This window comes from Arachis hypogaea, chromosome 8 (assembly GCF_003086295.3).
Source record: "Arachis hypogaea cultivar Tifrunner chromosome 8, arahy.Tifrunner.gnm2.J5K5, whole genome shotgun sequence".
NCBI lineage: Eukaryota > Viridiplantae > Streptophyta > Magnoliopsida > Fabales > Fabaceae > Arachis > Arachis hypogaea.
In genome coordinates this window covers 39,661,452-39,733,540 of record NC_092043.1, presented here as the reverse complement: position 1 = coordinate 39,733,540, position 72,089 = coordinate 39,661,452, and the positions used below count along the sequence as shown (strand labels likewise).

At 31.7% G+C, this 72,089-nt stretch overlaps 5 protein-coding genes across 8 annotated transcripts; 2 read left to right on the top strand and 3 right to left on the bottom strand.

Annotated features, from left to right (window-relative positions):
* Positions 1 to 12,525: 12,525 nt before the first annotated feature.
* On the top strand, positions 12,526 to 13,168 carry LOC112708438 (protein GRIM REAPER-like). The gene has a single exon (XM_025760591.3). It carries the CDS (start codon positions 12,593 to 12,595, stop codon positions 13,145 to 13,147), a length of 555 nt encoding a protein of 184 aa, XP_025616376.1. The 5' UTR covers positions 12,526 to 12,592; the 3' UTR covers positions 13,148 to 13,168.
* A 20,830-nt stretch (positions 13,169 to 33,998) lies between these two features.
* On the bottom strand, positions 33,999 to 39,637 carry LOC112707417 (uncharacterized). 4 transcript variants are annotated; one of them, XR_011864839.1, is made up of 10 exons: positions 39,292 to 39,630; positions 38,625 to 38,728; positions 38,364 to 38,495; positions 38,199 to 38,272; positions 37,991 to 38,096; positions 37,255 to 37,323; positions 36,507 to 36,571; positions 36,316 to 36,414; positions 35,366 to 35,476; positions 33,999 to 35,108 (listed from the first exon to the last, which is right to left on the bottom strand). XR_011864839.1 is itself a non-coding variant. In XM_025759156.3 (10 exons), exons 1-10 carry the CDS (start codon positions 39,458 to 39,460, stop codon positions 35,046 to 35,048), a joined length of 981 nt encoding a protein of 326 aa, XP_025614941.1. In that variant the 5' UTR covers positions 39,461 to 39,637; the 3' UTR covers positions 33,999 to 35,045. The 4 variants fall into 4 exon arrangements, 2 of the variants coding, with proteins under 2 accessions (XP_025614941.1, XP_025614940.1); XR_003156050.3 differs by having other exon boundaries at positions 38,625 to 38,734; positions 39,292 to 39,613; XM_025759156.3 differs by having other exon boundaries at positions 35,366 to 35,465; positions 39,292 to 39,637.
* Positions 39,638 to 49,388: 9,751 nt separating this feature from the next.
* Positions 49,389 to 54,200, bottom strand: LOC112707416 (proton pump-interactor 1). Its single transcript, XM_025759153.3, has 8 exons — positions 53,987 to 54,200; positions 52,900 to 53,307; positions 51,962 to 52,147; positions 51,689 to 51,868; positions 51,136 to 51,330; positions 50,802 to 50,900; positions 50,140 to 50,649; positions 49,389 to 50,047 (listed from the first exon to the last, which is right to left on the bottom strand). The coding sequence occupies exons 2-8, from the start codon at positions 53,266 to 53,268 to the stop codon at positions 49,715 to 49,717; spliced, it is 1,872 nt and encodes a 623-aa protein (XP_025614938.1). The 5' UTR covers positions 53,269 to 53,307; positions 53,987 to 54,200; the 3' UTR covers positions 49,389 to 49,714.
* Positions 54,201 to 57,691: 3,491 nt separating this feature from the next.
* LOC140174734 (uncharacterized) lies at positions 57,692 to 66,434 on the top strand. The gene is made up of 7 exons (XM_072200239.1): positions 57,692 to 57,695; positions 57,773 to 59,143; positions 59,296 to 59,351; positions 59,433 to 59,568; positions 59,662 to 60,250; positions 62,094 to 62,301; positions 66,192 to 66,434. Exons 1-7 carry the CDS (start codon positions 57,692 to 57,694, stop codon positions 66,432 to 66,434), a joined length of 2,607 nt encoding a protein of 868 aa, XP_072056340.1.
* Positions 66,435 to 69,287: 2,853 nt separating this feature from the next.
* LOC140174733 (uncharacterized) lies at positions 69,288 to 70,022 on the bottom strand. The gene is made up of 2 exons (XM_072200238.1): positions 69,905 to 70,022; positions 69,288 to 69,790 (listed from the first exon to the last, which is right to left on the bottom strand). Exons 1-2 carry the CDS (start codon positions 70,020 to 70,022, stop codon positions 69,288 to 69,290), a joined length of 621 nt encoding a protein of 206 aa, XP_072056339.1.
* Positions 70,023 to 72,089: the final 2,067 nt, after the last annotated feature.

Here is a 72,089-nt window from a genome sequence, read left to right as displayed (position 1 = left end):
TTGTGATTTTAATTTGAGTTATTTTATTTTTCGATTGATATTAAATTATTATAAAATTATGATAAAAATAAAAATAAAAAAATAAAAAAATAAAAATATTATTTTAAAATTAATTTTAAAAGACAAATATTTTTTAATATTAAATTTATTTAATTTGAATTAAAAGTTAATTTAATCATAAAAAATAAAATAATTTTATAATTAATTTTAAAAAGATAAAAATTATCTTTTTAAGATTTTAAAAATAAAAAATTTATATTTAATTTATAAAATTACGTCACCAGAAGACTATTTAAACATTTTAAAATATCCATTTAAAAATTAATTAAAAAGATTTCAAATACCTTTTAGTATAAGTGTTTTTTAAATGTATTAAAAGAAAAAGACCAAACTACCATTTAGTTTGCGTAAGCATATTATAAGAAAAAAAAAACTCTCATCAATTAGTTACTTAAAAATATTTATGAATTTAACTTTAAATTTTAAAATTTAAATTTATATGTATACTATTTAACATAAAATAAATATTTCGTATAAGAGAATGATTTTAATTATTTCTTTATTTTAAAAATTAATTATCTTAAGCATTTTGTATTTTAATTATTTATATTTAATTCATCTCATTATATCAAAATTTATTTTTATTATACTATACATACTAAAGCATACTTGTGTTATTTTTTCTATATTCTATATCTTCTTATTTAAATATCGATACATAAAAATAAACATTAATATATATATATATAAAATAAAAAATTTACGATTATACTATGTGTACATTAAAATTAACAATTAAAGTCATCCATTAGTATAAAATATTTATTGAAATACAAATTCATATTAAAAATAAATTAAAGTACACACATATTTATATACAAATACATTGATAGCTGATTTTTAGTAGTTAATTTTATTATACAAATAATATTTTTTAAAATTTAATTTATTTAAATATTATAAATAAAATATTATTTATAAAAATAATAAATATTCTTAAAATTACTATTAAAATTTAAAAGAAAAGGTAAATATGATTTAAATAATTTATATGCATAATTTACTTAAATAGACTTAATTCTCTGATATTAATTTAAGAGGATAACATGCAAAATTGAGACAAATATTTTTAAAAAAAAATCTAAGAATCACTACTAACTTTGTTGTAAAAAAAAAAAAAAAAACTTTAAATTTCACAAAAAAAAATTTTTTTTCTTTGAGTGTGAAATCGAACTGACCTAATTATTTTATTTATTAAAAGATAAAAATATAAAATTTATATAATTTTTGTCTAATCTTAATTTTACTTCAATCATTGTTTATCTATTTTTTTATTTGTATTTTTTTTGTTGCAAATATTTTTTTCTTTTTTTTTATAAAATATAATTTTAATTCAGTATCCGAACATGCAAATTCTGTTTAAATTCAATCATAAAAAAGATACTTATTTGATCCACTTTAAACCGATCAAATTTAATCAGTCAAGTTCTCAATTTTTTTCAAATTTGACTAACTCAACTCGATTATATCTCATTAAAACGGATATTAGTTTGAAAACAAATATTATAATAGATAATTCTATTAGTGTTAAATACTAAAAATATTAAAATATTCTTGTAGTTAATTTTAAAATAACAAAAATACCTCTATTAAGATTACTGAAAGTGTCATGATCAACCAAACAACAAATTATATAATAATTAGTAGTAAAGCTTAGCGTCCAAAAATAATTTTACTGGATTAAACCCTAAATCTAATAACTCCTTTTAAGTTCATGTCTAGCTTGGTCTCGAATTACATGCCGATTAAAAAAAATCAAAATTGTAGCAAAATCAAATACGAGGTATTAGAGCTTTATCAATTTTTTCGCTTTAATAAAAAAGATTGTATTATTTACAAAAATAGAAAATATTTCTAAAATTGTTAGTGTATTTTAAGGGAAAAAAATTAAATATGGTTTAAGTAATTTATATGGATGATTTATTTAAATATTTTTTACTTTAATATTTTTCAAAAATAGTATTATACAAGAATGAGACAAAAACATTTTTAAAAAATAATAATGAAAATAGCCATTAATTTAATTTTTATTGCAAAAAAATAAAAAATTTAAATTTCACAAAAGACTTTTTTTTTTTTTAGAGTTTGAATTCCTAACTTTGAATATGACTAAGAATGATTGAAAACTTAATTTAATCTAAATGAGTCAAAAATTAAAATAATATTTATTTTTTCAAATGAAGCAAAAGAAATATTTGTAAAACAATAACAACAATAACAAAAATAATAATAAATATATTTATAAATTTTTTAAAATTATTTTTAATATTTAATTTATTCAATTTTACACGAGTAATTAAAATAAATTTTAATTTATTTTTAAATTTAATTTTGATATATTAATATGATAACAACTTTTATATAATTATTTAATTAAATTTATACATTTAAATTAATTTTTAAATTAATTGTTTTACTCATATGATAATATGATTAATTATCTATATAATACATGAATTTTTTTTTTAATTTTAACATTCTATCATATGGCCATCATCTCTCTTCTCTCTCCAACATATCATCATCGCACAAGCCACCACATCGCCTCTAGTATCCCCTCACTACACCCATCACCCATGGCCACTTCATTCCCTCTCTTCTGTCTCTTTTTCACTACACTTGATTCCATCTCGTTTAATACTAACGCCATCACCACCAAATTCCTAAAAAAACATGTTAACTACCCCCAATGTCATTTTCCTGAATTCCAAACTTTCTTGATTCACTAAGTAACACTTCAATCACAGTTTCTTTTCCCTCTTCTCTTATACATAGATTCTCTTTTTTAAGGATGGAAATCGGCGGGTAAGAGCAGATTTTTACCTTATTTGATCCCGTTTTACTCTATAATAACTCGCATCAAATTTATCTTGTTTAATAAAAAATTAAATTCTAATTCGTTCTTTTAGATATTCATCCCGTCTTTACCTGTCTTTATAATTATTAAAATTTAATAAATAAAATAAAATTTTAAAATTTATATTATCATCATTACATACGTAACATAAACTAAAGTAAAAATTTTAATATAATACAATATTATTCATTATTTTACTAATTATTTTATATATATTATATATATTATATATTAAAAATATATATATTTATAAATATATATTATATATATCAGGACGGATAGAGACCCGATCTCGTCCCGCCATACCATAAGGTCATGACTATAATGCTCTTGGTAATAATAGTAAATTGTATAAAGGTCATGATTCTTAACAATGCTTCGTATTTCTAAGGTCTTTTGGTAATAATAGTAAATTATATAAAGTTGTTCATGATTATAATGTTCTTGGACAACCAAAAAGTTTCACATAAAAGGATTCAAATGGATTTGGATACCTAAAGTTAGTTGAAGAATATACAGATTTGCCTTACATCCAAGAAAAAATTATACATGTGGTATTTTGATAGTGAATGTTCAAGGTTTATGACCGAAAAAGATACCTTCTTCATCAAACTCAATAAGTATGATGGAGGATTTGTCACTTTCGGAAATAATGGTAAAGATAAAATAATTACCATTGGTCATGGCAAAAATTTTTCTACGTGCATTGATAGTGTCTTTTTAGTAGATGAGCTAAAGCATAATCTTTTGAGTATAAGTCAATTGTGTGACCTTGGATATGCAGTAACCTTTAGGAAATTAGATTGTAGGGTCATTAATGAGAAAACAGTGGCTGTTTATTTGTTGCAAAAAGAAGTGACAATGTTTACGATCTCACACTACATGATCTTGAAGTTTAAAATGTGACTTGTTGTTCAAAATGTGACTTGTTTCTCTTCAATGGAATCTAAAAAATGGATGTGGCATAAGAGATTAAGACATGCTAGCATGTTCCAAATCTCTAAACTTGTTAAAAAAGGCTTAGTAAGAGGTCTTCCTAAGCAAAATGGAAAGAAAGTCACAGGTACAAAATGAATTTTCAGAAATAAATTGGTTGAAGATGGAACCATTGTCCGAAATAAAGCAAGATTAGTGACTCAAGGCTATGATCAAGAGGAAGGGATTGATTTTGATGAATCATTCGCACCTGTAGCACGAATGGAAGCTATCAGATTGTTCTTAGCCTATGCAGCTCATTGCTGCTTCAAGCTATTCCAAATGGATGTAAAGTGTACATTCTTTAATGGTATAATAGATGGAGAGGTCTATGTGGCTCAACCTCCTGGATTTGAAAACAAAACCTTTCCTAACTATGTTTTCAAACTAGCTAAAGCCTTATATGGTTTAAGACAAACTCCTAGAGTTTGGTATGAGAGGCTTAACTCATTTTTATTGAAAAATAATTTTCAAAGAGGAGCCACTAACACCACTTTATTTATTAAAAATTTCAATGATCATTTTATTCTTGTGCAAGTCTATGTTGATAGAAGAAGTACAAGTGGCATGTGTTGCTTCCTTGGCAAATCACTCAATATATGGTCAAGCAAGAAGCAAGTAACAGTGGCTCTATCTACTGTCGAAACTGAGTATATTGCAACCTCTTTTTGTTGTTCTCAATTACTATGGTTGAAAACTCAGTTAGCTGATTATAAACTGAAAGTATCTAATATTCCATTATTTTGTGACAATATGAGTGCTATAAATATTTCAAAGAACCCTGTTTTGCACTCAAGAACAAAGCACGTTGAAGTTAGATTTCATTCTATAAGAGAACATGTGCAAAATAGAAATTTAGATATTCAGTTTGTTAAATCTAAAGATCAATTAGCTGATATTTTTACCAAACCATTGATTGAAGAGAGATTCTGCAAACTGCGCACTGCATTGGGCATTCATGATTCATCTAATATTTCTTAATTTTCTTGATACTGTGATTTAAGCGTTTTGTCTCACAAATCGAGATGAGATTATTCTGGACAGATGATGAGTAGGCTTCATTATCTCCTTGTGAGGTTTCCTGGACTCGTTGAAAGCAAGTGTAATTTGGTGGACCTGGAGCACTGACATGTCTACCATCATATAGGTCAATTTTTTGTTGGAACACTTTGGACTCACTTTGGACTTGGATATCAGAAATTCTTTTTAGTCCCAAATATTTAACATTATTTTATAAATTGGACTTTCTTTAAAATTGCTTTTCATTTACATCCAAACTTCTTTCAAATTAATTTTTCTGAAATAAAAGTTACAGCTGTGAAATTAAATGGTTTTTAAAGTTTTCATTTTTATCCTCTTTTTCAAGCTGAGACCTTTGCATTACTCAAGGTCTATATTAATGTCCCACTACATGCATCCCTTCGCACTCAACTCTCTCCACTCCTTCACTCCACTCTTCATATTCTGCAACTAACCAGTGCTCTATAAATATGACTCGCAAGAAGAGAGCAGCCCGTAGAGAATTTCATAGTGGTGTTCATTCTTCACATTCTGATCCTTCCACTCCTATTTTCTTAAACTCCTAATCATCTACATCTCCATCTCCTACCAACTCTCCTCATACCTCTCCTCTAAACACTGTTCCTGAAATGGCTCGCACCAAAACCACTGCTCGTCGACCTGACGTAATTCCTTGACCAACTTTCACTCAGCCAAATGTCTCTCAGCCTAGTTCCTCTCAACCCAGTTCACCCCGAGGCAAGAGACCTATTCATGAAGAAGATGAAGAGCTACCTTCATCCCCTATTCGCCACGGTCGCGATACAGTCATTGACTTTCATCTTTGTTCTATTTCTGAACCTAAACTCTCCAATCCCATTTTCTACAAATTCTTCTATATTGACTTCCCTCAAGTTTCCTTTGATCGTCGCTGTTATAACTCCTTCATGAACTATATGTTTTTCTGCAAGGATATTTACAAGCGCACTTTCTGTTCCTCTAAACTTGTCAATCTAGAAAACTTCGTAGAAAAGGTCTAAACCTTATGCCTCTGTTTGCATGTCAAGGATGGATTCCCATCCTATCCATTCGTGAAAAAATTTACCCTAATCTAGTGAAACAGTTCTATAGCAACATGTCCTACAAAGAAGGGAGAATCACTTCCTTTGTTAAAGGTCGCACCATCATTCTCGACAAGTATCACATCAGCAAAGCCCTAGATTACCAGGACAGGAGAATTGATGTGTTCACCTCTGGTAAGTGGGATGAGTCTCTCAATGTGCCATATTTTGAAGCCCTAAAGACTGTTTGTGTCAATATTCCTCTCCTTAAATGTACCACTGCCACTCATAAATCTCTTGGTCCAGTCCGTACCCATCTGCACACGATTGTGAATCATATGATTCTGTCTCAAAGTGGCTCTTTTCAGCGAGTCTCCTTTTATGACACACTGGTTATATTTGCTCTTCTTTCCAAAATTCTCTTTTCATTTGCATATTTATTAATGAGACGAATGCATGCATGTGTCAGTTCAAAAAATGCTTTACCTTATGCAATGTTGCTCACTAAAATTTTTTAATATTATAATATTGATTTTGGGGCTAAGATTTCTAGAGGCTGTAACTCTTACATCAAAAGCGGTGGTGCAGTAAAAAGAACAACAACTTAGTGCCACAACACTGATGAAGGCATTGAAGATCTATCCCATGATGAAGATCCACTGATTCCCACATGTAATTCCTCTAAGATCAGAATCTTAACAGGTATCATGAAGAATGTGCTCCAAGAACTCGTCAATTTGACCGATCTTCTCATCAACTATGGAGTCGAGCGCAAAAGGAATGAAGTTATGGAGAAAAATGCGCTTAAAAAAACTAAATGAAGAATTTGAATTCTCAGGGATTATGTGGAGGACATTGAGGTTGGCCTTACAACTATACTGATAACGAGGATGATGATGAAGCCTCTAATGATTCGAACTCTGATACTTAGACTCTTTTATCTCTTCTGTGAATTTAGATGTTTTGCTTGAACTCTTTTTTCTTTATTTATTTGGATGACTGTAACCCATAACTACTTTACTACTTGATGACTCTTTTGTTTAGCCACTAACAGTTTTTAAATGATCTTTTTTCTCATTGATGACAAAAGGATAAGAAAAAAAAAAGAAAAAAAGTTAGAATTGGCTTAGGTTATGGACAATGATACTTAATGATATATGTTGCTGTGTTACTTTGTTTAACTTTAAATTGCTCTATGCTTTGTGATATTGTTACTGTGATATATTGCTTTGGTAATTATTTTTGGCTATTTTAAATTTTATCAACTTGAAGAAGTAAGCCATGATTAAGGGGGAGAAATGCTAACAATGAGGGGGGCATTACACGCTTCGGATGGTCATCAAAGGAAAGTGCTTTCAACTCATTTAAATTAACATTTTAAATTCAATTATCCTCTTTTATCATGTTTGTCATCAAGGAAGAGATTGTTGAGCTAAGTTTGATTTTGGACTCATATATGATGACAAACATTATTTGAGTTACAAGCCCAAATTTATTTAATGTGTATGCTAGTGATGCAGGTCCATTTACTTACTCTTTAGTCCAAGTCCATAGTGCTTCAGCAACTTCAAGTAATACAAAGCATTAACCCTTTGGATTTTGATGAGTAACTAAATATGCCAAGAGAGAGAGAACCGAATTGGAAAAAAAGGGAACAAAGACATTTGGCATCACACTGGGTCAGCTATAACACTAAGACAAAAACAAGGGCACAAGGACAATTTCACTACTCCAAGGACATTAGTAAAGCAAAATTCAGAATATGGGAGAGTAAAACACAAACTTGCAAGAATGCAGAAGCAGTGGAGCAACTTCTCGGATAGCAGAGGTAAGAAAGAAAAGCATGCCAAGGAAAAAAGTAAATCCAAGGACAACAGAAGTGGTGGAATGATTCCTCAACTAGCAGAGATAGTGGAGTAAGATGAAAAACAAGACTGCATGCCATCAGAGACAGCTTCAACGGGTTGATTGGACAAGAAATTGGAAGAGGCAAATTGAAAAGCAAGCTGATGATATAAAACAAACCTCACTTCAACATTTGGAAGTAAGAAAAAGAGAGAAAATTCAGGAGCATCGTCTCAACATAATTAAGCTGAAATCATTTTTCTTCTACTAGTGCTTCATTTTTTATTTTCTTTGTTATGTCTATCTTGTGTCATCTTCTGTATTGAGAAAAGGTTGAATATGTGAGTTTAAAAAAAGCCAAGAGAAAAAAGACAAGAAAGATGCATGAAAGAGTCGCTGAAAATCTGTGTAATTGAGTTGTTGAACTAGGACTAGTTCCCCTTGCCAAGTTGGGATAACACTTGGTGAGTTTGAATCTATTTAGGTTCCCCTTTCAAGTTGGGACAGTACTTGGAAAGCTGAACTTCGGTGAAGAAAGCTTAATGGTAGATACTAGTTGAATTAGGTTGTAATTCAATAGTATTGATGATTGTAATCTGTTGATTATAATGAAAATTTCACCATAGTTGTAGTGGAGATTGGATGTAAGTTTCATGGCACATAGAAGTCGAACCAGAATACATGTTGGGCTTTATCTCTTCTTCCCTTCTCTGTTTTATTTCTGTATATGAGACAAAACGAAAAAAATTTCCTACATATTTAACTTTCGTAAAAACAGAGCTAAAAAATTTTAATTCTGAGTTAACTTGATTTAACCTCCTTTCTCAAGTTCAAACAGTTTCATCATTATTAATTTTTTATAATTTTATTTTTTATTATTATATTTTTTTCTTAAATTTTTTGAAAGCAAATTAAAGTCAAGGGTCAAAATCATGAATATGTCATAGACTCATAGAGGCCTATATGTATGAGCAGCAATGGCCGTAATTGAAGCAATGACTTCTAAACGGTCTTCTCGCCGGTTAAGAGGATCTTCTACACATTACACATGGCCTTATGTTTACATTTCGTCGTCAACCATATTATAAATTATATATGATATATGATAAATGATATTGAATTATATTTTTTATATTTGCACTCATTTTCGTTTTGCCTTTCAGTTTTTTTTTTGAATTTTTTAATTCGTTTTTCTCTCAGCTTAACAATGTATGTATTTTAGGCTTACACTAAAGTAACAGCATTTTTTTTAATCAAAACCATTAGTGTAATAGGCTTATAATATTTAAAAAATAAAAAATGCTAGGAATCAATAGTTTTAGTAAATAATAATAATAATAAATTAGCTGAAATTGATTTACTATACATACAAGAAAAAAAAAATATTAATCACCTAATATTTAACTGCTCATCAAAAAACTTTTACTAACTGTTAATAAAAAATGATGTGCTTTGCTTTCTTGAGTGACATTACATTGTTGAACCAATGACATTGTTCTTGTGTTTTTTTTTTTAATTATTATTTCAGTTGGAAAGGACTGAGGGGACAAAGGCGCCATGGTGAAATACTGAAATTAGAGGTGAAATTATTAGAACCAATTGAGAATTTTGTGAAGAGATTTAATTTGATGCCACTCTCATTTTGAACACCGTCCAGCCATTTTTTCAGGGTGATGCTCACACGTTTTGTATTCTATATTTAAGTGTGTTCAAATCATACAATATATATATATATAATGTATCATATCAGAATTGCATTTTTACATGAAAATATGAAAATGTATTTATAGTTATTAAATTAATTTTAATGGTTAAAATTAAACATATCTAATAAATGATATTATAAATGCATTACTAAAATTCATGACAATATATTTAAAATGATTGTATTTATAGTTATTATTTTTAATTTTTATTAAAATATATCTAATAAAAATATTAAAATAATTAATTTCATATAACCAAGAAAAAAAATAATTAAAAAAATGTACACAAATAATACTTTTAAAAAAATAAAATGATATAATAATTAAAAATATTCCATTTCAATATGGTTGTGTACAACACATACATTGTTTGATGCAGGCGTCTGGAAACCAGCTTTGTAAACAGGTGACGTATTGGCAACTCGCAGACTGCCTAATGACCTTGTCTGGATGCAGGGGATAAGGGCGTAGTTGGAAAACAAGCCACACATTAGAGAGAGGTTGAGCGAGAGTGTTGAGATATTTTGCGAAGAAAAAGAAAGAGGTGCAAGTGTTGTTGATTAGTGCTAATTTTATTCATTAAAAAATATTAGGATGTGTTAAAAAATGGTACATAATTATATATTGACGGTAAAATACATTATTCAATATTTAGATCATTTTGAATATGTAAGTTTATTACTTTTAGGTAATGCTCATTATTTGGTTAATATTATTATATAAAATGTAAAAATAATATTAAGTTTATAATTTTGTAGTTTTTTATAATTGTATTATAATTTAGCGTTTTAATTTTTAATTACTTTATTATTTTTAATTAGTCATGAGTTATGTATAATTATTGTGTAATTCATTTAAAATTAAATTTTGTATATTGTTTATGTTCTTTAAGATATTACTTTCTATACTTTTATAGAAATTATATTGTAATTCCGTAAAAATTATAATATATGAAATAACAAAAAAAAATGTATATTCACCTTCAAAACTTACATTCTCATGTGTATTTTACTATTTTGTATAATTTCATCGTTATAATACATTAATATATTAACGCTACTCTTCATCACACTATTAACATACTAAAATAACTCTACTTGAAATGAAGTAAAATAATAACAAATTTCGTATTTATAAGTAGAGCTTTCGAATAAAATAAGTATATATTCAACACGCAAGTCATATATTACATTAACAACCATTCACCACGTGACACGTGGCAACATGCAACCTGCGTGTCAGAAATACGCATCTTAATGCTGAAGTCTGCTGTCTGTGTGCTAGGCTTTCACGCCACATACACTACACAAAAAGGGCAAATTGCGGCGATTTTTTTGTGACAGCTATTAAAAACCGCCACCAAATAAAATATTTCAGAGGTTGATGCAGCGGATAAAAGAAGGGTTGCAAATATTTGTCATTTTGCGGCGATTTTGGTATAACCGCCGCAAAATGAATTATTGTGAAAAAATAATAACTAAAAAAATCAAATTAATAATTAAAATTTATAATAAAAAATAATAAATTTTGATGATCCTATAATATTTTTCATAAAAAAATAAATCTCATATCGTGATTTTAAGTATTTTTATAAGAGAAATATTAGGAAATAAATTTTTTATTGATATTAACTAATATTTTGTATCGATACTTAATTTTTTATATTATTAATATTTAAAATTTAGAATTTAATTTTTTAATATTTAAAATTGGTCATATAGTATTACTCTTCTTATAATGATAGGTGTATGTAGGAGACCGAATTCACACATCCTTTTTATATAGCCTCCCGTGTTACATAGATATACTTGTAAATTAGAAAGACTTAATTACTCTCGGTTACTGAATTTAAGTTTTTATATTTTTTTAATTAAAGTTCTATTTCATATTAAATTTTTATTATAATAAAAATTTTAGAATTAATAGAATATTCTCTTAAATTATACAAAATATTTAGTTAAATTAAGTATATTTATTTTGTTTAACAGAATATTCTATTAATTCTAATATTTTTCTCATGACAGAGACTTAATTACAAAATTTAATATGGTATAGAAACTCAATAAAAAAAAGTATAAAGATCTAATTAAAACATCAGTAAAACTATATAAACCGACAGAATAATTAAACCAATTAAAAATTAAACTTACAAATCTATTTAAAATACTTTGCTTTTGTAATATTTGGTAAAAGTATATGAAGAAACTTTTAAAATTTATCCCTCCATATAACTTGCGCGATTGCAGAGGAAGAGCCATGCAATAGAGTTATTAGATGAGTTGTAGAATACACTTGTCAAAATAACCTTTTTTTAAAAGAAGAATTTAATTTTTATGTATCATGTAGAGTAGTTTTATACGTGCATTTAATTATATAATGTCACATCAGTAAAAATAATTATTTTTTACATTGATTATGTAAAAGTCATAAAAAAAACAGATATGATTGTACGGTTGTGTAAAACAATTTACACTGTCAGTACATTAAAATTAAACTCTTAAAATAAATTGTTATAACTCAAAAGATAATGTCATGTAAATTGAGGGTTTAAACTATTATTAATCTTATCATACATCATTATCTTATATATTGGTTATGAGCATATACATGCACCGTTCTATGAAGATTCAAACATTTCTCCTCACATTAAGATCTTACAAAATGAGGTTCCTTAGAAACTGGGATTCCAGGTTTTGGAGTATTGTAAACACTTTCTTGAAAAGTTATATTAAGCATTTCTTTATCCAAATCAACCTTTGTGACAACCTTTCTCTACATATATAAATATTTTTCATAGCTAATTTAAATAATCTAGTTCTTAAGTAATGAAAGACAAAAATTAGTATATTACTTTAAGAAACTTTGATTAAGTTGATGAAGCTTTCTTAAACCACAATCAAATACATTGAAATTAACCCTATTTGCAATAATTAACTAACAAGCTAAGCTAGCTATTAACTTTTAATAAGATTTAGCACTTTCTTGTTCAACATTAAAATTGCAAGTAAACAACCCTTTCCCACCCTAAGATCAAGGAGTATTTTGCGATTAATTTGTAGTTTAAATTGCTCAAAAATGTCCCTTAAATAATGAGTATATATATATATCACTCACTCACTCACCCTCATATTATCATATATCATTCCAAAATTAAAAAAAAAATGGCCAACATCGGCACCACCCTAAAGTTCACAATAATTCTCTCATTGCTCATTATTCCTCTAACCCTTTTCACCAAATTAGTATCTTCCACTAATGACATAGAAAATGATGAAGATGATGAAGAGTATGTTGTTGACACTACCCCATTGTTATTAAGAAGGCATAAAGCAACAAGTAGGTTGTTGTCAAGCATAATAATCAAGAAAGGTGCACATTGTGATGTTGTGACTAACAACATATGCAATGGGATCCCAGCAAACAAAGGAAAAGGCCTTCTCTTTTGTTGCAAGAAGCATTGTAGAAACGTTCTAAGTGATAGGAACAATTGTGGAGTTTGTGGCCACAAATGCAAGGTACTAGGTGAGAGATGCTGCAATGGAGTTTGCACTAATGTTTGGTATAACGACAATCATTGTGGCAAGTGTAACAACAAGTGTTCAAACGGTGATAAATGTGGGAATGGATTCTGTGGCTATGCATGAAAATACAACTTATAATTTGAAGGTGGGTCTAATCTTATATAATTTAGAGAGTTTTTTTTTTTTAAATCTTAAAAGATATAGAAGAAAGCATGTGTTACACTTTTTATATTAGTTGTGTTAATTTCTTTATTTATTTAATTTTAAAAAAAGAGTTCAATAAAGTAAAGTGAAACATCAATAAAAAAAATTAGATTATTAAAAATTTGCCGATATAAAATTCTAATAAATTTATCAACACCTGTCTAGTCTTGATATTGTCATCAACAATCAATGAAATCAGAACGGTGTCTTGTATCTTATTCCAAGGAATTGTCGATAATTTCCACGACCTTGCTGTCTCATACATTTTGAAAGATGTTTTCGTCACCAAGCAACTAACTAATAATGTTCCAGAATAAAATTAGACAAAAAAAAAAAATCCATTAGTGACTTTTTACTATTTTCTTTTTTGTTGAGACATGAGACTGTTATCCAACTTTCATAATGTTATTTTATTATACTTAAAATTAAGGCTGAAAGTGAGTCGAGATGAGTCAAGTTAGACCAAATTTAAGTTCAACTCACAAAAATTGAGCTTGACTCACGGCTCAGTTCACCGAAAGCTCACGAGCTGGCTCGAACTCACGAGCTGCTTCAAATAATAAGAGGAACATATTCTATAATTTTATATCAATAAATTATAACATATTTTTGAAAAAAATTTAAAAAGATCAATTTTATATATTCTTTATCTATCAATAAATTATAAGTTTTTTATTTATATCCCACATCAAAATTATATATAAAAAATAAATATAAAATTTTAAATAATTAAGATTATTAATTTATATATATATAATCGAGCCAATTCACGAGCTGATGAGTCAAGCTTAGCTAATCTTAAACTCGACTCATTTAATTTATGAACTTAATTCCAAGTTTAAGTTCGACTTACCAGCTCAAGAGTTCAACTTATCGAGCTATTAATGAGTTGAACTCGAGCTGGCTCATGAGCTGACTTGACTCACTTCCAGATAAACTAAATCACTACATCTATCAAATAAACTCACAAGCGATAAATAAATATTTAATCATTTTATTATCGATTTTTTTACATAATGTACATAAATTATCATTATTCAATAATACTCAATGGGCTCAATTGTTCGATAGTATTGACTCCACTTATTGAAAGAAAGAAATCATGCAAGCGTTTGTGTTAAATTGTTAGATGTATTAATTTGCTTATGACATTGTTTCAATTATGGAAAAGTATATGGAACCAACTAATAATCAGCCAAGAATGAAACAACATAATTAATTATAATTAGTTTTATTAATTTATAATTTAATTTGTTTGTTAAATTATTATTGACCTCGTTAGTGTTAGGAGAGAATCACGGAACAGATGCTTTGATCATTCATTAGTTGATTCCATATAATTAATTATGTTTTATTAATGTGTAACACAAGAAACATAGAAATCATATCCAAAACCATCCAATTTACAAGAAAAAAAAAACATCTGTGTGCCTATTAGTAACAACATCCGATTATCAGTTGGCTGATTCTTGGCTTATATAGAGTTGGTTCCCTAGCATTGTTGTTCAATTATTTATAATCATTTATCATTGTATTGAATTTTAACAGGTTGTGCATTCCATTCCATTTAACGATAGATAAATGGTGAATAACATTTGCATATTAAAAGCAGGATTAAAATTGTTTTGCAATGTATTATTGACACTTCAAAAATTAGTTCTTGAGATTGTCATTCTCTTATTATTTATCTTATTGCTTTATCAATTCTCCTAAAACAAGAATGAAATAAAGTGAATTTTACTCAACCTTTTTTATTTTAAAGAGTAAGTTATTTTTTATTACATGTTATAATATTATTAATTGAAATAAGTTGATTTGTTATAGTTAAATTTAATTTTTTATTTAATCTAAATTTTAATAATTCAACTAATTAACTATGGTATAAAATTTTTTATAATTTACAAAAATCATTAAAAAATCTCATTTTATAATTTATTTTTTCTCAAACCATATATTTGTTAATCATTTCTAACAAAAAAAGTTAAAAGATAAAAAAAAAATAAATATAAAAAAATCAAGAGACATTCAAAATTTCCAACACACACTATATCTTGATAATTCTCTCTTGTTTCCTTCATATTTTTCAAAAAATTTCTTTATATATTATATTTGGTAGTTATTAAAAAAATTTTCATTATAATAAAGTTTACTTTTTAATTATAGTTCAATTAGAGCCATACATATTGAATAAATAAACTAAGATATATATAAAAGAACGTAAAATTATAAAAAATTTTAAGATAATAACACATTTTATAAAATAAACCCTCTTAATTTCATCCAATTAAATTTAAATTTTAAATTGCGTGTAAATTGCATAATTCTTTATCTTCCATTTTTTTTCTCTTGTGGTAAAAACCCTGAATTTAACCCTTTTTTTTTCAAATTGTCTTTGTCTTTGTACAAAGAAGTTCTTGTACGAAGAATGAAATCTTTTTTGAAAAATACAAATGAAGTAGGATAGAATTATCAAGCGATAGCGTTATTATAAGAGTTTTTTGTCTTTTGAATTATTTTATCTCACAACAAGAAAAATGCTGAATACCGTCGGAATTATTGTAAAAGAATGAATAAAATTCAACAATAAATTAATTACTAATGGTATAGACTTTGCCGGTAATCAATTATCGTCGAATATTTCGTCTGACGGTAATTATTACCGTCGAATTCTTCAACGGATTATCCCCAAAAAAATCATTTGGTTATCGGCGGGTTTTTTCGACGGTAATATTGACGCCACAATATCTTGTTTTTCGCACTATTCTCGTCGAATTATGTCCTCGATAAATCCGACGATAATGTGAATTTTTTTAAATATTGTGACGTATTTTTTTTTAATTTTTCTTTTTAATTTTAATTTTTATTTAAATTTATTTTTCACACAATTAGTTGTCAAATTATAAATAATAAAAACTAATTATGAAATATTAAATATCAAATATTTAAATAAATTAAAAGTCAAATAAATCAAATAAATACAATAAAACAGTAAAACAAAGCCCTAATCACTAAAGATCCTAAGAGTCGTTGTCGTCGTCATTTTCGTGGTCTTGCTAAGGCAGTGGAGAAGGCGGTGATATTTGTGTCCCACCAACAGCACTGCTGCCACCAGCAGGGCCGCTGCCACTAGCACGCATTTGAACCTGGTGCACCGCCATCTGCTGCTCTATCCGCTGAAGTCGCTCTAGTTACTTCCTTCACTCCAGCCTAAGTTCATTCGTGTCTGTCACGTGTGTGAGAATCTTCTAATACCTCTCCTTAGTCTCGGTCAGCTCCTAAGCCTGTTTGTAAAGGCTCTGGGTGAGCTCCTATACCTGGAGCTTCAAATCAATGTCTTTTTTGGAATCGACGACTCGACCGGTGGCAAAGGCGGACGATGGTCTCAACGTGGATGTGTGGAGGCTGTTGGTGAAGAACAAACCCAATCCGTATAAGCGGTTCCTGTATGCCGCTAAGGCGGTATCGCGCTAAATCGCATCAAGATCGACGACTGAAGTAGCAGAGCCACTGGTGTCCTCCCCGCTTTGTTGAGATTGCTGAATTGCGGCCTCCAGTCTCTACGTAGGACTCTTGTGTAACACATGTTATTATGATTAGGATAACAGTTGTATAGTTAATTGAAAATTTTATATCACAAGATCAGATGTTTACTCACATAATGATCTGTAGACCGTTGATAAGCAAATCTCTCTTTGTTCTCCTCCAAAGTGCAGGTGTACTTGAAGGTTTCTTCCGATGTCGCATCGCGATCCAACGACTAATTCGACTGCACATGTTGCATTGAAACTATATGTTAGGATGCCTACTAAGTTAATAACAAAATTAGAAAAGCTACATACCAGCCTGGCCTTAGTCTTCATGAAGGTCACTCAGTCACCACTATACTTGGACGACCTGGCCAATGCTCTGTTAGTTCTGTTTGTGAGACACCGATGCCTGAACCTCTCATCGGTATCCCAAAAAGTGAGATTGTCGCGCCTCTCACGTACATCCTCCAGCATCTGTTGCATCCGTCTACCCATTTGATGGTCGTATATCTTCTTGATGAGGGCATCGTGCTCCTTGTCCCATATAAAGTTCAGCTGCACAAAGAAACATTAAAATTAGTTAATCAAAATATATCATATTAAACAAAATAGAAGATATAAACTAGTTCAGAAGGTTTGACTATATTAAATTTTTATCATCCACTTTTGAAACCACCGCTCTCTAGTCTCGAAGGGGATCTTCTTGTAGCTTGGCCATGGATGATCATGCATCAGTTTGATGTTGTTGGTCATTTTCTGAGTACGTGCATTGTTGTTTAGTGCAAACCTATCAACAATTCACAAACAAATCAATATGGCAATATAAATTAAAACTTTAAAAGCAAATAACCATATTATATAAATATTTGTTTAGAAATTTTGGCAGAGTTTCATCTGTAACTAGAATGCACCACAAACTCTATCTATCAACAATTAACTTAAACAACACCAATTGTTAACAATCAATGAACAACAATCAATAATCAAGAAGCTAAATCCATAAATCCACTAAACTAGAATCAATAATCAAGAATCAGTAATCAGGATATATCAAACACTTTCAACAATTCAAACCTACAACCCTAAATCCATTGAAACTAGAATCAACTATCAAGAATCACTAATCACGGTATATCAAACACTTTCAGCAATTCAAACCTACAACCCTAAATCCACTAAAACTAGAATCAATAATCAAGAATCAACAATCACAAATTATCAAACACTTTCAGCATATAAAAGACTTAAAATAGTATTTACGCCGTTTCGCCCTCAGGCCAAATCGTCATCCGTACGATGGGAGGTGGTAGAGGGGCATTAACTAGTTGGATTCTATGAGAGGATTCCGATGTCGCGGTGTCCGCTGCTGGAGGCGGCATTGCTGTGACAGTGGGCTGCTGAAAGGATGGAGGCAGCGTCATTGCCGTAGACGCAGATGCAGGGACGTATTTAGAGTTTGAGACTATGATGAATGGCTGTTCCGATACACCTGGAACCTGTGACGTCATTGGGGTAGTCGGAGCAGAGGGATAGGATCCAAAATTCCCATGGGTACGATAGAAACCCTCCCTCTACCACGACCACAACCACGACTATGACCACGACCATTAGGCTAATTCGCAATACATCTACCTATCGTCATGTTTGCAAAGAGCATACCAATTAAAAATGTGCTATATATATTCACAACATCATTCAAAATGTTTAATCAAAATAAACTGTGCTAAACTTAGTTAAAGAAATACATTATCCATTGAAATCAAATAAAACAAAAGAGGTAAATGCACATTCCAATTTCACAAACATTTATCAATATATACTACTATATGTATAAATTTGTCTGTGTGCAAATAAAAAGTCATTCATAAGTCATTTAAAATGATTTCATATTTGATATTTTTTAAATTTACTCTCATTTTCACTCTTAAATCATATTGAAAATTAATGTGATTTATTATCGGAGTCTTTAATTAAAATCAAACAAAGAGAACAAATCAATAATAATCAACACAAATCAACAATAATCAGAAATTCAGAACAACAAATCAATCTTATAAATTATAATAACTAATTCAGAACAAATCAACAATAATCAAAGCATGTTTTAGTTAGAATCGGAACAAATCAAAACTAAATAAGGAACATAAATTAGAACATGTTCTAATTAAAATTGAAATTAAACAAGTTCAGTACCCTAAGTTTAGAACTAGTTAAAGAGCAGAAATCAGAACATGTTCTAATTAAAATTGAAACTAAACAAGTTGAGTACCTTAAGTTCAGAATTTTAGAAAATCTTAAGTTTAAAATAAGTTAAGTACCCTAAGTTCAGAACTAAATAAGGAACAGAAATCAGAACATGTTCTAATTAAAATTAAAACTAAACAAGTTTAGTACCATAAGTTTAGAATTTTAGAAAATCTAGTTCAAAACAAGTTTAGTATCCTAAGTTTAGAACTAAATAAGGAACAAAAATCAGAACATGTTCTAGTTAAAATTGAAACTAAACAAGTTCAGTATCCTAAGTTCAGAATTTTAGAAAATCCTAAGTTCAAAACAAGTTCAGTACCCTAAGTTGAAAACGAAATAATCAACAATAATCAAAAGTCTCAAAACAGCAAATAAACCTTATAAATTATATCAACAAATCATAATTTCAGAAAATCCTAAGTTCAGAAGCATTACCTGAAAAAGAGCACCAGAGCTGAGAAGAAGCAGCGTAGGTAGCGGCAGCAGTGGTAGCAGCTCGTTCAAAATCCGACACCTACAATGGTGACGACGAAAACAACGAAGAGTGGCTCCTAGAGAGGAGGGGGCTACCGTGGAGATGAGAGGGGTAGAGAGAGAGAGCAGGAGGCAAAAGGGTTAGAGAGAGAGACAAATTCGAATGAGGGAGAAGAGGGTTCGCACTTCAAATTTACGGCACAGTTACTGTCGGCTTTACTGTCGGAAAAATCCGACAGTAACGCATTACGCGTTGCCAAAATGAAACATTTCACTAAGTGAGTTTACCATCGGATTTTTCTATCGGTAAATCTGACGTGCCATTTTTTTCTCCAATTATTACTGCCGGAAGTTTTACCGTCAAAATCGTAAATCCATCAGAAATAATTTGACCTGACGAATTTGACGCTTAACCCGTCGGTAAATCCATTGGTAAAATTGTAACTACTCTGTGATGCTAAATCTGACGGTACTCAGCATTTTTTTACAGTATTTATTTATTTTATTTTTTTTTTAGATTTTCTTGGTTAAAAATGATTGACAAATATGTGGTTTGAGAAAAAAAATTATAAAATAGAACTTCTTTAATGATTTTAAATTAAATAAATGATTAAACTTAATTATGATAAATCAACCTATTCTAATTAATAATAACGTGACATGTAATAAAAGATAATTTATCTTTTAAAATAAAAAAGGTGTGATAGAATCACCTAAAAATAAATAGAGCACTCTTGCGCAGTTAAATTCCAACACAATGTGTAACAAAAATAGTAAAATACTACATGTACACAAAATTTAATTATTATGTATGTTTTTATAGATATATAGTGTTTAATTTATTTTCAATATATATTTGATATTTTAATATATATTTTATACAATTAACTAATATTTAATATACATGTAATATAATTGTATATGCAATCATTTTATATATTAATATAAAATGAGGTATAAAAATTAATTTTTTTAAATAGTAAATATTAGTCAATTATTTTTTATTGTAAATTTTTTGAAAAACTTAAGATTTAGTATTTAAAATTTAAAATTTTAAAAAAATTAATTGATATTAGCTTAACAAAGTTAAGCTTTTAAGATTGTGTTCGATTTTAGAGAATAAAATTGAAATTAAGAGATTAGAATTTAGTATTGTGTTTACTGACCCTGAAACTAAAATTTTAGTTCGGAACATAAAATTTTAATCCCTTTAATACCTTCAGAAAGTGATAGCACAAAAAGTATTAAATTTTGGAAAAAAGACAAATAGTTCTTTGACTTTTTAAATTTTTGACAAATACATCTTTGACAAAATTTAAATACAAAAAGGTCTCTGACTTTAATAAATGGAGGACAATTTAGTTCTTCTGTCTATTTGCCTTTCATACACCAAACGGAACTGGCTGACGTGGCTGAAATGGTGTCCAGGTGTCCGTTACGGTGCCACGCTAGAAGGAAAATAAAGTTTGAAGGACAAATAAGTCCTTGACATCATTTTACAAATAAAGTTTGAAGGACAAATAAGTCCTTGAGAATTTAGTTCATTATACTTCTATTATACTTCTATTATGAGAATTTAGTTTATAAAATTATGCTTGTATTTTGAAATCTAGTTAACTTGTTGTATTCTGCTATTTAAATTATTTGTATTAAAACTGTAGAAATTGAGCTTGTTCTGTTTTTACTTTTTTTCTTAAATTACATTAGTTCAATTTTAGTGCATTTGTATATTATATTAGAATTTGTTAAATTGCATTAGTTCAGTTTTCATCATACCAGTGGCATTAGTTAGCATCAGTTCATTTATGCATCAAGTTAGCATTAGTTTATTTGTGCATCATTCATGTATTAAGTTAGCATTAGTGCATTTGTGTATTATATTAGAACTAGTATTTTTATCCATAATAAGATTACGAGAATAATATTTTTTTAAAATTATAGTTCACTTTGTTCTAACAGTATAAATTATGCAGGACACAAAAGATTTATAAAATCAAACTACTTTTACAAAAAAGTCGTAAGTTGACAAAAGTCTCTGACTAAGAAGACTAAAATATCTGCAGATAAAAAATTAAATAATAAGATTTTTAGTTATTATTTTTATATGAAAAAGTCTAATTTTTTATCAATAATTAATGTGTATACTTTATTTGCAAAATGACGTTAAAGACTTATTTGTCATTAGAACTTTATTTTTCTTCCAGCGTGACATCGTAACGGACACCTGGACACCGTTTCAGCCACGTCAGTCAGTTTCGTTTGGTGTATGAGAGGCAAATAGACAGAAGGACTAAATTGTCCTCCATTTGCTAAAGTCAAGAACATTTTTGTATTTAAATTTTGTCTGGGATGTATTTGTCAAAAATTTAAAAAGTCATGGACCTATCTGTCTTTTTTCCTTAAATTTTTTTGAGGTATTGGGACGAATACTGGAAGACTGAAACTCAGTATCATATTTGTTAGCGCAGATACTGGTATTAAAATTTCAGTCTCTGTCCCTAAAATTTTAGTATTTCAATACCTCCAAAAAGTGGGAACACAGGATACTGAAATTTTTAGAGATAGAGACTGAAATTTTAGTAACATTTTATATCTAAAATACCCTATTTCAATTAATGAATTCTAATTTTACCCTTTGTGCAAATTAAATTAGAGATTTATTCTTATTTCAATCGCTGTCTCCCATTTTATACCAAACACAATACTGAGATTTGTTTCAATTTTTGTCTCTCAGTCTTTGTCTCTCAGTCTCTCAGTCTCTCAGTCTCTTCCAAACGCTACTTTAAAGACAAAACTGAAACTTTAATATTTTTTTAATAACTAAGGTATTTTAGTTAATATTTTTATTTTATCTCTATATTTATTTATCTTGAACCAAATAAGATATATTGAGAGATAATTTAATTTTATATAATTTACACTAAATATAATTGATAATATTAAGAAGGCAAAAAAATAACCAAAATTTATCGTATTTAATATTTATTAATTATTATAACAATTAATAAACACTAAATAAAATAGGTTTCAACAATTTTTTACCAATTTTTTTATTATTATATATTTTTTAAAATATAATATAAAAATTTAATTCAATCTCAAATTTTTTAATTTTTATTTTTCAGTCTTTATCTTTCAATCTCAACTACCTTTTCAAACATGGCCTAATTGAACTCATATGTTGTTGAACCATAATGACACAACAGAGGTTGCAAGATGTTACATTTGCATTTATATATATATATACTGTAACTTAATCACTATTGATAGAAAACTAAAAACGTTTTTCCAAAATGGCTATTTTAATATCAGCCTTTTGCAAATATAATCATCGCTTCAATCGCTATCCTTCCATATCTTCTCGTAAATTTCATAGGGATTGCGTCCATGACTCTATGTCCAATCTTTGGTGGCTTCTTAATTCGTTAGGTAATTACTTTATAGGTGATGTTAGGGTAGGTTAATTTTAACCAATATTATAGTAAGTTGTTAATTAAGTTTAATATGAAATTTATTAAAGATGAATTTTTAGGAGTTCAAATTTTAGATGTATTTTTAATTAAATTTTGAATATTTTTATTTTTAAAAATTTTAGATTTTTTTCTTGTTAAATAATGTTAGATGCAATATTGGTTGTATAATATTGGCTAATTCGATGAATTTGACCTTTTTTAATGGTCTTTAAAAAAAAGAAAAAATAAAAAAAAAAAGCCAAAAAGAGAAAAATACAGGAGCAACAATAGCAAAGCATGAACTCACACGCACATTGATGAAAATGGTATTATTGTGCGAATAAATTATTTGATCAATTGGTTAGATTTTGTTACCAAAAGAGTGAAAAGATTTGCTCATCTAGCTAGCACTACCGTTAATATTTTATATGTATTGAAAAACGAATTTAAGACTTATTTGGATGAATTTTTTAAAAATTTTTTTAATATTTAGATATCTCATATCAATATATATTTTTATTTATTAATTATATTTAGATACAATAATATAGAATTCTATTTATTTATTTATTTTGTTAAAACATATTTTTTCTAATATAAAAGGTATGTTTTTTAAAAAGATAAAAATTACATCTTTTAAAAAAATTCTATTGTTTTTATTTTTACTTAACAAAATTTATCAAAGACACTAAAATTTTAAAAAATATATTTTTATTAAAAAAGATTTTTTTTTCCTTACCATTTAATAAATTTCAGACACACATTCAAATGCATCTAAGTCCATTGAATTCAATAATCACTGCAATATGTTTCCTTTTTAAAATTTTATTCATCGATTCACTTAACTAATGTGGGGTTGACACGCATTAATTAAACTTTCTTTAAAATTTCTTGTGTTTCATTAATATTAAAGATTATAGATTTATAGATTATAAACTAATAAATTATAGATTTTATTTTAATTAGCATAGGCTATTTCCAACACTATTTTATTTCTGCAATAATTTGTGGCTTATGGATCCGGCAGTAAACCTTTTAATCTTTTATCATTTCAAATCAAGAAGAAAAATATAAAAAGCAATCTTTATTATTTGTATGGGTTTTTGTCTCTAACGTATTCATATAAATAGTAGTGCACATATATATAGAGATATCATTCACTTCCTCTAATAATCTTATCATATATTACACTATTATTACATATATCTTTGCAGAATAGTAGATATACTTTTCGGATTACTAATTGGGAAGCATGGCCAATCGCTTCACACTATATGCCACACTCCTCCTCCTCTTTACATCAAGTAAGTTCGTTATTATAAGAATAAATTTAAAAATAAAAAACAGATTTATATCCTATCTATAATTACTATTTTTTGGCATAAAAAATTTAAAGGTTCGCAAAAAGAGATAAACAATTTATATCCCTAAAAGATTCGGCGATTAGTTCTACAAAGCTAGCAATATGGCAATATGAGGTGAAAAAAATATTCAATTATATTATTTATATAAAAAATTAATTATTAAATTAGTTATTTATATAGAATATATATTAAAATATAAATTTTATATTAAAAATAACATAAACAACACATATTGTTGTTTAAAAAATGTCTACGGGAATTAGTTATATCAAATAAAACTATCAATTTCTAATAATTTATTGTTTAATTTGAATCCAGTCTTATAAATATCAAATTAATTTACATCTTTATAGTTAAAATTGTTAGTGATTAAATCTTTCACCGTTAAACATAATTAATAACTTATTTTATTTAGAACATATTGTTTAGTGTACACCTCATATATATATATATATATATATATATATATATATAATTATAAATTTTTTAAAACTTCGTCGACTTAATTGGTCTTAAAATTTACAGCATAAAAGATTCACGGAATTAAAAAATTATTTTTACAAAAAGATCGGACAAAAATTTTTGTCCGCCAAAAAAACTAAGCTCCTATAAATTTAAAAAGAAAATCAAGTGATAAGTTTTTTCATCATTATTTTCTATATAAGAATCTTATTGAGTTATTTAATTTATTATCATGTAAAAGAGTTTAATTTTAATATAAATTAAAAAAATAAATAATAAAATTTTAAAATTAAATATTAAAAAATAAAAAATATACATATAATAATTATATATTTTTCTATGTTAATAATATTATAGGATTATTTTTAATATGTCCCTTATCATTTTATAAATTTATTTGAATTATATTATGTTATTAATTTTATTTTTTATAGAGTTGAAAAGTTAGAGAGAAATAAAAAATGAGAGAAAAATAAAAAAATGTAGAGAAAAAAAAGATGGAGGGAGTTCATTAATTAATTTTGGAGAGATAAATTTTATTTTAATTATAATAAAAAAATATCCTATAATATATTATGTTGATGGTCAAAATTAGTAATATAAATTATAAATTATAAAATAGTCTTATAAATAAAGTGAGAAGGGCAAAAAGAAATCGAAAAGAAGAGAAAAAGAGTTAGAGAGATAAAGAAGAGGAGAGAAAGATAGAATTTTTTAATTATGAAAAAATATTTTATCTCAATTAATTGTAATAAACAAATTATTATGTGACATATTTTAAATATCAAATTAGTAATATAATATAAAATATAAATATATTTTAATTTTAATTTTAGTTTAATTTAATTTCAATTGTAATTAAAAATGTCTTGTATTTTTATATATTTTAGTTGTTAAATTTAAAATTAATCATTGGTAATAATGTATAAGAAGATAAAATGAATAAAAAAATAAAAAAATAAAAAAAACAAAAACAAAAAATTCTTTAATTTTAAAGAAAAAAATTGTTTAATTATAATAAAAAAAATGACATATACTACATTATATTATAGTACTAAAATTAGTAATATATATATATATATATATATATTTATATATATGCTTCTGAAAATTTGAGGTTATGTTCACATAATATTTTCAATATATATTATGTATGATGTATCTATATATGTAGGTACCCTAATGGTTATGGGGGGCAGTGAGAATAATTTGAGGCCAACAAAGACATGTGAAGAAGGTACCCCAGAGTATGGATACTGTAAAGACAAAAATTGTAATGCTGAATGTGTTAAGAAGTATCCTAAAAAGGGAACTGTAGGATTCTGTTATTACATAAGGGATCCAATCTATTCAACTTGTCTTTGCCAATACCCTTGCTAATGGTACAAGATACAGCACGCTTTTGCCTTTGAAAATAAATCAACAAATAAAAACAGGCACCTATGATATAGATACTCTTATATTGTTAATTTACCAGTTCAACTATTAGTATATGATTATTTAATTAGTAGCCGTTTTTTTTTTTTACTAAAGTTTATTGAATCATTCCACTAACTACTATGTGATCCGATTTTCTAATATTTTTTTATGGCGCCCAAAATAATGAGATAACACTTTAAATAGGTTTAATGATAAATATGATCAATTGCATTACAAATACATCAAATGCATATCACAATTGTCCAACCAAATATATAAACAACATGACTGAAATGAAAGTAAAAAAGTAAAAATCACACTTCATAATGGAAAAATAGCCTTAAGTTTTGGACTCAATATCCTAAATTAAAATCTATTCTTACTGGTCACATCGAAAAGTAAAAGTCTAATTTCTCAGTCATTCAAATTGTACAATATATACAGACACGATATAGGATCAACACATCAATTCTAAAATTTTATAGGACATAAGAAAACACACGCGCGCGCACACACACATATATATATATATAATATTTTTTAGATAAATCATGATAATATTTTAATATTTTATTAATATTAAAATATAAATTAATTTTTAATTATTTTTAATATATTATTTTAATTATATAAAATAATTAAAATATTTTTTATTTTAATAAAAAATACATACTATTTTTAAATTTATTTTAAGAATATATGTTAAAAATAAAATTAAACACAGTGACACATGATTTAATTTAAGTGTATTTAAATATATTTAGAGTAAAAATTTTTATTTTTTATTAAGATACAATTGAATACAACAGAAATATATGACAGACAAGTGTCAATAAATATTATATTCGAAATATATCTAACACACGAATACGACAACTCAGCAAAATGTCTATATTTTATATGTCAAATCAAATCTAACATATTAAATAACGTATAATACTATTTATGATATAATTCACATTCGACCCCCCAAATATTGTTGACATTCAAATCAAACTAATAATAAGCAATATATTCCTAACAAATGATCTCCATATTTGAGAAAGACAAATCAACAAACTTATTAGTTTCCAATTATAGTTTTTGAAAAATATATAAAAAAGAATAAAATAGAGTTTTTTTGTCATAAAATAAAAATAGAGTTTAAGTTAGGTGAGATTATGAGAAGACAAGTGTATTTTGGAAAGGAAAAGTATGAGGAGACAATAGTTTTATTGTACAATGTGTATAATGAGATTTAATTATAATTAAAATTAAATTATAGGTAATTATTTAATTTTGGATTCTTTCTAATTTGAAATTTGAATTAAATTAGGATTACCCTCAGTTATAGAATCAAAACAACAAATCTCTCTCTCAATCTGTCATTACCTCCTTTCTCTCCATCGCTTATTCTCTAACCAACCCTTATCTCTCTTCTTCGTTTCTCAACCCAGATCACCTTAACCATCACTCCCCAGCCAACCAACCACCGTCGCCCACCCTCTCTCTCTTCTCTTTCTTTCCTCTTTCCCCCATTTCTCCCTACCTTGTTTGCTGCCACACAAGTTGCACCTCAAATGCATCAAACCTTTCCTTAGATCCATATAGCATATAATACCTTGTTAGAGTGTCCTAAATGCAATTTTGTCGTCCGAATTTAAAAATCTAACGGTCCAGGCATGTTATGAAAATTACTTTAACTTTATTACAAACCAATTACAACAGTTTCAGCTAATTCTTTGGTTGCAGTGGCAATAGGAACACATCAATAATTAGAAATTGACGACACTAGAAACAAATTTGAAGAATAACCATCCAATATACTATTAAAGTAACCATCCAACATACTATTAAAGTAACCATCCAACAAATATCAACCTATTTTCAACAATGGTCAGCCTGCATACGTCACGTTGCATGCACATGGTCCACACGTAAAGGGACAAAAAAGATTTAAATTTAACTGCTATATAAACACGATCCCAAACATTTCCGACCTTTCCCGAGCCAAAATTAAATCAACAAGCATATCAAGATCATAAACTAACTATATACTCTACAGTCTCTGCGATAATAAACAGCAACCACTGCTTTTTCACCATGGGTCATCAGTGATTTAATCAACAAAATATATTTACTTTCAAACATGCAACAACTATAAACAATCCAAAAATAACAACAAAACCCACTTACATTGGATGGTTATGATTCTTCTAGAGATGATGTTCTTTGTGTTTCCGGTGAACGGTGTGTTGACGAGCAGGTAGGTGTTTTTTCCGGGTCGGCTGCTCCGTTGATAGGAGAGGAAAGCACCCACGCGATGAGAACTCTGATGCTGCTCGGTTCGTGGGTGAGCGCTCCTTGATTGCGTTCCTGGTCGGCAGCGTCGTGCCCAGCGGCTTCGTTGCATAGACGGCGGGATGTTCAAGACCAAGAGGGCACCGTCCTTCATGTCAACGATGAGGATTAATGGGTTGATGGGTGCCCTTCCTCGGTTGCAAAAGGGTTTGGATGTGTGCAAAGATTGAGAGGGTTTGGGTTCTGCGCCGTTACTGGTGTGTGCAAAGATTGGGGGTTTGGGTGGGGGGGGGGGAGGGTTGGGAAAAAACGCCGAAACAAAAGGGTTGAGTGATTTGGAGAAAAAGTGTAAATACGAAAAATTGAGTGGTATGTTAAACTAAACAGCCATAATAGGATTAGGGTTATTAATTGGTTAATTCTTTCTATTAATATTAATTGAGTCTAATAAACAGTCTATTGTATACATTGTATACATATCTCATTATCTTCCTAGTTGTGCTCTTTTGAAAATACTATATTAGTATGACCCACAATAGAATAGATTAATGTTCTTTTTAGATTTTCTAAACAAGGTAGTAAAAATTGACAATTTATCTAAAAAGTAAATAGTCAGTTTTAATTATGAAAAGATTGAAGCACTGGTGATATTAACTACGATGACATAACTAATTTAAATAAATTTTGTAACCATAAAAAATTATATCCATTTGAGATTTTTAACCAAATGTTAGTCTATAAAAAATGCTATTAATTTTCAATTCTATGTAACTTGTTGTTATTAATAATGTCATCCAAATTTTTTTTTTCCGAATACTCTCCTTCTTTTTTTCATTTATTTTTATCTAATCAAAATTATAAATCCCAATTTATAAAGATGAAATAAGACAAAGATAAGAACATAAAATAACATAATTAATAACATAAAAATTTTTAGCCTAAAAAAATGTAAACAAAATTTTAAATGTGTCAAAATCAAAGAATTTGAACTTCACTAGTTACAGAATAAACGCAAAAGAAACATAAAAAAAGCACAAAAACAATAAAAATCAAATTGGATGATACCATCGAATAAAAGAAGAAAATAGTAAAGTGAAGAATGGCATGAACAAACAAACTCCCACTCTCTCTTTCAGTCTCTCTCTCCAACAACAACAAAGAATAACAATTTTTCTTCGCAACCTATTAAGTATTAACTCTCCCTCTCTCGACCCATAAATATAACCCCGTTAGCAAGGGCAAACCGACATTCATTAGAGGAGTGTTTGTCCCACTGAAATTGTAAAATATATATATATATATATATATATATATATATATATATATATATATATATATATCCTCTTTGTTTTATTTTCTTTACCTCCACAATAAATTATAAATGACTTTTTTAAGATTTATGTTAAAATAGATTTAATATTAAAATTAAAAATAAATAATTAATAAATAATTGATATACATACTTCTTTTTTAATTTATTTTAAAAAATATTTTTATAATTATATATAAAAATTAATATTTAATATATAATTAGACTAATTATTAATTATTAATACTTTCAATCACTCTAATTATAAATTATTAATTTTTTTTAATTGGCAATCATTATGATATAATTTTTAATCAAAAGTAAATTTATAATTTTTTTTGTGACAATAAGGTATTACAAAACGCAGAAATCAGATATCCAACCATTGAAAAAATGGCATTCACCCTGATAATCACATTAAGAAGGCTTCGACATTACTTCCAAAGTCATGACAAACCAACCACTACACCAGATACTAACACGCTCATATATGGTGGGCCGATTAATAAAATGGTCGATAGAACTCTCAGAATATGACATCTCATACCAACCCAGAGGATCATTGAAATCACAAATCTTAGCCGACTTTATCGTCAAATTCACAACAGCAGATGACACCTTTTCCATCTGGGAGCTATACATCGATGGAGCCTCTAACGAGAATGGTTGTGGAGCTGGAATCATCCTCAAAGACAAAACAGGCGTGTATGTTGAGCAGTCAATCAGGTTTTTGTTCACAGCAAGCAACAATCAGTCTGAGTACAATAGACGGCCTACGATTAGCAAAGGAAATAAGCATTCAACATCTCAAAGTAATTTTTGACTTGCTATTGGTCGTCAAACAGGTAAATGGCAATTTCCAGGTACGTGACCCCTTTTTGGAACAATACTTAGTTAAACATTGCAAAAAAATTGATACAGAATTTTTAATATTTTGATATTACACATGTACCTAGAGAAGATAATAAGAGAGCAGACATTCTATCTAAACTAACTACTTCTAGGATTGTTGATATAGCCCTAGCATTATCACAACTAATGTTTGGGGAACCAAGTATTTGTGGTATAAATGTTTTTGCTCTGTCAATAACAACAGATTGAAGAACATCCTATGTGGATTATTTGAAAACAGGCAAAATACCTACATCTGAAAGAAAGCCAAAACTTTTAAAAACATGAGCAAGCTACTTCACCCTAATAGGTGACGACCTATACAGAAGAGAATTTTTTCGGCCACTCCTGAAGTGCCTGGGAGCCGAAGAATCCAACCTTGAAATATCAAAAGTACATGAAGGAATTTGTGGTAACACACATAGGTGGACGCCGCGTAGCTACAAAACTCCTCAGAGCAAGATACTTCTGGCCTTCGCTTAAAAAAGATTGCATAGATAAAGTCCAACACTACGATAATTGCCAGAAATGCTCACTGGCAATACACACACCGGCCAAACTGTTACATACGTCAGATATCGGATGGCCTTTCCACAGGTGGGGGGCTTGACATCCTCAGGCCTTTCCCAATCTCTCGGGATCAGGTAAATTTTTACTCGTTGTGATAGACTATTTTACAAAATGGATAGAGATGCAACCACTTGCTAAATAACCTCAGACAAGGTAAAATCTTTCTTATGAAAATTTCTTATATGTAGATATGGTTTGCCAAATGACATCATAACTGACAATGGTCGGCAATTTACTAACAGAAAGATAGCATTCTTTTTACAAAATCTTAACATTAAACACCATTTTTCCTCCATCGAGCACCCTCAGACTAATGGGCTCGCCGAGGTTGCAAACAAGATTATTTTGCAGGCTTTGTGAAAAAAACTAGCCAATGCCAAAGGACAATGGGCCGACGTAATTCCTGAAATCCTGTGGGGCCATAACACCACACCACATTCAACAACAAAAGAAACACCATTTAGGCTAGTTTATGGTGCAGATACAATGATTCCGATGGAAATCTCACAAGGGTCATTATTCATGCCCGAGGTCGAGCTATACGACCTAGGCTGATTAACGACAAGTCGACCGACCTGTTCAAGACCAGGACTGCCCGACCTCTTCTCAAAGAGCTCGGCCAAGCCGCTACAAAGGCCCAAGAAGGCCCAAACAGAGGAACACGACCCAAATCTAAAGGCAGCCCAAGCCTAGAAAGATAAGGGCGCTTCCCTTAAAGATAAGATAACTCTACTCAAAGATAAGATAAGATAACTATCTTATCTCCAGAAAAGGTCACTCTACAAATATTATAAATACACTGGAGCACCCAGGTATAACTCATACTCTGATTCTACTAAAAACCTGCTTAATATCATTGCTAACTTAAACATCGGAGTCCCTTGCAGGTACCCCCACCCTCCGGTGACAAAGGTTCAACACCACTACCCAGTCTAACAAGTCGGACACGGCGGCTCCGGCCACCATCATCAAGTCGGACACAGCAGCTCCGACCAGTATAGAAGATCTCGTCCGAGATCAACCTACAGTTTCAGGTAACCCTCGGAACAGTCATCAAGGACCGACCTTTTAGATGATAACATCAACAATGAAAACAGACGAGATGAGCTCAACACATTAGATGAGGAACGCAAATCGGCAAGTCTTCGGTACCAAGCAATGCAAATTTCATACAGCGAAAAAACAACAAAAGAGTGCAACCCAGGACATTACAAGAAGGCACCTCGTCCTACAAAAAGTAGAAGATATTCGAAAACCTCCAGGACAAGGAAAGCTCGCCGCCACGTGGGAAGGCCCTTTTAGAGTTTCAAAGGTACACGGACGAGGAGCATACTCTTTACAAACCTTGGAAGGAACCGAGCTTCCAAGCACATGGAATATATCATCATTATGTTCTTATTTTAAGTAACTATGTTTGTAACATTGAGTGGTACTCTTTTTCCTACCGCCAAGGTTTTATCCCGCACAGGGTTTTACTCGGAGAGGTTTTAATGAGGCCACCCAATTCGCATAGGAGGACATTCTCCAACGTAGTCGAAATAATATTTCATATTCCCTACAAAATTTTTCTAACCAACAACACACAGAGTTTGAATTTCAACAAATGTGGCTAAAGCGTTATATCATTTCAGCAAATGAAAACAAAAGTTTGTCAAAATAAACAACAGTACTGGTGTTTACACACCACACAATCCACACTATTCTACAGAATCAAAAGTGCAAACAAACAATAATATAATTTAATGTAGAACGCCCTAAAATTAGGGACTTTTTTCAACAGTCTCCGCATTATCATCTTCCAATTCATCTCCAGCTTCATCATCTACGAGCTTCTCGTTGACCACTATCTTGGTGACGTCAAGGCTCCCAACATCAAATTCTGGAGTAAACGCTTTCATCTGGCTGACGGCACAATTAAACCCCACCGCAAACATCTCCATCATCCCATTCTCAAGTTCATGCACCCTAGAAGTTAGCTTCCCTTTCTCATTGTCAGAATCTTTAATCTAACCTTGCAAAGCTCGGATCTGATCATGCAGTTTAGACATTTCTCCCTCCATACTCTTCATTTTTTACGTCATATTAATAACGACTTCATCTCTTTCCTTCAAAGACTTCTCCAACTCCAACACCTTATTTGCGTCTTTCTTCTCTTCTACTTCGAGCAATTTTTTTGTTCGGCCTATGCAAAACATCTTGGCACCAATAACCTGAGACGTAGGCAAAAAACTCCGTTCATAACATTACTGAATAAATTAAAAAGGGTTTAAAGTGACAATTAGATTCTTAACGATTTTGGTTTTAAACTAATTAATCTTTGAAGAAAAAATATCAATTACGTTCTTCATAATATCAAATGGTGGACACGATATGTCTTTCCGTCAATTCATCATATAATATTTAATAGTAGTGTTTATCTGCATCGTTAACTACAATGATATGTTTGTTTATAATCGTCACAAAGATTGCAAATTTTGGAACGAAACTTCATCTATTTTATTAGAATTCGTAATAAATAAAGAATAATTTATAAAGGATAATAGAAACTCAATAGATAAGGTGAACTTCACCGTCCTTCCTAAATGACATGGCCTTCATACTTGTGTGGCAACAATGTGACACATTACAATACATAACAGTACTGCTACCATTAAATTTTACATAATAAATTAACAAAGGACATAATATATCCATCGTTTGCTATCTTGAAAGACCTAATTGTTATTTTATCCTTTCTATAATGTCCAAAATAATGAGATTCAACATTTAAAATAGTTTAATGATAAATATGATTGATTTCATTACAAATTCATCATATAAATACAATTGTCCAGCCAAATATGTAAACAAGATGACTGAAATGAAAGTACAAATATAATTCTTATTGGTCACATGAAAAAATACTCAACCATGATATTTGCATTGACTCCATTAAAAGACTCTCCTAAATTATCCTTCTATCGTCTTCAACCTCTTGGAAACTCTCACCATCTAATCACCCCGAGTTTCCCTTGGACCCCAACCACCACCCTTTCCCCTCTTGATCTCCTTTGCCTCTGTTCATCTTTGCCGCATTCATTCGTCTTCGCCTACCCCTGTGGCACTGCTATGCCTTCTTTCCTTTTCAAGGCAGATATGGACTTGTCTTATTACATGCTTCCGGAGTTGTTCCGATGCAGAGCAAGGCTGCTAACGAGCACTACTTTGAGCCTTTCGCACTCGCAATCTCAGTCCAAGTCACAAATGAGCCATAGCTTAACAAGGTGCTTCTCCTCTTTCTCATACCCGCATCTTGCAGTCGCCAACAGTGCCCCCCTTAATTCATTTACTGTTGATGCATTTTTATTTGGGGGTGCTATCAGAGAAAAACTTTTAATATCCCTTTTGATTTCTCAGGGACCTTGTATATTTTGCCCCAAAAAAGTTCAATTTTTGGACAAATTTTCAGTGCCTATATTCTATCTAAATGCATTTGGTTGAAGGTTGAGGATGATTTGTGAGCTGGATGAATGTTGCAATGGAAAATGGCAGTGTTGAAGAAGATGAAGAAGAAAGATGTTGAAGATGAAGGAGGGGATAATTTGGAAATTAAATAGGTAGAAATAGTAGCTTATCATTATTGTTTTTTGGTCAAAAGAAACTCATTTTGTCATGGGTACTTCTCACAAGTTTTGAGTTGTTTTTTTTTTTTTCATAGGTAATTTCGTGAGCATATTCACTCTTCATGGATGAAAATGGTAGTTATTCCCTTTTTTTTTTAATTCCTGAAAATGTTTACATAAAGAAGCTCTAAAAGTAACTCCAGTCTCCAGGTAGAAAGTTTCATAAATACCGAATAAGCTCCACTGCAAACTTCCCTTTCTTTGTTGAGTTAATTTCTCCAATCTGCACCCAACATAAAGATGAAACAAAATCAGGATCTTAATTTGTATGCGCCAGCTTACACAGACATCCAATTATATATTACTACATCGACAAAAGTATTCAACTCAACCACCCGCTGTCCGAAAAGTCATATGTAATGCAAGTATTCGATTGGATATCAATGTAAGACTCTTTTAACGTTGTTAATGCATAAAATAAAACATAACTGAAAGTGCTATGTAACAGTATATAAAGTCATTCATGTGATGCTAAGTTACCTTTAATCTACCTCTTCCACTAACTGATACGATGTCTCCACTTTTCAGTGTGGTTCCTTTGGTAGTAACAGGGGTCCAGTTTATACGCACATCACCATTGCTACAACAAAACTATCATATATTAACAATCACATTGTTAATGTCATATAAATCTTACCAGCGTCTATATAGTAAGACTTATTGATGAAAAGGTATATAATACAAATTACAAACAACATCACATTATTTTTTACTGAAAATTCAGTTGGTCCTAAGAAAATACTAAAAAGAAGCATCTAAGCATGCTCGTAGCATAACATGACAAAATTTTGATAAAGAAAAAAAACAAGAAGGCATCAATGTAATCAACCATAAGTCCAGAAAGAACACAGGGAATGCATGAAATATGCACAAAATCATGTTCCTTCCTTTGATAACCAATTATCCACAATTTTAAAATTCCCGAGGGTCGATTTGCAGTATTTCAAAGTTTAGGGGTTAAACTATAGGGTAAAGTAAGTTTTTTGTCCTTAACATTGGCAATTTTCTTCAAAATTACCCTAATGTTTAATTCCATTTAATTTTGTCCCCAGCATTTTAGATAGAGTTAACGTTCAGGAGTAGTTTTGACACAAATTGAAAATGTTAAAGACAAAATTAAATGAATTCGATGTTAGGGGTATTTTTGAAGAAAATCACAAATATTAGGGACAAACAGCATACTGTACCCTAAAGTACACATGATGTGGTTAAAGGCTTAAAGCTAATTGAATTTGGGTGACATTGAATTTATGCATATGTTTTAGTACATTTTTGTGGAAGATTCATAGTTAACGATATTTCACAAGCAAAATCAAAACATAAAACAAAACAAAAAGATCTTAGCGACCATTTCAATTTAGGCAAACAATAATTTAGAATATTCTAACAGAATTTGAATATATGTAGGTACAGCTGCTGGAGTTGCCAACCTGATCAAATCAACTAGCTTGGAACGTGAAATCTTAAAACCTGCACTAGCCAAGGCATCAACTCTGAGTGATGCTTCTATAGTTTTAAACGTGGTTGTTCTGCACAAGGGGGAAAAATCAAAATGATAGTCTCAGTACCAGAAATAAACATTCATGAAAATATGAGATTGAAACCAGGATCAAAGATGCACCTTGGTGGCTCGTAATCAAGAGAAATTAATGGTATCTTACTGCAACTTACAGGAACATTACGAACCTGCATAAGAATAAAATATAAAAGTTTAAGTCCTATCAAATCACAGTATAGAACTTACCTCAGAGCAATCTATACAGAAAATCACACTGCCTCAGGGCTCCGATGTTTACCAATGTGCCACCTTTTCAGAAACTTAATATCAAAATGCTACTCTTTTGAAACTAATTAGCCAGATGTCATTCTTCCTATATTATGATAATTGATCATAATTAAAAATAAAATAGCAAATCAGCTGTCACCTTAGCAAAAGGTGGCATTTGGCTAATTAGTTTCAAGAAGGTGGTATTTTGATAATAAGTTTTGAAAAAGGTGGCACATTAGTAAATAACCGAGCTTGTTCGATCAAAATATGGGCAAGATTCAAGAATGCTTTGGAGTAAAAGGGAAAGGTAGATTAAATTGCCAAACTTTATGTTACCATAACATCAGTGAAAAGGTAAATAAATTCATCTTGTAATAAGGATGGATACTCTCATATGGTGCCATACCCTAGTTAGATATATTTTGGAATTTGGATGGTCCATCATCCTAGGGCCTAGATCAGTTTGAAACAAGATTGATCCATATCAATGAAAGAATTATCAAATATGTAACATTGCACTTAGAAAATGTCTCTTGTTCTGATAATTAGATGCTTATCAAGAAAGGTAAATTGCAAAAAGCAGTATGTGAAATGGAGATACCTTATCCAATGACGACATTAGAAATTCAACAAGCTCTGGTACGACAAGTATCTGAGCACCCTGTTCTCCCTGGGTAGAAAAGGTGACAAAATCAATTCAAATATGTGTTGTACCTACTATAGCTTTATAAACAGATTTGACTGTTTATTTTTTTCTTTTGTTCTTTTATGATGTTATCCACAATGCCTGATTTGTTTATCTAAGCATAAGATAAAAGAAACACGTAAACAAATAACAAATTGATGTCGTTAAAACATTAAAGATAACAGCAACTTTATACAAGAATGTTATAATATGCACAGGCCAGAGGGATGTATCTAAAACAAATAAACAATAGAGAACTCATGAACAGGAAAATTCTTATGTAAGAGGTAATAATTTGCAGATCATATTGTATCATATTGCCACTGAAGTTCATTATATTTCCATATAGCTTATAATCAGGCTTTTCTTTGACAGAATCTTCATATCGTTGGACTGGATAATGAAGTCTTTTGAAATGTAAAAGAATCATTAAACAGTGTAATACAAATTTATGAAACAACATGTGAATCTGGTTAACTAATTATATATTAACTTCTGCCATATTATACCATTTGCACACTCCTCAGTACAAAGCGATAGAGCCCCATTTCAAGTAAACCTTCATGTATGTAATAAATAGAGAGGGGGAAAATTTTATTATATTAAAAATAAAAAGGAAAAAGAAAAGGAAAAGAAAAGACAAGAAGAATACCTGCAATATAATATCTCCAACTTTCTCCCTAGTAATTCCTGTACCAAGAATTGAGCCAAGGAAGTCACCATGAGAACAAGATTCAAATCGAAAGTTCCCAGAGACACTGAAAAGAGCAAATTTATGCAACCATTAGAATGGAGGTCTAGAAGCACCACCAATGGATGTGGTGTGCTTGATAACATAAATTAGAAAATACAAGATTTACCTCAATGCCGAAATGATATCTGGATCGCTTGTCAGTTCTTCCGGATGTCCAACAGAAATTCGACAACGTTCAGCCTAGAGAATAAATTATATATGTAATGCCTACGTACACATACAGAATAACCTGCATATCAAAGGAATGGAGCAAAATTTTATGTGTATTTACCTGGGGGTAACCTCCTTGAGCAATTGCTTTCACGTCTGCTAATTTTTCCAAAACTTTCATAGATTCTTTAAGCACTGGAGGTGTTAGAAAATCTGTATGGAGAATCTCTCGTCTTAATGATGCACGTCTAGCCTACAATAAACGAAGCAATGAGCATCAGATTTTCATGAGAGGAAAAGGCAGAGCAGCAAGGTTGTTCACGACATGAGTAATTAATGTAATTACAGAATGAAAATATATGTGGACCAGAGAAAGAAGTACCATCTCAAGAATATGCTTCACTTCTTTTATTACACTTTTCTCTACCACTCCATTCAGTAGCTCATCAACATCTCCCTTTATAGCTTGCACTGTGTGACTTACATCTGAAGCTTTACATCATAAGGCATTACTTAGAAATGTGAAAACTTGGATCATAATTGTTGGCTTGTAGCTATTTTGTATAACTACTCAGCTCCTTTCTCACTTCAGATTAGATTGATGAAAATATTGGCCATAGTTCAATTGGTTAATATGCAAGTGAAGCACTTCATTGTTATTAAAGGCTGAAGTTTCAACCTTCATATGCTAATGCTATAAGTATAGATCACTCCTTCATCACCAATGAACATGTAGAGAAAAGTTATTCATGTTTAACCATCCTCTACTTCAAAAGTCATATAAATGAAAATGCAATCAATTAAACTCTACAGTGTAAAGCTCTGAAATTGAATTCTATTATTATTAGGTATTCATTTTTTAACCCACAACATATATCCTTTGTTTATCACTGCCCCCAGAATTCCAATCCCCAAAAAGATTGCATTTTTACACAATTTAACATAACGGGTACGCAAAAAAAAAAAAAAAAAAAAAATTTATTGAGTTGCACATGGCACTGGAAATATCCAAAAAAGAAAAAAAAGGATGAGAGAGATAAAAATGGGACCTGAAGAAGCAGAAACAGAGAGAGGCAGAGTGCAAAGGGTCCTTGGGAAAGAGAAGTAGGGATTGGTAGAGCAGAGAAAATGGGATTGAGAGAGTGCGAAAGCTTGAGCTGCTGCTCTTCGAAGACTCCATGAAGAAGTTCCGACGATACTGGCAGTGGCAGCAGCCATGGCAGCAACAGAAACGAATCTAAGGCAGCGAAAGAGGGGAAGAAACTTCTGCTGCTGGTGATTTTAGAGAGAGGAGCATAGGAAGAGGGGAAGAAAAGAGAAGCGTAAGAAGCATGCCGCTACGTGTGGAATGTGGATATCATCCGGTTCAATAATACGTAGCGTTAAACCCAAAGTAGAAGTCAATATTCAAAATTACATTTAAATTTGACCTCCACTCAATTTAATTCTTCAATTAAAAATTAATCCAAATTGTACTTTAAATTTTTATAGAATATTTAATTGTGTCACGTTATTAGTTACATTAAAACAATGTTGTTTTATTTCTCTTTCTCTTTTTTTTTTCTTTCTTTTCAATTGAATATGTAAATTTTTTCTTTTTCTCCTTCTCTTTCTCTTCTTTTTTCTTTCTCACCCTAAGTAAACAGAATAATTTAATCTAACTATGATGATCTTAAACTTATACTACTTTGATAATATTATGATGGTTTGATTCCTGCTGAATCTTCTGGTAGCCTTTCAACAATAGATGTGTTATTTATTGTTTTCATGCTCATATAAGAATTTTCAAGTATGAACAGAGGTTTTTTTGTTTTACAGATCACTGATACATAGTTTGTTATGATTGTGATTTGGATTTATAATCACAAACCTTCTTATAATTATAGAGCAAATTCTCTTATTTATCATTGTATTAGTTTTGGGATCTCAAACAGTCATGACTCTACTAATACTTCTCAACTCACTTTCATCTTAACTCCCCGCTGCTTTTACTTTTTGGGGTAATGGAACATGTAGGTGAAGTTAATGATGATGACAACGATAATAATGGAGGTTTTGAGTCTTTGTTTGTCATCGAATTTTTTGGATGCGATGAAAATGAGAATTTTTTGGATGGTCCAATTTTCTTTGTGGTATTCTCTGGTTAAGAAAATGGAGAAGGGAAATGGAGAAGGGGGTAGTGGGATGGTGGTAGAGTGGTGGATGAAGAGAAAGTGAGGAGAAGGGTAGTGGTGATTGTGCTGGTAACTAGGGTGAGAAAAAAGAGAAGGAAGGAAGAGGGAGATGGAAGATTTAGTGATAATCAAATTGAGAAAGAGGAAGAAAGGGAGTTTGTTTAAAACGGTGTTGTTTAGGCACAAACAGCAAAATTATGTCGTTTTATCGTACCACGTCATCTTGCTAGTAATAGAAATAAACTGATAGGCCAACTTGAGTTACGTCTTCAAATTTTAGGATATAATTTGGATTAATTAAAATTTGAAGAGCTAAATTAGATAGGAGCTAAAGTTTCAGAGGTCCTTTTAAATATTAACTCCCCAAAGTAGTCTTCAAATGAGCAATATGGTCCAAAAAATCTTCATTCCACTTTGTGTTGTATAGATACTGATATAGATACAAAAAATAATATGATATCCAAATATATAGATACTGAGATACACACCTTCTAAATTTTTATAAGAAATAGAGATAGAGCATATATAAAATATATAATATTTTCAGGTAAATTATAAGTATATTTTAATTTTTTATATTATAATATAAATTAATTTTTTAATTATATAAATTATTTTAAAAAATTATTTTAATAAATAATAATATATTATTTCTAAACTCATTTTAATAATACATATTAAGAGTAACATTAGACACGTTGATACGTGATAATATTTAGGTATATCTAAATGTGTTTAGATTTAGAAAAGAATTTTTTATTTTTTATTAACACAGTTGAACACAAAAGACACACATATCGGACGATAAACGTCATATCCGAAATGTGTCTGATATGTAGATACGATAACTCTGCACTACTTTTAATTTCTCATATTCAAAAAGATACACCTAGTTGGATATAGATTCTCTAAATTTTGAATTTTACTTTAGAGAATAAAGTATGATCTTTTACCCTTGAATACTCTTTCATATTTACTCTTGGTTGTCCCACCTATCAAATAAATGGTGAGAGATCATACTTTATCCTCTAAAGTGAGAATTCAAAATTTAGAAGATCCAAATTCCACCTAGTTATACTACTTTTGAGCTTAACTCTAATATATCTGACGCAAACAATTTTGGAAAACTTGACTAGAATAAAAGTTTATTAGGATACAAGTATCAAATATAAAAAAAAAATTAGGAGTAATTTGAGTATTTATTAATAAGAATAAAGAAGTTCTCACCTTAGACTTATAAAAAAGACTAATTTTCAAACGTATAAAGTATGAGTAAATGGTCAAATTAATTGACTAAATCTTTAAAGTAGTCTTCCAAATTCGACTCGTATACCAATTGTATCCTGAGTTTTCAATTGTACTATTTGGATCTCGATATTGAATTCTAGACTCTATAAAAGTCTTCAGGCCCATTTTTGGCATGACTCGGCAGTTGAGATGGTGAGTTGATACAATCACTGCCACTTTGGCATTGATAACGGCTAGGTGACGTGGAAAAGAGATGTTAATACTCCATAGCAGTTCTTGTTTGCATTTATAAACCCTAGAACCCATCTTCTTGTACTTCTTCCTCTTCTACTTTGTTTCTTCTATATTCTTGTTGTTCTTCTTACTCTTTTTCCAAGTCTCAACGAAACTTTTGAAGACATGTACCAAATGATAAGGGCCTAGTCATGTAGCAGGGAGCTAGAGCCACTCGTCTTCAACTGCAAACTGGACAAGTAGAATTTCCATCCACATCAAGTACAACAATTGCACACATTAACTCAATGAGCATCACTATTTCCAAAATTCAACAGTTTTCATGTCATGTATGGTGAAGAAAAAGTTTATCCCATATTCCATTAATTAAAAATAGAGCATCTCATCTTAACAAAACAACAAATAAAACCCTAAACATTTCAACAACGATGAAAAAATTCCAACTACAGACAAACAATAAAAACCAATAAGCACCCTTCAATCATCAATGGTTAGTAAAAAATAATAAAAATAACAAAATTGTCACTGTTTACTAACCTCACTAATAATGACAGTGTTGCCTCCTCTTGTTACACGCACTCAGTAAACTCAATGGCGACACCAGTAATAACACGCAGATCCTCTTAATCGCCAACCACATCACCATACTAATCCTTCACCATACTAATCCTCTTGTCACTATTTAATATTTTCTCTCATATATTTTTTTTTTTGTCTCACTTAAAAAATATATGATAAAAGATCACATTTTACAAAAAAAATTGAAAAAAAAATTTGAGAGGATCTATTTTTGCTGTGCCACATCAGCTCTCTGATCTGCTGAGTCATACCAAAAATGGGTAGGAAGACTTTTATGGAGTCAATTTCGAGGTACAAAATAGTGCAATTGGGAACTCAGAGATACAATTGGTGCACAAGCGGAATCTAAAAGACCACTTTAAAAATTTAGTCCAAATTAGTTCCCGAAAAATCACTCATTCTCTACATTAGTCCCCAAAAGATATATTTTAATCAAATTCGTCCTTCAATATTTTAAGTTAGTCATTTTAATCCTTTCGTCACTTTCGTTGCTAATGACGTCAAAATTTATTGATATGACACGTTAATTAACACCACAACACGCACCTAGTAGTCCTAACTGGCGGCTAACATGATTAATTTATAAAATTACATCAAATCAATCCCAAATTGAGAGATTTCAATGTCTCAAATTCTCCTCTCAATTAGGTTTTGATTTGATCTTATTTCATAAATTTATCATGTTAATAATAGTCAAATAATATTTTTATGTGCGTATTGTAATATCACTTAACGTGCCACATTAATAAATTTTGACGCTATCAACAAAAAAAATGATAGAAAGACTAACTCGATTAATTTAAAAATTTTGAATGACGAATTTGATTAAAAAAAATTTTTGAAGACTAATTTAAAAAACGAATAATCTTTCAAAAACAAATTTGACCATCATCCCTATAAAAAATATCCTTTTGGGTATAACACATTGCATCAAAGACAAATGGTGAATGACGTAAATTAACACGATATTCACATTCGACATGGTATGACACATAAACATTGCGAGCTTGTTGCTTTTGGCAAAGTCACTGCACCCATTTGTTTGCTATGCAGTGAGTGTGTCACTACACCACAGGTTCATAAAAGTAGGGCTGTCAAATGGGCTAGCCTGGCCTGTTTAGGCCCGGCCCGTTAAGCTCATAGGTTAAATGGGTTAGACCATTTAAGTCTGCTCTATTCGCGGGTCATAATTTTTCAGCCCGGAGCGTTTATGGTAAGCCCGATTGATTAAACGGACCAGACCATTTATCCTTTTATTTTATTTTTTGAAAAATATTTTGACAAAAAATATTACTTTTATGTCAAAAACCTTTAAAAATAATATTTTTTTTAGTTGATAGGTCAGATTTTCGGATCGAGAGAAATATCAGCTAAAGTGCTATTTATTTTTAAAAAAATGTAAAAAAAAAAATAAACAGGTCACCTATTTAGCCCACGGACTAGCCCGCTTAACCCGTCATTTTTTTCGAGTTAATCGGTTTCAATCCGTTTAGCCCGAAATTTAAACAGACTTAATTTTAGAGACAAAATCCACCCACCCATTTAAATAGATAAATGGACTGACCCGATGAATTTGACCCAGTTTGACGGTCCAACATGAAAGTACCATGTTTTAAAGGCATCAACTAGGGACCATTGGGGGAGATGGGTAGCCGGCTTCATGGTTAATTTAGGGTCCTGCTCTACCTTTCAAGCTGATTTTGGGGAGTTTGCTATGCATTGAAGACTGCCTGGGATTTAGGGTTCAAAAGAGTGGAACTTGAAGTAGACTCAAGGGCTGTATATGGAGTAATTATGAAAGGAAGAAAACTTAATCAGCACCCAAACAACTTAATTAAGAGTATCAATGTTTGGTTGAAAAAACAATAGAGCGTTGAAATCAAACATACCTTTAGGGAGAGTAACCAAGCTGCAGACTGGCTAGCGAAAAAAAGTGTGAAGGAGAGAGCTGCATGATACTGCTTCATTGACTCCCCTTTTGTGGATTTAAGATCCATCTTAGATGCTGATATGAGAAGGGCTTCCTTACCCCATTGTGTTATTAATTTGTAATTGTTTGTCTTTTTTTGGGGCTCTTAGCCCCGTTTGACTATCAAAAAAAAAAAGTGCTAATATGAAATTCACAATATCAAAACAAAAGGCATTTTTTGTTTTTATTTCAAGTTAACACACTTCTTTACTTTTGAAAGAGGTATAAATGTAACACCCATCCATGTGATTCCAGAGTCTATTGTAACAAGCTAGATTTCGAAAAATCATAGCCTAAAAGGCTAGCTATTATAGCAAAAAAGTCTCAAGTCTCAGGATTTTTTTTAAAATAAATATTTTATTTAATAAAATATATAATTTATAATATTTTTATGAAAATGTACCGTATTTCATTTACATTATAAACGAAATAAGATACAAAACAACGTAATCGTATCACATTTATATATGTAATGTGTAACGGTCTTATCTCGTTTACAGTATAAAAGAGATACATACACTCTTTTTTTTTACACATTTATATATATATTGTTCAGAGTGCCAGATGAGTCCTTATTACATCCATTTCTTCAACTTTTCTCTCACTTCTACTCTTTTCTAATCATATTATCGAATTACTAGGAGATTATGGTGGTGTTTTTTTTATGTTTATGTTAAAATATACATGTGTAGCTATACTTAAAGTACTTTTATAAAAGTAGTATGCAATATATGTTAGGCAAATGAATATATTGTTAGCAATGGTTTAAATAATAGGATATAATTTTAGGTATTAATAAAATGGATTTGTTATTTAAATATTTATTTGGGTTTATTTTTCTTTAAATTAAGTTATTAAGTATATGTTTATTAATTATTTAATTAAATATTTTTGGTTAACTTAATTAAGTAACAAGATGTTTATGCTTCTAGTTATTAATTATTTTAGTAAATTGTTTTATTTAAATTTGTTGTTACTTAAATTAAGTTATTAAGTTGATGGCTTACTTGTTCTTACTTGTGCTAAACACGTATACATTCCTCTAATCGTACGCATATTCTTAACGAAATAACACATACATGATTAACATTTACACATAATATAACAGTGATAAATGATATTAATTACACAATAGTTAAACGAGGCCTCACCAATATTCGAGATTCTGTCGAAAGGTAACACAGAGACTCCACGGGCATCCAACTACATATTGCTAGAAATAAACATGGTACTTTAATCGGTCTGACTCCACTACTCGATACTCAATACTTCTGCAAATACTGTAATTCTTCACACCCTACATCACTGCATCCCTGATCTCTACTCTTGAATGTGACCAACCCGAAACTCCACACAACCGTCTAAGTTGTAATAGCCTTCACCCGTGTTGGAAAACGGAGTTTTCTCGTGCATCGCGTCCAAATCCAACATCTGATAGTGATTGGGTATAGCTGATAAGGCCGGAATTTAGTGCGGGGCAAGAAAAAGATACCAAACTGATGCCTCCAACAACGTCTCGGGTACAAACTCCTCTTCATCATCATCTTTAGACGAACCACTATCATTGCTATCTGCAACATATTCCTCGTCGGATTCCTCACCATCCACGTCTATGTCTTCCACTGGACTCGCAACGTGTATCAGTGGTGGTGCGAGAGGTAAGTCGTCCTGCACAAATCTGAATGGCCAGATCCACCACCACCAACATCACCGACCTCCACAAAAAGCTCCATAACTTGTTCCGCCATGATTCTCCCATGAATGTCAAACATGAGGTGCATATGATCGTCGCCATGGAGCCAAAACAGATGGAACCAGAAAACTCCATTTCCATCGGTGCTAGCAACCTATATCCCACCTTTCCAACCTCTTTTCTCCTGCTACCACCAACGCTACTCAATATCAGACTCTTCAGCTCAGACAAAGAACTAACTCGCCAGGTGCAACAGAATGAAATTATCACACTCAAATATGACCTCGGTGTCACTGTTTCTTATATGGTAATTGAGATACACACTTACAACCACATATCCACCACTACTGTACATTTTGGCTTATTTTTTGGAAGAAAAACGTAAGTGAAGAAGAAGTGAGATGTTTGTGAAGAATTCAAAAGATTGCACATCCTTTTATAGCTGCTAAAAATTTGTCGTAACGTATCTCGTTTACACTATAAACATCATAATTCCTCACGTATCTCGTTTATAGTGTAAACAAAATAGGAGTTCACATATCTCGTTGACACGGTAAACAAAATAAACATGTCTAGTGTTTCGTGCCTTATCTCGTTTATAATGTAAACGAGATACGTACACTCTTATTTTCGTTTACCGTGGATAAGAGATACGATACAATTTTGTAAAAATACTATAAATTGTTTATTTTGGTAAATAAAATATGTATTTTATTTATTTAAAAAAACTTCCAAATTTTATATGACTTTTTTTCAAATAGTAGTCTCTCAAAACTCATAAGGTGAATGCTATAGTGCATTTAACATTGTGTCTAACTTCCTAAAAAATTAAATAGATAATATTTAATAAATTTTAAATATTTTACTTTTTACTTTAAACCATAATTTTCAGAATCGAACTGGTGATCGAACCGATTAGGCTACTAGATCATTGAGTTACTGGTTCAACCGGTGGATTACCGGTTGAACCAATTGACCCGGTCCTATGTAAATAAAAAATAGTCAAAAATTTAAAATTAAAATTAAAATTAAAATACATATTTTCACTAATATTTTAAGAATATTTAGCTATTCTAAAATAATATGAAATAAGAACAATATGTATTTTATTATTTTTACTCTATCATAAATATTTTTATTTTATTTTTATATTAAAATAACTATTATTTTTAAATTTCAATAATTTATTAATTAGTTTATATCTATTATACTATTATATACTACTACAAGTATTTATTGAAAAATAATATTAATAGATATTATATAATTAAAAAAAATAAGTGAATTTATAATTATTGTTAAATAAAAATATAATTAATTTAAGAATGAGTGAATTTATAATTAAAATTAAATAAATTAAATAGAAGTAAACTATTTGATAAAAGATATCTATATGTAATATAATTTGCATACATATTAACAAGAAGCATGACAACTTAGTGGTTGTGAATGACATCTCTCTCATTAAAGATAGGGGTTTGAACCCCACCTCAAGCATTTTGAGAACGATTCATTTGGATTGGTCTTCACCAAGTTTGACCAATTTTCACCAGTTCACTCTAGATTTGATCGGTTTGTGTCGGTTCTTTATTTTATACGGTCCAAACATCAGACCGGACCGATATAGGGTTTGGTTCAATCGAAAAATTCGGTTGAACCAATTGGTTCGATCCGATTTTAATAACTATGCTTTAAACATTTTATTTTTTTACCTTTAAAAGTAAATTAGGCACCATAAAATTCACCTAACTCATAATATATCATCCTCTTTGCAAGCCGCCATCTCAATAGTTCTACTCTACAACACTTCACTAGACCACCTTGTCAAAACCCTCCAATAGTAACAATTTTCCATGAATAACCCTTTCCAATTGACTGATTGTTAATACAAAAATGCTATTTACACACTTAAATCAATTATAAATCAACTATTATATATTTATGTATAAATATATATATAATTTAATTATTTTTAATGTGTATTTTATATTATAATGTGTATTTTATTGTAGTGGCTGATTTTAATATACACTTAACATAATTGCTTTTAATATAAACACTAATATAATGAACTACAATATCTTGAAAGAGTTAACTACGATTTTAGTCCCTAAGGTAGGGGCTGAAAATCTTTTACGTTTCCAACCTTTTTTTGCTTACAAAATCGTCCCTAAGATTTAACTTAGTTTTAAAATCGTCATTCGGACCAAAATACTCTTTCCCTTGTTTCCCAAAATCGACCAAAAACAGAGGTAGAAGCAGAAGCAGAAAGCAGAAGCAAAATCAACAATAATGAAACAACAACCAGAAGCAGAAGAAGAACAACAACAATAGATAATGAAATCAGAGCAACAACAAAAGCAGAACCAGAAGCAAAAACAGAAGCAAAAATAGAAAGTAGAAGAAGGAACAACAACAACAACCAGAATAAAAATAAGAACAACAACAATGGATAATGGAATCAGAACACCAACAACAACAACCGGCAAGGAGGACGAGGAGCAGCGGCGACCGGCGAGGAGCATCGACACCCGTCCAACCTTGCGGATCTGCTGGCGTCGACGTGACCTCACTCCAGCGGCGACGACAGGACATGGCTCGATGGCGACCGACGACGGCAGTTCGCGATGAGGACGAGACAGGGTGTGGCGAGCTGGACGCGGTCTCCCTCAACGCCTCTATTCCTCTCTTCTCTTCCTCTCCACTTCTCTTTCTCTCTCCCTCTGGGGAAGAAAGGAAACGACGAGATCTGACGGTGAGATCCAGCGGCGAGGACCGAACGACAAGGAGCAGCAATGGATTCCCTTCCTCCTCTTCTTCCCCGGTAATCCCCCAAGTGTGATTTCCTTTCCCCTTCCCCATTTTCTTTTTTTATTTTATATTTTTTAATTAGAAGTAATTTGGTAATAAAAATAAAAAATTTGGTAAAAATAACGATTTTAAAACTAAATTAACTCTTAGAGACAATTTTGTAAGTAAAAAAAAAAAAAATTGAAGACAAAAGATCCCCTACCTTAAAAGACCAAAATGGTAGTTAACCTATCTTAAAATAACTATCCCTACAAAAAGTGAACTATTATAATGACAAAATCCAAGACTTTATAAGCGTCTTTTTATAAAGTACATAAAATATTTATGAAAAGAGAGTGATTTTGAAGCCAAGTCAATCACTTCGGACTTCGAAGGAATAGTGCTCTAAATCATCAAAAGATTCAAGATTACATAACCAGCAATGCAAAACTCTCAAGATTAAGTTTGAAAGCATACCATACCATGGTGCCATTCCTCTGACCAAGTTAATTTAAACTATAGAAACAAACTCAAGAATCCAGTAATAAACATGTCAAAAGATAGCTGAACAAAATTTGATAAAAAGGTACAGTCAAACTAAAAAAGTATCAAGTTTTCTCCCCCCACAAAAGCAGAAGCTAAAAGCACAGGAGTTTTGCATGATCCATATTAGTAACTTAAAAGGCTACCCCTCAACAAACCTAGCCAGCCACTAGGAAAATTGGTATACACTTCCTTCTCTTCTAGATCTAAACCTTTGGTTTTTTTTTTTTTTCTCTCTTTCTTCAGATAAGATAGATGTATGCAATAATCAGCAACACCAGAACTGCCAAAACGAAGGCGGCGATTGAGGCATACAACATGTTATTGTTGGTAGACTTTTTCCGCTTGAGAATGGCCTTTGGAATCGATTCAGGGCCCTTCGCAGCACGGCTCCTGGATCTAACACTACTTTCCTTCAGGGCCTTCTCCTTCACTGCCACTGGAGCTGGGGCTTCGACATTATCCTCCTTTTCTTGCTCTGTGGCCTCCACTGCTGCTGAATCTTCTGGTTGTTCCTCGGGATTCGCGTCAGTTGCTGCCAAACCTTTCTTCTTTGCTGCTTTCTTCTCGCGGTCCTAAAGATATCAACATATTTAGATATATGCGAAATACGAAAATGTTTTGATTCGAAAAACATACATTGAAAGAAGAATTGTGTGGCAGTTACCTTGAGCTTCTTCTCAGCTTCCTTTTGTGCCTTGATAGCGGCTTTGGCGGCAGCTTTCTCTGCTAGCTTCTTCTTCCTTTCCAAAGCCTGCTTTGCCTTCGCAATTTCCTCCTCTCTCTTTATCTCTTTCAGCTTTGCTGGATCAACTTTGGGCTCCTTGGGAGTCTCCTTTACGGGTATCGCGAAGTCATATTCATCAGTTTCCTCTATATCCTTTGCCAGCTTGGATTTTGAGTCTTTCCCTTTGTTCTTGGCTTCTTTTGGAACTGCTTGAGTGACCAAGGTTTCCTGAGGAGCAGGCTTAGGCTCCTCCTTTGGCTGTTTTGCAACTGTTTTTGCCGGTGCAACAGTTTCAGCAACCTTTGGCTCTTCCAGGATTGGCTTTTCGTCAGGGTTCCTCATCCGCCCATCCCTACTCAACTGACGCATATCCAATGATGGAAGGATTCTTTTCTCATAATCGTTCCTGAAAGCTTTGTCACTGTTCCAGTGTGACATAAATTTCTCGACCTGGAACCAAAAACGCAAATAACAAAATATAAAACAAAAGTAAGATCGCATCCATAACCCAGAAAAAAAAATAAACAGATGCGAGAGAAATTTCAATGTCATTGTTAAATAATCTCACAGTGCTTTAAAGAATGAATATCACGAATACAAACCTCTGTCTGTGAAAGTTCCTCGATAGCACTAACATCTTTCTTTGCAGCAAGTTCCTTTGCTTTGTTCAGAATTATACGGGATTGGTGGAAATGGGAATTCTGAGAAAGATAGTATAAATAAAATTAAGAATCAAGTGCAAACACGAGACTGGGAAAACAATTCAGCCAAGAAATCATGATTGTAGTTACTAGAACCGATTCCGACTGACAAAACATCAAGTATGTTAATTAAGAAACAGTATGACAAAATTCTACTATTGCCGAGTGGTGGTCATTCATGTTAGACAATCGCCGTGAGGGCTAGAAAATGCTAGTATTAAAATGCAAAACATACCCCCTCGTCACGCTTCTTTCTCAGCTGTTGAATACTCTCATAAGCCTGTTCCCTCTTTTGAGTGATAACTGTCAGTTCGTCCTGCAGAGTCTGGATATCCTTGTCGATGACTTTCAGTTCATCATCAATTTGCTTGATTTTGGACCGAATCGCTTGTCTCTCCTTCTTCACTCCATCCAAATCCCCACCAATAGCCTGCAATAATTCGAAGGCAATTAATCTCTAATGAACTCATTGAATAGTAAATGTTTCAAGTATATTAGGGGTGCCTTTGTCTTTCATCTTCAAAAAAGTTTTGAAAACTTGATTCTTCTATATAATTAAAAAAGCTACAAAATGATTTTCTTAAATGTTACTTGTTCAACTTTTTGAAGAGAAAAAGCAGAAAACTGATAGATTTGAAAAATTCAGATTATTCTATATTCATACAAATTTATGGAAAGTGAGTTTTTCGGTTAAAACAAGCGATCTTTTGCCAGAAAAAGCTATAACAAAAGCACCCTGACACTTCATAAAAAGAAGCTCAACAGAACAATAAGCAAAATTATCTTACCTTAACCTGGTCTTGAATGGCTTCCTTCTGTCCCATAGAATCCTGTAACTTGGCCCTCATGGCAGCATTAGCAACAACTTTCTCCCTTGTCCCCTCAAGCTGTTTAATTTCTCGCATGATTTGCTTTTCCTCGTTTAGAGAAATGCTCTCATGTTGTATGCGGTATTGCAAGCTATATATCTGCATCAATCGAAGCACAAAGAAGTGGTCGGTTAATAGACAATAGATGGAGCAATTAATATGCAATTCAAAGAAATCGAACTCGTAACACACAATATCATTGAGTTCCTCCTCCGATGAGCATAAACCACTGCGACCAGCATTGTTGTTGGTACGAAGCTTGCCCAGTGCTTGTTGCAGAGGTTCGATCTCTTTTATTTTCTCATCCACAATACTCTGGAATTGTCTGCTGTCACCTCTTAGAGCCTTGATCTGAGAAATTAACTCTGCCCGTTCCGACTGCAAGAGTAAGACCAAATCAAATTCGCATTAAGCTCTCATCATCTGTCATTAAGATTTGGGAAAACTAATCTAGAGTTATAAAAAAAATAAACGAATAAAATAAAAAAGAAGAGTGATGTGACCTGTCATCTGTGATACACGGGATAAAATAGACATAATTTAACTCGTGTAAGAAAGCAGTGTAGGGCAATAGGGTAAGTGGGGTTTGTAAATTGAACCTCATAATCTTATATATTCTGCTACCAATTTGGTGTTTGTGCATTCAATTTATAAATAGATGTAATGCTATTTGTCACATACTTCTCTATTTTATTTTATCCTAATATTAGCAAAAGTTGTTTTGACTCGATAAATCCAGAATAAATGCCCGAATATGCGCAATTCAATAAAGACATGCATTATCAAAAGAATAAATATTTGACTCCCTTGCAATAGTGCTCCATGTAAAATCAAAGCTAGTCAAGCGTAGATTTATGGTAAACAATAAATTAAGATTTTCTGTCAAAAGACACAACAGTAAACAGCGGAAAAATCAGCAACTAGTTATTTTTGAAACATATGAACAGTTTTTTTTATCACCCTTGCCATCACAGTTATTAACATTAGGAACAACACATATGCTCAGACACCGAAACCAACCCCATATTCGAACACATCCTACTTCTCACCTTGGATCCTCTTGTCATTTTCAAATTTTGATAAACAACAACTAAAAGACAAGTAGCCGTGACAGATTATTTAGAACTCACCCGCTTAGCTTTCAGTGCTTCAGTGACCTGATATCGGGCTTGATTCTTCTTGGTAATCTCTTTGTCAAGCTGATCAATCTTAGATTTAATATGTGGATCCTCATAAGGCCGGCACCTAACAAAATAGAAGGAATGAATCTGCTTAGGTGCAGGCCACTCTTCCGCTGCCTCTTTCGGAACACTGGAATCAGAAACTTTATTCCCTTCCCCTTTAGCAGATTCATCTCCATGTGAGCCGAATTTGATGGCCGCGCTGGAATCCTTTTCCAGCTTGCCATGCTCCTTTTCATTCAAAATAGGTTTGCCTCCTTCAGCACCAGTATCCATTGGTCCTTGAACCATCTCAAATCCAACAACCTCGACCGCCATGGCTCCAATTACAACACACCCTCACAAAACTAAAGAAACCTATTCCCAAAAGAACATAAAAATATTAGGAAAGAAAATCAATATTGAGGGAAATCAAATACGGAGCAAGCGTATACTAATTCAGTGATTCTGATCCACATGATCAATAAACCAGGCACAAAATTCTTAAACCACGAATAAAAAACAAATCCTTTTTGCAACAATTCACAGAGATTGTTATAATTATCTAACAAATTTCAAAAAATAAAAAAGTACCAAAAATAAGATATATGCAGGCCGAAGTCGAATGAACGATGACGATATAACACCTAACTTCATCAATCAGTACATGAATTCCATCAAATTTGATCAGAGCATGAAAATATCAACATAGGGATCTAAAATGCTATAACATCTCCACCTTTAACATGAAATAGAAACAAATCACAAACACCCAGATGATATAAACGATAAAAATCATCTTTTTATGCATCCAAAACCACAGCCTCATCAAAATTGAAAACTCGACATGCAAATCCAAATCCCAGAAAACTGAGCTACAAGCACGAAAATTTCGACAAGTTTATATATGATCTGAATACATTTGAATGATCAGAATCAAACCCAGAATTTATTCAACAAAAAAGACAAAATCATTGAGCGAATGGACAGAAAAACCAAGACCAAAGAAACAGAACAAGATAGAAAAAATGCACCAGAAAAAAGATGGAGAGAATACCAGACAGTGAAGAAGAAGACCCTCTTTTGAGAAAGGGTCTCTCCAAAAAGTTCAGATCTCGCTCTGTTTTTTTCTACCTCGGACCCAAATAAGCCTCTCTCTTCCTGCGACGAAGAACCAGTTAAAGAGAGAGAAAACAGAGAAAAATACAGAGAGAAGGAGAGAGAGAAATATAAAGATATAGCGAGAGAGAGAGACTATAATCTTTTACAATTTACACTTTTTAACTATTTATATTTATATCCAAAAAATTAAAAAGAAAAAAAAGTAAAGATTTTTGTTTCACGTTCAGCAGCGTAGATCGCTATTGTCCTGAATATCTTCACAGTAAAAAAGGTAGGACTTCCGTTTTTCTTGACAGTGTTATTTTAAGGATTTATTTTTGCTTTTTTTTGTTTTATGGAAATTATTTTCTTCCATTATTTGCGATAAAGAAAAATATATATAATATGTAGGAAAAATTTTAAATGTATCGAGAACGTTGGTGTTGAAGTCATTTTAACCGTTAATTTTAATTAATATATTATATATATTTTTTATAATTCAGATAAATAGTTAAAACAATTGAAACATTAGTATTTTTGGTACACTTAAAACTCTTCATAATATATAAAGGTTTCTAAGGTTTTACAATTTTGGCCGTGTCCAAGTTTTGTAGGTGTCTCTTTATTTTATTTTATTTTATTTTATTTTATTTGTTGTTTTTAGTTTTTTACTTTTTTGGGGCTCTGTCTAAGTTGGAAGTTTTGTTTCTTAAAAGCAACATATTTTGCTACTATGGGGTTTTCTATGATATGGTTGGTTTTTGGCAATTGCAATTTTCTGCAAAATAGATAGAAAATAGAAGTTAGATCATAGCCTTGAAGTTGAACTTACCTAACTTTTTGCAAATAAAAATATCACTAATTTATAGACTTTTTTTAAAAAAATCCTAGAATAGCATATATGCTTTTAAGAAATATAAATATATTAATAAACAGTTGAAAATAGTGGAAGATATTTAAAAGATAAGTGTTACACATACAAGTTATTTAGTTTACAAGTCATACAAGTTGGGAGAAACTTAACAAAAAGTACGCTGGCTCATATACAATTTCCATGGCGTACTTCGCGTTCCTCCTTTTCCTCCTCCTCTTCATTCTTCTTCTCCTACTCTTCTTCTTCTTCCTCCATGAAAACGAGTTTATTGTCAAATTTGTTCGATCTCTTTCGTGCATTCTTTCTTTGCCTTTTCATTTGGTGTTTTATCTGCATTTATTATTGGTATTCTTGCTTTGTTTTTTTTTCGATTTTTATGGTTTTTGAAATCAAACTTTGAAATCGTTTTGAAGATAATTGAATTTCAGAAATATACCCAAACGATTACAGAAATACACCCAACCGATTACAGAAATACACCCAAATGGTTACAGAAATACACTCAAATGGTTACAGGAATTCACCCAAACGATTATAGAAATACACCCAAAGGATTACAGAAATACACCCAAAGGATTACAAAAATACTCCCAAAATTCATTGAAGTACACCTTATGCATAATTTAGAACTCTTTCTCTTTCTCCTCCTCATCTTCTGCTGCTTTTTCTTCTTCTTCATTTTCTTATTTCATATTTTCATAATTTTTTTTAGAGAAAAAATCAAACAAAGAAGAAAAAAATACATAATGTTGCAAAATTAAAAGAAGAACGAGGTGAAATACGACGATGAAGATAAAACACTTCAAAAATAAAGAAGAATGAGAAGAAGAAGAGGAGGCACAGAAAAAGAAAAAGAAGGAGAAGAAAAAGAGGAGGCATAAAAAAAAGACAAAGAAAAAGAAATAAATGACTTGTATGAAAAAATGCTTGTATGTGGAGAATTCCTCTATTTAAAAGAGCTCATAAATTTTTTTTTGTTCAAATTATATCGATATTGCTAACTAAATTGTAATAAATTATTTTTTTCTCAATTACATTGATAGTGATTGTGAAATTAAAATAAAAAATATATATTTTCAATTTCGCTTACACTTGTTGTGAAAATGAGAAATAATATGTAAAATAGTAAATAATTATATTTTGTACAAACTGATAAATATATAATTTTTTTATTTATTTAAAAAAACTATGTATCTCATGGATCAATTTTTTCTAAAATAAAAGATTAATAAAATGAATAAATAAAGGTCTAATTATGTTAAATTAAGATAATAAAATTTACGCATATATTTGAAATTATAAATTTAATGGTGGTTAAAATTCTCTTTGTCCTCTTAGCAAATATCAATCTCTTCACATTAAAGAATTTTTTCCATATCCCATGATAAAAGATAAGTCATATATAGCTAAGTATGAAAGAACATGGATATATTTTGAAGTTTTTGTAACGAATAGAATTGACAAGAGAAAATACCTCGGATATTTTCTTTATTAATAAAGGTAAAGAAAAAGGGTGGAGGAAAGTGGAAGCTACTATATTTTTGAAAAATAAAAACTATATAGTAAATTATGAATAATTATTTGATTTCTGTTATATATTTTAATATTAAAATAAAAATGTACTATGAACTAAAATAAATGAATTTAAGTTATTATTATTTGTATATAATTTTGATTGATCTATGTCTCATTTTTTTATTTGGTTTAATCATATAAAATTTCATGCAAATTGGTTTATTATTGCCATTTACCCTAATTTATATATTTCATATATTTTTGGTTTGTTAGTCAAGTGATCAATTATAAAAATATCAAACTTATATAATAGCATAAATAAATATTTTAAAATAATATAACCAACTTTTCATAAACAAAAAATTAATATTATTTTTTATACTTTTATTCGTGTTTTTATACAGAAAATTTATAGATAATATAATTAAATTTTATAAATAACATAATAGTTTACTATCATTTTCACATCAAATTACTTTAAATCCCAAGCTCCAAACTAGGATCGAACCAATCTTGATAATCATCAAATAAAAAAAAAATAACGGGCTTGTAATTTATTAGAATTTAAATATTTAGATTGTTAGAACAAAGTCAACAAACTTTTGCTATTTGAAACCATCCATCTCAATTCTCAGATACATTATAGTTAGAAAAAAATTGATCATTTTAAAATACAACTTTTAAGTTTGTAGATATTTGAATAAAATCTTAGTGAGAAAGTAACTTTTTATGCATCGTTAATTTACGAATATAAAAAGATTTTTATACTATTATGTATTATAACTTATATTTACAGGAATTTTTAGATAATACAATTAATCAAGTAGATATTTTTCTTTACACTAATATATAAAATTTATTTTGAACAAATTATTAATGTCGCTAGTCAACCGTTAAGCAATAACAAGCAGTTTATTCTCATCTTATAAAAAATTTTATATTAACAATACTATATGAATTTTTTTATAAATGCAATTATTTTTAATGTAAAATATATTTTATAACCATTTTCCTATATCTACAATACCAACAATGTATTAAATATTAAATATTAAATTAAATCCTAAAAAAGGGTTACAAAAAATTATAAAAGGGATGTGGTGGGCGTTTACTTCGAGAAACCGGTCCAAGATCTGGATGAGTCATGAGAAATTGAGAATTTGAGAAGAGCGTTGTAAATTTCGAAATTACACAAATACCCTTGAACCTTTGTATTTTTTTCCACGTGCAATGCATTATGCGTATTAATATACGTTTCCTCGGCCACGTGCAATGGGTATGATTTTTTTTTTCTTTCTTCCTCAATTCTGAATTATGATTTTATCTTTCTCACACCTTCCCTCAACGAGGCAGCCGATAATGTCGGCGGAAGAGATAAGGGGGAGAGCGGGGGAGGGATTGCATCAGGAGAAAAGGAGGATCATATTTCGGGAGGAGTTTTTAAACCTTTGAAGGTTTCTTTCAGGGACAAAGTTGTGGGTTCCAAGATTGCTAAAACTTTTTCACTTGTTGAAACTTTATCGGGAGATAACATTGCGATAGTTTCTGGGAAGCAAGGAGATCTCTTACCACCGAGTGTCACATTTACCCAAGAATCTAAGAATTGCTTGGCAGAACCTTATAAGGATGCTATAGTGATTAAGGTGCTAGGTAAACATTATAGCTACACTGCATTGTCTCATAAACTCCGAACGGTATGGAGGATTAAGGGAGGTTTTGATTTATTGGACGTGGGATTTGACTACTTTCTTGTGAAGTTTGATGTGGCTGAGGAGCGAGAAAAGGTTCTCTTAGGAGGTCCATGGATGATTGAGGGAAATTATGTGGCTGTGAAGCCTTGGGACCAAGAGTTTAGATCAAGTGAAAACTGTTTTGGAGCAACTTTAGTGTGGATTAGAATTTTTGGATTACCAATTTGGTGCTACCAAGAAGATGCAATGCTCCGTGTTGCGGCTGTAGTTGGCATTCCCGTTAAGGTTGATTTGGCAACAAAATTAGCTGAAAGAGGACGATATGCTCGAGCCTGTGTTCAGATAGATTTAGGATTGCCAGTGACTAAGAAGATTCTTGTTGAAGGTGTTGAATATGAGGTTGAATATGAAAGTCTTCACCTTATTTGTGGCTCCTGTCTCAAGTTTGGTCATGATATGAAGGTGTGCAAGACTGACAGCAATGCAGGAGGAGGAACTAATGCCAAGGTGATCAGCGATGTAGCAAAACAGTCAGAAAGCTCAAATTCAAAAAATCCAATGCATGTGGAAAAGGCAAGTTTTCATTTTGGCAAGAATCTTGGAGATGAGACTGTAAATGTTACTGTCCCGGATTTGGTGGAGAGTGATTTGCATGCTGTTTATGTAGACCATGCACAACATGAGGATTTGGAAGGTTGGACTCAAGTGATTAGGAAAGGAAAGTATAAAATGGGTCAAAAGCCTTCTCCTAGTACCCATCAGGTCCAACCAAAAGCAAAGAAGACTCCTAACAAGGCTACCAGTACTTGGACAAGGCCTAACCACCAACGTACAACACATGCTACTGGATCCAAAGTAAAATTAAGCAGGGGCATCAATATTGGAAAATCGGTTAGTGTGGCTTCTTCGGGGACCCGGCACAATGTTCATTATCAGCAGCAATGTGAGACAACAAATGGCACTGTGCGAAAGCGTCCTCGCCCAAACTCTTTGCAGAATTCACCAGTAGATAAGGATGGAGCATCGACGGCAGGTATGGTGCAAGTTTCGACGGAGAAAATTGGGCTGCCACTTGAGAGTCCATTAAAGGCAGGATTGTCGAAGACAGGGACAACATGTTGAGTCTCGGGTTTGTTATTGGAGCTCCCTTTTTGCTGTTTTTTATGGATAGTTTCAATATCATAGCCTGGAATGTGAGGGGTGCGTCTAACAAGATGGCCCGTGTGCATTGCAAAAATTTGGTGAGAATATATAAACCATCTTTCTTCTTTCTCTTTGAGACTCATACCATGTTTAATAATTTAAAAATTTTTTGGGATAAGTTGGGTTTTCATTGTGTTGGTATTGAGGAAGCAGTAGGACACAGGGGTGGCATTTGGTTTCTATCTTCTATTGCTAATGCTTCTTGTGTGGTTATTGATCAAATTGACCAATGTATCACAGTGAAAGTGAGTGTGGGTAACTTAGTTTGGCTTTGTAGTGCAGTATATGGGAGTCCTCAATTCGAAAAAAGATGTATGCTTTGGGATCATTTGCGTTCTATTAATTCAGGCCATAATAGACCATGGATGGCCATTGGTGATTTTAATGAGATTGTGGCACCAGATGAGAGTACAGGTGCTTATTTTTCTTCTCACAGAGCTAGTCTATTAGCTACTACTCTAGATGACTGTGAGCTGGATAGAGCTCTAGTTAATGAGGCGTGGATGTCAATGTTTCCTGAGGGTTATTCTGAAATTCTTAGCAGGCTTCATTCTGATCATTGTCCTATTTTAGTTCGTTATCATGGTAGCCCCAGAGTGAAAGGTTCTCGTCCTTTTAGGTTCCAAGCTGCGTGGGCAACACATCCTTCTTATAAACATGTTATTAGTAAGGCTTGGAATCAAGAGTTTGGAGGCGTTACTGAAAGGCTTAAGATGGTTCAACAGGCTTCTTTGGACTTCAACTCAAAGATTTTTGGAAATATTTTTGTGCGAAAAAATAAGCTGGAATATCAGATTGATCAGATTCAACGGCGTTTGGAGGTTACCGATGTGTTATCTCTGAGAATTAAAGAAGCTGAACTGAGGGAAGATTATAATAGGCTTTTATTGCAAGAGGAACTTTTTTGGTACCAGAAATCTAGAGAGCAGTGGGTCAAGTATGGGGATAGAAACACTAAATTCTTTCATCTTCAGACTTTGGTGCGTAGAAACCATAATAGAGTACATGGATTATATGTTAGAGATGGGTCTTGGTCTACTGATCCAGATATTCTCCAGGAAGAAGCCCTCTCTTTTTACAAGAATCTCTTTGGTACAACGGAAGAGGTTGAGGTTGATTGTTTAGGGGATGTTCCGATGCCCACTCTAAGCACTAAGGCTTGTGCTAGGTTAATTGACCCTGTCTCTTTTGCGGAAGTCAAGTCAGCAGTATTCAGTATGAGCCCTTTTAAGGCTCCTGGTCCAGATGGCTTTCAAGCTTATTTTTTTAAAGAATATTGGGAGATAGTAGGCACTGAGATTTGGAATATTGTCCGGAGCGCTTTTTTGGGAGAGTTCTTAAATCCTAGCATCATGGAAACTCTGATTGTGCTTATTCCTAAAATTGATAATCCTACCTTTATGAAGGATTTCAGGCCTATTAGCTTGTGTAATGTTGTTTATAAAATTATCACCAAAGTATTGACTAACCGACTTCGGCCTTTTCTTCCAGATATTGTTAGTCCTTTACAAGGAGGTTTTATTCCGGGTCGTGGTGCTCCTGATAATATTATTGTGGCCCAAGAAATTTTGAATTTCATGAAGCACACAAAATCCAAGAAAGGTACTCTTGCTTTTAAAATTGATCTTGAAAAAGCTTATGATAGGGTGGATTGGAGGTTTTTGGAGAGTACTCTCATTGCTTTTGGTTTTCCTATCATCACTGTTAATTTGATTATGACTTGTGTCCGTGCATCCTCTCTTTCTATTATGTGGAATGGGAATAGATTGGATAGTTTTGCTCCTAGAAGGGGGCTTAGACAGGGCGATCCAATGTCTTCTTACTTATTTGTGCTTTGTATGGAAAGACTTGCCTGCTATATATCTCATAAGGTGGTCGAGGGTGTGTGGAAACCAGTTTCTGTCACTAGGGGTGGCCCAAAATTTTCTCATTCGATGTTTGCAGATGATCTCTTACTCTTCTGCCAGGCTACAAAAAGTCAGGTCCAAATGGTCATGCATTCTCTTAATATTTTTTGCAAGGCATCTGGCATGAAAGTGAATCTTGAAAAGTCTAAAGCTTTTTGTTCTAAAAATGTGACTGCTTGTAGAAGAGATATTTTTACTAGTGTTTCTTCAATACGTTTTGCTTTGGACTTAGGAAGATATCTTGGAGTTAACCTTAATCATCCCCGTACCAGTAGGGCTTCTTTTCATTCGGTGATTGAAAAGGTGAGGGGAAGATTAGCTAATTGGAAAGGAAGGCTTCTAAATAAAGCAGGGAGACTTTGCCTGATCAATTCTGTTGCAGCATCCATTCCTGTCTATCATATGCAGGTATCCTTTTTTCCAAATTGGGTTTGCGATAAATTATCTTCTATGATGAGACAGTTCCTTTGGAAGGGTCAAGTTGATGGTAGAGGTCTTTCTCTTGTTAATTGGAGGACCGTGATCACTCCAAAAAAATTTGGTGGCCTGGGTGTTAGAGACCCTGCGTGTGTTAATATATCTTTACTTGGTAAATTGGTGTGGCAACTTTTTCATTGTCAGGACAAGCCTTGGGTTGCTCTATTGAGGGCGAAGTATCTGAGGAATGAGGGAGTTTTAGATGGCCCTGTCCCTTGCAATGCTTCTCATGTTTGGAAGAGTATCTCAAAGGCTTTTGGTGCTCTTAAGGATGCCTTCTCTTGGTGCGTTTGGGTCACTTGATCAATCTTTTTGGTTTGACAATTGGAGTATTGAGGGCCCAATTGCTCAAGATGTCCCTTTTGTACATATATCTGACTCTGATTTAACTATTAGAGACATTTGGAAAGATAGTCAATGGAATCTCCATGATATTTTCTCTATCATTCCAGAAGATGTCAAACAGCATTTGAATGCTTATAATCCGGATTTGAATGCTGGAGAGAGTTCGGGTTGGTCGTGGGGTGTGGCATCTTCTAGACTCTACTCAGCTAGGAGTGGGTACAGTTCTTTTGGCTGGAATGAGCATGATAATTGGTTGTGGGTATGGCGTCTGCATATTCCTGAGAAGTATAAGTTCTTGATTTGGCTCAGTCTCCATAATGCTATTCCTACAGCAGAGTTTCGTTTGGGTCATGGTTTAGCTTTATCTAGCACCTGTCATCGGTGTCAGAATGGTTCTGAATCCATTCTTCATTGTCTTCGGGAGTGCCCTAGTGCCAAGGAGGTCTGGACCCTTTTAAGCTTGTATTCAGATAACTCGAATTTACATGATTGGCTCTACAGAGGTGCAAGGAGTGGAGATGCTTTTCTTTTCTTTTCGACTATCTGGTGGATTTGGAGAAGCAGAAATCATGACTTATTTAATATAGATGATTCATGGAGTGCTAGTAAAGTGGTGAGTTTGATTCGTAGTTCAGTAAGGGAGTTTCACACTATTTTTGCTATGCATCAATCTCTGTCTCCTCCTTCACTTTGTTTGCATTGGGTTCCACCTCCAGTTCATTCTGTTAAATTGAATTGTGATGCTAGTTGGTTTGCTCCTTCTGGCTATGCTGGTTTTGGTTGTATTATTCGCAATCCTGATGGATGTTGGTTGAAAGGTTGCACTGGAAAAGTCGAAGTGTGCAGTGTTCTTTTTGCTGAATTGTATGCAATTTGGAGAGGTTTACTTCTTGCTTGGGAGAGTGGATTTCGTGAGGTTATTTGTGAAACAGACTGTTTAGAAGCTCTTTTCTTGGTAAACCAAAGAATGCTTAGTAAGGATATTCCGGAATGGGATTTGGCAAAGCATATTCAGGAGGTTATGAATTGGAATTGGAGAGTCTCTATTCTTTTAATTCAGAGGACTGCAAATAGTGTTGCAGATTGTATGGCTAAAGCAGCTGCTTCTGTCGCGGACATTCACTCGAATTGGAGCCAACCATGGAATGAGCTTCAACATCTAATAGATTTAGATATGACTCTAGCCAATTAATTTGGTTTTGTCTCTTTTTTCTTTCTTTTCTATTTAGTCACCAAAAAAACACCTTCCCTCAACAATGGTCCCCGTTATGGTTATTTTACTATTTAGGTTGTATTTAGAAAATATGTTGAAAGAGAAGAAGTAATTTTAGATTTTTTGAAAGTTTTAATTTTTTATTTGGCAAATTTTTTATTTACAAATGTACAAATAATTTTGCATTTAAATTCATGTTTATAAGAAGTAACAAATTTGAGTTTTTGCATTTCATCAATAGACTTTTAGCTATTAATATTCAATCTTTATTTATATTTTACCAACTTTATCCTTTACGTATCTTATTATATTATTTATGAAATTTTTATTATTTTTATTTATATAAATTTTTTTCTATTATTTATTATTTTTATTTTTTGTTAACTATTTATTTGACATTATATATTTTTATAATTATAATTTTTTTGTATTATTTTTGTATTATTTTTTATAATATAATTTATTAATCCTATTAGGTAAAGTAAATTGAACAAAAAATTAATCGTAAATAATAATAATAATAATAAAATTATAACATACTAAAAAAGAGTACTAAAAGTACTAAAAATATACTATATAAAAAATATCATCAAAATTTTTTTATTTATTTTAATCACTACCAAAATAAATATTTAATTTTTTTATTATTCTTAGTACTTTCTAAAATTTATATTTTGTTAGTTTTAATTAAAAATATATTTTATCAATTTTTATATGTTATTTTTATTTTAGTATATAAATATTAATTTTATTATAAATTTAATTAATAAGATCTATTCAAATATTTAAATTAAAATGATAAGATAATATATAAAAAGTATTTAAGTTGATGTCTATTTTAATAATTTTTTATCTAAAAGTGATTTTGAGTAGTGTAATCCAAATAATATTTATTTTACTATAATCCATTTTGATATAAAAATTGCCAAACATAAATCACTTTAACACAAACTTATTTTTTATCCAAATCAAGTTTATCAATTTTATACAAACTCTCATTTATCAACTGTAATCCAAACACACACTTAGATTTTTATTTTTACCACCTAATTCTTTTTTATTATATTTATTTCTATTGTTGTATTTGTTATGTTTATAATTTTTGAGATGGTAAAATATTTAAGTACTTTTATCAATAAAGCAACATTTTATAATATATTTGAGTAAATAATTTTAGGCATAAAAACATTTTACACTTCAAAATATTATGAATTTTTATCTTGCCTCATGCAAAAGTATTTACATTGGAATACTGTTGTTTATGTCGCTGGAACTTTTGTTTATTGAGCAGAGATAATCCAAAATAATATCAGTAGGCTACACGCGTGTTACAGTAATACCATATTAGCTAATTAGCAGATATATTTGCCATGCAGTTTGATTTTAAGATAAAAAAATTATTCGATTTAAATACTTAATTTATATGCAATATAATTTGAATTGGATAATTTTTTTTTTAGAAAATTTAATTTCATTATAAGCGATTTAAATTTGTGATTTTTTAAATAAAAAATAACTTTTACTGCTCAATATAAAATGCTGAAATAATAATTCATCATATATAAATAATAAAAAATAAGTCTTCAATATACAAAAATAAAAAATAAGTCTCTAATATATATAAAACTATTGTTGTAGCATAAATTCAGCAAACAAATCCAATATAAATATAAAAAAATTCATTACAAATGGTTAAAAGTGAGTTCAGAGAAGTGTTTTTTCGTGTGTCTTTATAAAACTGAGAGAGAGATGAACGAGAGAAGAAAAAGGAATTTGGTAAGAGTGATTTTCATTGAATGAAAGAACATCAAAAAATTTATAAGCTACCGTATCTATTTGTACAATGTATAATTATTTTTGTTCCCACTTCTAACAAACTCTATCAAAAATAACTAATTACAGCTGTAATCCTATAATTACAAATTTATCCTCTAACAATGTCAAGTTTATTACAATCAGAATTAAATATGAATGTGCAATTAATAACTAATAGCAATTAATAGTAGAATTAGTTATGTGATATCCTCCTGCAAGCTGAGAATGAAGAAGAATGAAAAAAATCAATGATTACTAGTCATGTGATATCTCCTCGCAATCCAAAAATGCCATGAATATATGGGGAAAGAATTTGGAGAAAGGTCTAGAAGGCAATGGTTTAGTGAGAACATTTACAAATTGTTCTTTACTCTTAATGGGCACTAATCTGGTCAGTCCCATTTGAGCTTTCTCCCTTGTAATATGGTAATAAATTTCGATGTGATTAGTCCTTTCATGAAAGATAGGATTAGCAGCTAAGTGAAGGGCAGATTAATTGTCATAGTAGAGGTTTATGGATTTTGTAAGAGGCAATTTCAATTCAGTGAATAAATTAAATAACCATTGGGCCTCACAAGTTGCAGAAGCAAGAGCTCTATATTCAACTTCAGTGGATGATTTTGCTACCGTTGCTTGTTTCTTACTCTTTCATGAGATGAGTGCTGATCCATAGAAAAGACAATATCCAGAGACTGATCTTCTGGAATCACTGCAAGATGCCCAATCAGAGTCGGTGAATCCAACGACATTGTTGTCTGAATGAGAAGAAAATAGGAGACCAGCTGCTGGATAACCCTTGAGATACTTCAAAATTCTGATAGCAGCACTCATATGATTCTTTTTGGGCTAATCAAGGTACTGACTTAATTTTCCCACAGCAAAACAAATATCTGGTCTTGTGTTAGTTAGGTATAAAAGCCTTCTAATCAATATTATGTATTCAACAGAATCAACTAAATCAAATTCTATTTAAATTATTTAAAAATAAGATAGATATAATTTTTTAATTCATTTTTGTTTCTCTAAACTATCATAAAAGTTTATATATTTTACATCTAAAGAACTAATTAGAGTTAAATTAGGTATGCTTCATTATTGTAATATTTCTACTTGAATGTTAGATAATATTCGACACTATTAAAAATGCATTTGGTATTATGAGAGTTATGATTGGATTTAATTCCAGAATATTAAAGATGGATGACAGGGTACGCCACTTGCAAGAGGCTGAGAACCGAATTCGTGACTTATTATTACTTGTTCCACTAGACGAGTGTGAGTCCATAGTACAGTGGAGGTCTAGAGGGCACATGCACGCGATCTTAGTGACTTGTGCTGAGGTTGTTGAGAGGGATCGGAAGTAGATCCACAAGATAGTCTATGACTTTGCTATGTATTGTGGAAATGTGCGCAGAGGTGATGAGCTCTCATCAATTTCTGTTGAGTGAGTTCCAGAGAGAAGGCATGAATGGAGATGAGAGGTTGGAGAATCATAAAGAAAGAGAGAGCAGGAGCGAAGAACTGAGATGAAGAAAGAGAGAAAAGGAAAAAAGGGTTATTGAATGTGAATTGGGAAAAATGAATTAAGTAGGAAAAAAAACCACTGCAGTTAGTTATATTATGTAAATATATACATGTCCAGCTAATTAACAATTCCTTCAACTAACTTAATCAACTTGTAAAAAATATCTAAGAGCTAACTAACTAATTACTTTAGTTACAACTAATGCATGTACAGGCTAATCAATTAAATCAATAAGTTCCTAACTAACTTGAGTGTATGTTGAATGAGTGAATCAAGTCACATGTATTATATATTAGCATATCCGTGCAGGTGGAGGGGGATACACAGAAGGATGACGCAGAAAATTATGGTGTCGTGTATTATCCACATTGTATTTATCTTTTGCACTGTTATTTTAAGTGCGAGGATCGGGATTAGAAGAGATGGCCAAACAAAAGGATTTGTAATTGTAATTGAGCTTATTGTATGATAAGTAGTTAGAAATTAGATACTTTTGAGTAGAAGGAGGAACTAAACCTATGCTGACTAACATACAATTATAGTCCTTGAGGTATGATGGAGGTTTCCTAACTCTAAAGGGCCTGCTACATGCAGATACAGGAATGGCAACAAATACAGAATTATCTAAATGAATGCGAGAATCAATGATATGCTGTGGGGATTGAGATGTGCTTGGGAAATTCTCAACCGAAGGAGGTACAGATAAATGATTAATAGGATGTTGAGCTGCCATGATGGGAGCATTAGAACACATATCAATGGAATGCATGGAATGAATTGTAATCAAAAGGATTCGTGTTAGCAAATGATAGATGATCCTGATTTATGGCGCGAGTGTCAGCAGACAACTCAGCGAGAGTGTTAAAATCAGGAGAAGTGGCATGTACACGGTAAGGAAAGTGATTTTCGTAGAAAATTACATTCCGAGAAATGAATATTTCTCTTGTGTGAATGTCGAATAGAAGGTAACCTTTGTTACCATCTTTGAATCCCAGAAAAACATATTTTCTATATTGAAAATCTAGTTTGGTTCTACCCTGTGTGAGGGTGCTAGCAAAGGCTAAGTAGCCAAATGTTTTTAGATTAGTGAGATCAGGTAAGCGTTGAAAAATGATTTGATACGGGCTGCAATTGTTCAACAAACTACTTGGGACCCAATTGATTAGGTGAACAACATGAGATATGGCAAATTACCAAAAAATTTTTGATAGTTTTGAATGAAACAGCAAAGCTCTAGCTACGCCCAGAATGTGTTGATGCTTGTGCTCAATAATTCTATTCTGCTGTGGGGTTTCCACACAAGTAGTTTGGTGAATAATTCTGCTCTTGGCAAAGTATTCTCTAAGTATAAATTTAGGTCCATTGTCAATTCGGATGCACTTGATTTGTGCATTGAACTGAACTTTGGCAAATTGCACAAAATTTTGTAAAAGAGTTGATGCTTCAGATTTTAATTTCATAAAATAAGTCCAAGTGTATCGACTTTTGTCATCAACAACAGTCAAGAAGTATTTGTGACCTAAACTTGAAGGGATAGAGAGCCGTCCCCAAATGTCCATGTGTATAAGATCAAAAAAATTTTCTGATTCACTGAAGCTATATGAAAATGACAATTTCTTTTGTTTCGCCATATGGCATGCATCACAACGGCTAATAGAGTTTGAATTCTCTTTGCAAAAAATGTATGGAAAATCTTTCTGCATCATTACAATTTTATTCAAAGGTAAGTGACCTAATCTAAGGTGCCACAGTTGCTTATCAACAATGGGGAATGCATTTGAATGCTTATTATGAACTAATGTATTCAACGTATGTGATGGTAATATTACAGAATCTAAACTGCTAGAATGCCTTATAGGACTACTCATTGTATATAATCTATCTGCACATTTAGCTACACCAATCGTCCTCATTGTAGCTCGATCTTGGATTTCACATTGTTCATCATCGATATGCAATTTGCATTTTGAAAATTTGGTTAGTTTTGACACCGAAATCAATTTGAAATCAAATGTAGAAATGAAGAGCACATTAGTTAAAATCAGATTGTTAGAGAACATGACGGAGCCAACAATGCTACTTGTATTGAGCTACCATCAGGCAATTTAACAATCAGAGGTTTTACTTTTTGATAGGTAAAGAAATCATCAGATCGAAAGAGACATGATCTATAGCTCCAGTGTCAATGACCCAAAGAGGAGATTTTGGCCAAACCAGTGATAAAATCATTGCATTGAATTGTAATAAATGGATTTTACCTTGACCCAAAATGAGTTTGGATGGGTTCTGATCCTGCTGTGCATTGTGAGAAATCTGATGAGCTCCTTGTCCTTTGAGAAGTGTCATCAAAGCTTGCCTTTGGCTCGTAGTTAATTCAACACTTGTGGTTTCACTCTCTTCTAGTTGACTAACAGAGTGGTTGCTGCCACTTATTTCACCACTTTTCTCTTCAGCATCTGTAAAATTTATGTTTGTTTGTTGCTTCTGTTTTAGGTGCAGAGGCAAGCCGTATTTCTTGTAGCAAGTATCCACAATGTGCCCCGTTCTGTCACAATAGGTACACTACATTCTGGATCCTCTACCTCTACCTCTGGTATTTGCTCTTCCACCTTGATTTCCTTCTCTTCCTCTACCTCTTCCAACACCATCCACATTTGAAAATTTTGTAGTCACTAGGATCCACAATGCTGAACTACTTTTTCTGTTGTGTAAGCAACGAGAATGCAGTGTTCACATCTGGCAGAGGATTCATCAGCATGATATTTGATCTTACATTCGAGTATTGTTTATTTAGTCCTCGTAAGAGTCGCATAATGTAATTCTCATCTCTATATTCTCTCATTTTGTCCAGGCCACATTTGCACGTCTCGGAACACATGACACAGTCGGGAACTGGCCTGAAGCTGCTAAGTTGCTCCCATATTGATTTCAACTTGGTAAAATATGCTGTTACAGTAAGTTCCCCTTGTTTCATTTGATACATTTCTTCTTCTAACTCAGCCACTCTAAATCTATCCCCTTGGCAATATCTGTGCTTAAGATCCTTCCATAAATCCAAAGCAACGTTATTCCATATCACACTCGCAGAAATTTCAGCACTAAGTGAGTGATTTATCCACGAAACCACTAAAGTGTTAGATCTCTCCCAAGATTCATACAATGCATCATTCGGTTCTGGTTTTCTTATTGATCCATCTATAAACTACAATTTATTTTTCAACTTCAAGGCTAACAACATCTCTCTACTCCAACTATGGTAATTAATCGCATTCAAAGTAACCGAGATCAAAGGCGTTCTAAGACTCTCACCTGGATGTATGAAATACGGACTCACAGGATCAGTAACCGGACTCGCACCAACTCTTGAGATTTGAGCTTGCAGCGTAGATAGTTGATTCAGTAGATTCGCGAGTTGATGAACATCCATCGATCCAGGCAGCAGTGGATTTGAAGATCTATCAGTTAGATCTCAGCCGACGTTAGTCATTGTTCACCGTTATTTTCACTTTTTGATGGAGATCAAGAACGTCGGGAGATTGAAGATAAGAACGCTGGAGAATTGATTCAGAGATCGATTGATGAACTCGCAGAGGCAAAATTAGAACTTTCTCTCCTAAACTCGTTGATCGGAAACTATCACCTCTTTCATGCTCACCGCACCATGTGAAAACATGCGTAGAGGTGATGAGCTCTCATCAATCTCTGTTGAGTGAGTTCCAGAGAGAAGGAATGAATGGAGATGAGAGGTTGAAGAATCAGAAAGAAAGAGAGAGCAGGAGCAAAGAACTGAGATGAAGAAAGAGAAAAAAAGAAATAGGGTTATTGAATGTGAATTGGGGAAAATGAATTAAGCAGGAAAAAAAAACCACTGCAGTTAGTTATATTGTGTAAATGTATACTTGTCTAGCCAATTAACAATTTCCTCAACTAACTTAATCAATTTTTCAAAATTGTCTAAGAACTAACTAACTAATTACTTTAGTTACCAACTAATGCATGTACAGGTTAATCAATTAAATTAGTAAGTTCCTAACTAACTTGAGTATATGCTGAATGAATGAATCAAGTCACATGTATTATATATTAGCATATCCGTGCAGGTGGAGGGGGATACACAGAAGGATGATGCAGAAAATTATAGTGTCGTATATTATCGGGGTAAGTACTGTTTTGGTCCCTAAAGTTTAGCGCCAGAATCGAAACCGTCCCTGATGTAATTTTCGACTTAAAATCGTCCTTAATATTGCATTTCATTTTAAAATCGTCCTTTTTAATAAAATTTTTTAATTTATTCTAAATTTACCCTTACTTTAACTTTAATAAAAAATATATAATTAAAAAAAAAGAAAACGCATTTTTGTTGGGGGGAGGCAAAGGGTATACGAAGGGGGAGGGGAGGGGGAGGGGGAAGGGGAAAGGGGGGAGGGAGGACGGCGCCGGCTCGCCGACTCCACCGCCGCCTCTGCCTCTGCCTCGCCTCCACCTCTGTCTCGCCGCGTCTGCTTCTGCCTCGCCTCCGCCTCTGCCTTGCCGCCTCGCCGACCCCACCGCCGCACTGCCACACCGCCGCTGCCGCTTCTTCTTCTTCTTCTTCTTCTTCCCTTATTATTATTATTATTATTATTATTATTGTTGTTGTTGTTGTTGTTGTTGTTGTTGTTGTTGTTGTTGTTGTTGTTGCTGATTTATTGCTGATTTGTGGAATATTATTGTTGCTTTCTGTTTCTGATTTGTTGATTTGGGAAAGGGGGAGACGGGGAGGGGGAGGGGACGCGTGGTGGGGGGAAGGGGAAGACAAGGAAGGGGTGGGGGTGGGGGAAGGGAAAACGGGGAGGGGGAGGTGACGCGGGGTGGGGGTGGGGGTGCTGGGAAGGGAAGACGGGGAGGGGGGTGACGCGGGGTGGGGGTGGGGGTGGGGGCAGGGGCAGGGGAGGCAGGGAGGGGGGAGGGAGAAGGGGACAAGGGGGAGGGGGTGGGGGTGGGGGAGGGAGGAGGGAGGAGGGGAGACAAGGAAGGGGGAGGGAGGAGGGGAGACAGGGAGGGGGAGGGGGAAGGGGTTTAGGTGGGAGGGGGATGGCGGCGGCGTTGGTGGTGGTGCTGGTGGTGGTGTTGGTGGAGGTTGTGGCGGAGGTGTTGGTGTTGGTGGTGGTGGTGGTGGAGGAAGTAATTATGTTGGTAGTGATGAGGGTATTTTTGTCCAAAAAATTAAAAGGACGATTTTAATACGAAAAAAAATGTTAAGGACGATTTTAAATCCAAAATTAGAAGAAGGACGAAATCGATTCTGGCGCTAAACTTTAGGGACCAAAATCGTACTTACCTCTATATTATCCACCTTGTATTTATCTTTTGCGCTGTTATTTTGCATGATATTTTATTTATTTTGTACTATCTGTATTGACATTTATCGTTATAATGTAAAATAATACTGAATTTATGGTTATTAATTTTTTGCTTGTTTAATAATTTTTGGTGGGATAATTCAATAGTAACT

Bases quoted from the DNA above. Each gene is read 5' to 3' on its own strand.
- LOC112708438 (XM_025760591.3), top strand. From the start codon at position 12,593: ATGAGTATATATATATATCACTCACTCACTCACCCTCATATTATCATA.
- LOC112707416 (XM_025759153.3), bottom strand. From the start codon at position 53,268: ATGGCGGTCGAGGTTGTTGGATTTGAGATGGTTCAAGGACCAATGGAT. The intron at 50,650-50,801 runs GTTTGTATTCGT...TTTTGGTTCCAG, and splicing joins AGGAACTTTCACAGACAGAG to GTCGAGAAATTTATGTCACA. The intron at 50,048-50,139 runs GTAACTGCCACA...TGATATCTTTAG, and splicing joins AAGCTGAGAAGAAGCTCAAG to GACCGCGAGAAGAAAGCAGC.
- LOC140174734 (XM_072200239.1), top strand. The intron at 59,352-59,432 runs GTGAGAATATAT...TTTTGGGATAAG, and splicing joins GTGTGCATTGCAAAAATTTG to TTGGGTTTTCATTGTGTTGG. The intron at 62,302-66,191 runs GTATGGCGTCTG...CTTGAATGTTAG, and splicing joins AGCATGATAATTGGTTGTGG to ATAATATTCGACACTATTAA.
- LOC140174733 (XM_072200238.1), bottom strand. From the start codon at position 70,022: ATGGATGTTCATCAACTCGCGAATCTACTGAATCAACTATCTACGCTG. The intron at 69,791-69,904 runs GTGAGAGTCTTA...TGTAGTTTATAG, and splicing joins TCCGTATTTCATACATCCAG to ATGGATCAATAAGAAAACCA.
- LOC112707417 (XM_025759155.3), bottom strand. From the start codon at position 39,460: ATGGCTGCTGCCACTGCCAGTATCGTCGGAACTTCTTCATGGAGTCTT. The intron at 38,273-38,363 runs GTAAATACACAT...TTTATTCTCTAG, and splicing joins CTCAAGGAGGTTACCCCCAG to GCTGAACGTTGTCGAATTTC. The intron at 36,415-36,506 runs GTGCATCTTTGA...CCCCTTGTGCAG, and splicing joins CTTGATTACGAGCCACCAAG to AACAACCACGTTTAAAACTA.